The sequence below is a fragment of the Lupinus angustifolius genome, chromosome LG18 (assembly GCF_001865875.1).
Source record: "Lupinus angustifolius cultivar Tanjil chromosome LG18, LupAngTanjil_v1.0, whole genome shotgun sequence".
Classification (NCBI taxonomy): domain Eukaryota; kingdom Viridiplantae; phylum Streptophyta; class Magnoliopsida; order Fabales; family Fabaceae; genus Lupinus; species Lupinus angustifolius.
Genome location: NC_032026.1, coordinates 11,131,450 through 11,202,755, shown reverse-complemented (window position 1 = coordinate 11,202,755; position 71,306 = coordinate 11,131,450). Strand labels below are relative to the sequence as shown.

The 71,306-nt window shown below is 33.3% G+C and overlaps 7 protein-coding genes and 1 long non-coding RNA gene across 13 annotated transcripts in view; 5 read left to right on the top strand and 3 right to left on the bottom strand.

Moving 5' to 3' along the window:
* The window catches only part of LOC109333243 (protein trichome birefringence-like 12), a 12,581-nt gene extending 11,888 nt beyond the window's left edge, over positions 1-693 (top strand). For both annotated transcript variants that reach the window (XM_019568614.1, XM_019568613.1), the window contains exon 4: positions 195-693. In XM_019568614.1, coding sequence (XP_019424159.1) covers positions 195-485 — 291 coding nt within the window. In that variant the 3' untranslated portion in view covers positions 486-693. The remainder of the gene's footprint in view (positions 1-194) is intronic.
* On the top strand, positions 2,622-5,113 carry LOC109333445 (peptide methionine sulfoxide reductase B5-like). The gene is made up of 3 exons (XM_019568935.1): positions 2,622-3,013; positions 4,405-4,561; positions 4,695-5,113. Exons 1-3 carry the CDS (start codon positions 2,706-2,708, stop codon positions 4,845-4,847), a joined length of 618 nt encoding a protein of 205 aa, XP_019424480.1. The 5' UTR covers positions 2,622-2,705; the 3' UTR covers positions 4,848-5,113.
* LOC109333468 (probable sphingolipid transporter spinster homolog 2) lies at positions 13,994-23,180 on the top strand. The gene is made up of 16 exons (XM_019568961.1): positions 13,994-14,245; positions 14,614-14,745; positions 15,345-15,446; positions 16,530-16,634; positions 16,709-16,784; positions 17,573-17,647; positions 18,091-18,193; positions 18,277-18,339; positions 19,236-19,314; positions 19,668-19,765; positions 19,952-20,028; positions 20,205-20,318; positions 20,698-20,817; positions 21,582-21,710; positions 22,039-22,117; positions 22,844-23,180. Exons 1-16 carry the CDS (start codon positions 14,106-14,108, stop codon positions 22,981-22,983), a joined length of 1,632 nt encoding a protein of 543 aa, XP_019424506.1. The 5' UTR covers positions 13,994-14,105; the 3' UTR covers positions 22,984-23,180.
* On the bottom strand, positions 24,257-27,060 carry LOC109332968 (B3 domain-containing transcription factor VRN1-like). 2 transcript variants are annotated; one of them, XM_019568158.1, is made up of 6 exons: positions 26,938-27,060; positions 26,000-26,486; positions 25,771-25,898; positions 24,909-25,191; positions 24,619-24,743; positions 24,257-24,529 (listed from the first exon to the last, which is right to left on the bottom strand). In XM_019568158.1, exons 1-6 carry the CDS (start codon positions 27,022-27,024, stop codon positions 24,281-24,283), a joined length of 1,359 nt encoding a protein of 452 aa, XP_019423703.1. In that variant the 5' UTR covers positions 27,025-27,060; the 3' UTR covers positions 24,257-24,280. The 2 variants fall into 2 exon arrangements, with proteins under 2 accessions (XP_019423703.1, XP_019423704.1); XM_019568159.1 differs by lacking the exon at positions 26,938-27,060 and adding an exon at positions 26,839-26,913.
* LOC109332966 (squalene monooxygenase-like) lies at positions 34,326-38,342 on the top strand. 4 transcript variants are annotated; one of them, XM_019568155.1, is made up of 9 exons: positions 34,327-34,550; positions 34,587-34,672; positions 35,652-35,763; positions 35,935-36,109; positions 36,244-36,412; positions 36,712-36,930; positions 37,064-37,339; positions 37,611-37,889; positions 38,030-38,342. In XM_019568155.1, the coding sequence occupies exons 1-9, from the start codon at positions 34,370-34,372 to the stop codon at positions 38,132-38,134; spliced, it is 1,602 nt and encodes a 533-aa protein (XP_019423700.1). In that variant the 5' UTR covers positions 34,327-34,369; the 3' UTR covers positions 38,135-38,342. The 4 variants fall into 4 exon arrangements, with proteins under 4 accessions (XP_019423699.1, XP_019423700.1, XP_019423698.1 ...); XM_019568153.1 differs by having other exon boundaries at positions 34,327-34,672; positions 38,030-38,168; positions 38,209-38,342; XM_019568154.1 differs by having other exon boundaries at positions 34,326-34,672; positions 37,064-37,343; positions 37,615-37,889.
* Positions 38,893-45,603, bottom strand: LOC109332967 (LL-diaminopimelate aminotransferase, chloroplastic-like). The gene is made up of 11 exons (XM_019568156.1): positions 45,391-45,603; positions 45,178-45,251; positions 44,428-44,495; positions 43,528-43,644; positions 43,255-43,317; positions 42,351-42,455; positions 42,081-42,131; positions 40,860-41,180; positions 39,861-40,067; positions 39,136-39,470; positions 38,893-39,102 (listed from the first exon to the last, which is right to left on the bottom strand). Exons 1-10 carry the CDS (start codon positions 45,471-45,473, stop codon positions 39,177-39,179), a joined length of 1,383 nt encoding a protein of 460 aa, XP_019423701.1. The 5' UTR covers positions 45,474-45,603; the 3' UTR covers positions 38,893-39,102; positions 39,136-39,176.
* LOC109332160 (DUF21 domain-containing protein At2g14520-like) lies at positions 50,560-55,375 on the bottom strand. Its single transcript, XM_019567020.1, has 11 exons — positions 54,958-55,375; positions 53,791-53,867; positions 53,628-53,711; positions 53,125-53,238; positions 52,916-53,002; positions 52,513-52,652; positions 52,334-52,421; positions 51,604-51,677; positions 51,376-51,500; positions 50,994-51,259; positions 50,560-50,816 (listed from the first exon to the last, which is right to left on the bottom strand). The coding sequence occupies exons 1-11, from the start codon at positions 55,133-55,135 to the stop codon at positions 50,772-50,774; spliced, it is 1,278 nt and encodes a 425-aa protein (XP_019422565.1). The 5' UTR covers positions 55,136-55,375; the 3' UTR covers positions 50,560-50,771.
* Positions 51,622-52,323, top strand: LOC109332161. The gene is made up of 2 exons (XR_002105879.1): positions 51,622-51,716; positions 51,763-52,323. It is a non-coding gene; the product is annotated as an uncharacterized LOC109332161 (long non-coding RNA).

Sequence of the window (71,306 nt, the reverse complement as noted above, 5' to 3'; positions counted from 1 at the left end):
CTACTCACCTTTCATATTGACATGCTATTCTTGCTCCCACTATTTAAACATTTATGCTTGTATGCCATCTTTGCCCCGCTACGGAAGATTTCTGGGTCTGTCACTGATGTATTACACAATTTTCTGAGAGATTTGTTGAATTTTGCTATCTACCCTAGTGTTTTTTGTGCATTGACCGACTAATAGCTGGACAGCTTGACTTATGGTTTGAACCGAGGAGCAACGGAGTTAACAAGGAAGCTAGACAGATGAATCGCGTGATCGAAGAAGCATTACAAGGCACAGACATCCAATTGCTCGACTTAACTCGTTTAAGCGAGTTTAGAGCTGATGCTCATCCTGCAATATGGTTAGGAAAGCAGGATGCAGTGGCAATTTGGGGTCAGGATTGCATGCACTGGTGTCTACCTGGTGTTCCTGACACATGGGTTGATATTTTGTCACAACTGATCCATGATAGTTTTCATAGAACTGATGTTTTATAAAAACTGAAGGAAGCAATCAAATTATAAATCTTGAAAAATTCCACTGGAGATGTTGAGGGCATGTTGCCAAGTTCTGATGGACCAAGATATGAGAATCTTGAATTGTGCATGAAGATGTTGAAGTATCTTGGTAGCTCCCTTCTAAATACCATTTATCATTAACTTGTAAGTTCTGAAATACTCTTATTGAATTCTTTCATTCAAAGTATAGGTAATTTATTAACATTTTTCTAACCCATGCATCCATGTGTAGGATAAGTCTTACCTACAACATAAGTTGATTAGTTTTTTTTAACTTATGCACATGATAAACCTTAATAACAACATAATTTGAGTCCCTAATGATTATTTAGTTATGTACAATATTAGTTCATTTTAAATATATTTTCTATCTCAAAATATCATCATTAAGAAGCATCATAAAATTTGGCACCAAACGATCAAAATGAGGATACTCACGTGTGTATATATTGTACACAAGTGTAGATTTCTATTTTCTAATACTCTATGAATCTCATATATACCAAAAAAGGGAAATTGGAAAGTATTAATGTGGCATCCATTTTGAATATCAATGCATGCACATTATATACAGAAGAAACGTGTTTAAAATGAAGAAATATCATGGAATTCTTACTTTTGCTTTTAAGGTAAATAGAAGAATAAATATTTCCTACCATGTTACAACTTACAGAGATGATTGTTACTTGTCTAAAATGTGTCTTGCTTTTTTAAATGTGTTACCCATTTAAAAATGTGTCTTTGACCCACTAGTGGATCTAAGACCCGATGATATGGGGTGTAACGGTGTAAGTTACATTGAATGATTCAAATGTATTAGAATAGACAATGAAAGATATAGGTGCAATTTTATATGTTGAGGACCCCTGAATCCCTCATCATAGTGTGGCTCAACCATTACTTTCACCTTTTTAATGGGTTTATCACCCCTCTTAACAAATTGACTCAATCCATGTTCATTTTCCAACTAGTTGGTAGATGGTTAGTCATCCATCTAAGGGCGGAAACATGTCAAATTGTCTATCAGGGGTCTATTATCTTGCTTATAATAGGCTAGACCAGAGTAGGCTTTTTTCGTGAACAGACTAGGCTCATATTTTTTGAAAAGCCTATTTACTTTAGTAGGCCATGCTTTAGGTCATTCAAAAGGCTTATTAGCCTAACAGTCCGACCTATTTAGTTATATTATATAATATATTTATATTATACAATTTTAATATAAGTAATATTATAATATATATGTAATTTTAATATAAAAATGTATACAAAAATATAATTTAATTGTTAGGGTTAGAAAAGTCTAATTAAAAGTAGGAATATTAACATATTTAAATGTATACATGATGACATATTTCAAGATTATATAGTATAAAATACCTTTAAAGAGACTAACAGGTGAGAGCAAATTTTTAAACAGGTCAGATGTAGACTTTAGAAAAAAATTAAATAGACTAATAGGCTAAACTTAGACTTTTATATGGTATATATGTTGGGTCAGTTTAAGGCAAAATCTGAGTTGACCTGTTTCCACCTTTACATACATCATTAATGCGTGATAGAAGATTTATTACAATTTAACTTGACAGAAAATACTAAAAATGTCATAACTTATGTATTATATTAAAATTCTTTATTTATTTACACCAACTAGTGATTTTAGTCCTTCAAATATAACTCTTATGTCAAAAAAGAGGAGATGAAGTAGGAAAAACAAAACCATGAAATATTCAAATGGCCATTAATATTGGGGTTTATTTAAATTTAAATTAGTTGATTTTATAATATTTTATATTTATTAATTCATTTTCTTAAATACTACACCATCTCTTTAAAATTCTTCAAATTGTAAGGCCTATATTTTAGCTCAAATGGTATGTGGTTTATTTTGTTTATTTCTAACCAAATGTATGAAGAGAATAAAATATATGGTTATACCTGATGTGAATAAAGATGCTTATATAATTTTATTGGTAAATGTAGTATTTACAATATTGGACAAATATTATTTACATCGAGTAATGCAACAAATAAGTGAACCACTTAATAGGATAATTTTTGTACTCAAGGACAATTTCAAGCCACGATACTCTTTCAATAACTACTTTGAGTTACTAGAAGATTCATCACAATAAAGTTGAGAAGCAATGTAGGAAAACCATAGAAAGAGACAGAACCAATAGATAACAAGATCAAATTACGATGATGGGCTTCAATGTTTTGAGAACCACACCTCTTTCTCTTTGTTCCTCCAACACCAAACCCATTTTCTCAATTCCCCTTCGCCCTTCTCTCTTCAACAACCAATTTCGCATTTTCCCATCAAAACCCATTTCTTTAACTACCTTTGGTGCCTCATCCTTTCATCAACACCAAAAGCATCGTTTTTTCCGTGGTGGGGTTGTGGCCATGGCTTCATCTGCATCTGGGTCTGTTCAGAAATCTGAGGAAGAATGGCGTGCTATTCTCTCTCCTCAACAGTTTCGGATTCTGAGGCAAAAGGGCACTGAGTATGATTCTTAACTTATAAAAGTGATTCTATACAAGTGGTTTGGGATAAAGTTGATTTCTTGAAAAACCAGAAAAACTATAGCTTGTCAGAAAATCTGAATCTCAATTATTTTTTTTGCTGCTATATTATAAGAGGTGTTTTTTATTCAAAATAATGAATAATCACTTTTTTGGCTATAAAAACTCATATTATGGACTGGCCCTTACTTTCCTTGTCTTGAAATTTAGTTTTTGATTCTTTTTATCTGTAATTTTATTTCAAAAGGCTTCACATTAGTAAACTACGAGTGGCTAATTTTATTATGGGGTAATCAGGAACAGTTTTTGTGGATTCAAGGTTTTGTTTATGTGCTGTGAAAATGGAAGATAAAGAATGAGGATGTTTTTTCCATTGCACTATCTCAATGGCACGTGCACTGCAAACACAGTTTTGATGCCCAATTTTCAGTTAATTCCTTAGATTTGTGTGTGGTGCAGAGAATATGTTGTGCTGCATTTAGTAATGGAGGCGAAAAAGTTCATTTTTGTTTTCAATATAACTCTATGAACCTATGAATGAGAATTAGCTTAATAATTTGAGGGATTTTGTTTTCATCTTTCTTGAATATAATAACAGGAGGGATGATATCAAATCATGATGATGGTATGGTATTTTGAAAGTTGTTGATTTTTGCTGAATAAAGTCATTCTTCTCTTCTTCTTCTACATAGTAAAGGAAGATTTCATAGCTCAATGTCCCCGATGTATAAGATTTCATAAGTCAATGTCCCCGATGTATAAGATTTCATAAGTCAATGTCCCCAATTTATTCCCTTACTATGGATTGAAAACCATCCTAAGTATTGACATGGCCATGCTCCCGGCATGAAATTTTTTAGATTTTAAGGAACTTTGGCTCAATTGGCTAGAGGAGAAGTTCGTGAAGAAGACGGGGTTAGTTGGAGTATGACAGCTTGATTAAAGGCCACAATATAAAGTACTCATAAGTATGCTTGGTATACTGTGTGATCACAGCATATAGAGGCTGTGTATTCTCTTATATGCCTATGTAGTCCTGTAATCAACCTCATAAAGTGTTGTTGGGCAGATTTTTCCTTATCCTAACATGTCCCTTTGAATTCTGAGAAACATACGCAGAAAAACAAAGTGGTAGAAGGATGATGCATAGAGTGGCATGTCATAGTAATTTTGAATCAGTAAGAAGCTTTGTGTGATGATTCTAGAATTTCCTAATAATTAAATAGACAGCTGCATAGTTACTCTTTTGCAACTGTTAATTTTTTAGATCAACTTTGGATAAATAATCAATGATGATTTGTTATGTAATACTGTAATACTTGTGACAGGGATCTATTTTTATGTTAACAAGAAAATGTATTGGCATATCCAGGTACCCTGGAACAGGAGAATATGACAAGTTCTTTGGAGAAGGCGTATACACCTGTGCTGGTTGTGGAACTCCTCTCTACAAGTCTACAACAAAATTTCATTCTGGTTGTGGCTGGCCAGCTTTCTTTGAAGGTCTTCCCGGAGCCATAAATCGCCATGTGGGTTTACGAAATTTTACCTGTTCTTTGGGTTTACCTGTTCTTATTTTCACTGTTTTGCATATATTGAAATTTCATGAACTCTCGAGTGAATTTATACGAAGTTGTTAATAAAATTGATTTGTATCACCAGGCGGACCCTGACGGGATGAGGATCGAAATAACATGTGCTGCTTGTGGAGGACATCTAGGTCATGTATTTAAAGGTGAAGGGTTTGCAACACCCACAGATGAACGCCATTGTGTCAATAGCATTTCACTGAAATTTTCGCCAGCCGATTCGTAGTTTTTCCAATGTAATCGACTGTATATGGATATGTTACTCATTATCCGTATATTATTATGTTTTGTACTGATATTGTGATCCAGGCTCATAGACTAACAGTTAAATAATTATGTTACTCAAATGAAGACTGGTTTGTTTTTTTATTCCTTTTTATTTCCCTCCTCTATTTGTGTTGGAATCTAGTATGTTAATATGTTTGTATGACCTGAGTCTAGGTTTGGTATGAGAAAGTATTTTTTATGCAATTATTACAATGGAAATCATGTTTAAATCTGTTGTGGGGCTGGGGGGTGTAGTTATCCATTTGACCACACATTATACTATGTACATCATTTCTATGTAACTTCTACTTTAACCTGCAATGCTATTTGTTAGTAGAGTGAGGATCCACTTACTCCAAGAGTAAACTTACTCTTCATCCTAGCCATCAACGTTATGGATATCTAATGGTTTAGATCTACTCACTAATTGAAACCATTGGATTTCCTTAGAATTGATAGCTAGTATTAGAATATACTTAGTGGTTGTAATTCTGTTTTAGTTAATATTTGAGTGAGGTAAAGGTTGTGACTAGCTTCACTATGCCGAGCTGTCAAACTTTATATAAATCCTCCTTTCCCTCCTTTTGTAACTAACTAAGTTTGAATAACAAAATTAGTTTTCATCTTTTATCTTCTCTATTCTCTCTCTCTCTAAAATGGTTTTCTTATATGGTATCATGCCTTCTCCGGTTCCTGGTGCCTCTCTCTCTTCTCCTTCGTCTACACCATCTCCATCTCCATTGCAAACGGTTGCGTCACCGTTAGTTCTACCTGCTCTGACGATGAAACTTATAGAGTAGAACTTTCTCGTGTGGCGGCATTTCATGATCGCCACTCTCACTTCCAATAGAGCTACTCAGTTTGTTCTTGGAACCGCAACACTTCATCGGTTTCTCACTGATGATGATCGCCTTATCAACAAAGTGAACTCTGCTTACTTGCGTTGGGAGGAACAAGATCAAGCGACCTTTTCCTGGATGTTGAATTCACTTTCGGAAAGCTTACAACCTCGTGTTGGTGGTTGTCAACACTCATGGCAGCTTTGGGAGGAACTGCATAATTTTTTACAGTTCTCAAACGAAAGCTAGAAGTCGACAACTTCGTTCTCAGCTTCGTTCAATTACTCAAGGTTCGTTGTCTATATCTGAGTATTTTCGGAATATAAAAAATCTTGTTGATGCTCTAGTTTTCATTGGAGCTCCAATCTCCACAACTGAATACATTGATTATGTGTTGGATGGTTTGAACGAAGAATTCCAACCGATGATTACTTCAATTGAGACGCAACTTGATCTTCCAATGCTTCATTCCTTGGAATCATTTCTTCCGACTTTTGAATCGCGAATGGAGAAGAACAAGTCAAAAGTTCTTTCTGATGCTTTATCGGCAAACATTGCCGCTGCTCATTCTTCCTCCGCATCACTGTGCCCTAACTCAGGAAGATCTATTCCATCAATATCGACATTTTCTGATTTGCCTCAAATTCAGTCTCTTCGACCTGATTATGGTCTTGTTGCTTCGAATGGTGGTTATCGTGGCTATCGTGGTCGTCGTGGTGGTCGTATGCGCGGAGGAAGGGGATCTCATCGTGATTTGCCGTTGTATTGTGATTTCTGTAACCGTTTTGGTCATGACGTGGCAATGTGCTATTATGCACCCTATGGTTACAGTTCTCTAACCTACGCTCCTCGGAATGTTGGAGTTGCTCCACGTTCATCAACCTTCACACAAACTGGGCTAGGCCATCACTCATCATTTAATTTCTCCCATGGGCCTTCTCAGGCCCACTTTCCATCATACACTGATCACTTTTACTCTCCTCCTTCACATTTTCCCCCAACTGCAGCACACTATACACTTGGGCCTCACACATCTCAGTTTGGGCCAACTTCATCTCAGTCTCTTCTTGGACCGAGTTCTACACACCACATGCCATGACAATAAATGTTGAAGCTCCCAAACCTTCTACATGGTATCCAGATTCAGGAGCTACGAATCATCTCACCTCATATGCCGATCTAATTCACACTCCCACTGAATGCTTTGGTCCAAATCATATATTCATGGGTAATGGTCATGATATACCTATTTACTCCGCAAGGACTTCTCAATTTACTTCTCCTACTTCTACTCTCTCATTTTCTTTACATAATCTCTTACATTTTCCTCAAATTACGAAAAATCTTCTTAGTGTTTCGCAATTTACCAAAGATAATCACTGTTATTTTGAGTTTCATGCTGACAAGTGTTTTGTGAAATCTCAGGTTTCTAATGAGCTTCTTCTTCAAGGTTCTATAACCAAAGATGACTTGTATGCGTTTCATGATCTTGTTCCCAACTATGTCTCTCGTCCTAGTTATTCTCTTGTTTCTGGTTTAAATAAATCTATTGATATCGTGAATAGCTTTGTTGATAATTGTAATAGGGCTTCTTCTATGTTTAGGTCTTTTCATTTGTGGCATTGTAGACTTGGTCATCCTCATGAGGCCATTGTCTATAATGTCTTGAAACATTGTAATATTCCCTATTGCAATAAAAACTTCACTGATTTTTGCAATGTGTGTTGTATGGGCAAAGCTCACAAATTAAATGCTTCTTTGTCTTCCACTGTTTACAATAAACCTTTTGAACTTGTGTTTGTTGACTTATGGGGACCTGCACCTCAGTACTCATTCTGGTTTTAAGTACTACTTCACTATAGTTGATGCTCACTCTAGGGTCACTTGGATGTTTCTTTTGGTGGTGAATTTAGACCATTCACCTCCTATCTTTAGTCATTAGGCATACAACATAGATTGTCTTGCCTTCACACACACCATCAATAGGGTAATGTGGAAAGGAAACATAGGCATATACTTGAGACAAGATTAACACTCTTGTTTCATGCTAAACTTCCTATGGACTATTGGGAGTTTGCCTTTATGGTGGCCGTGTATTTGATTAATAGAAACCCTACACCCACTTTGCAACATCAATCTCCTTACCATAAATTGTTTGGCACTGTTCCTGATTACAAATTCCTTAAAATCTTTGGGTGTTCTTGTTTTCCTCTTCTTAGACCCTACAACAAACATAAACTTGAACCTAGGAGTACTGAGTGTGTTTTCTTGGGCTACTCTCCTAATCACAGGGGTCATAAATGTTTGTCCCAAGATGGTAGACTTTATATTTTAAAGGATGTTGTTTTTAATGAACATTCCTTTCCCTTTCATGGTAATTCTTTCTTTGTCCAAAATGGTCTTACTACCTTGTCTCCCTCCCTCAACTCCACTATTCATTCTCCTCCTATCTCAATTTTCTTGCCTCCTACCTCTGTTTCATCTACTGATATCCCTACAAATTCCATTCCTTTATCTACTTCAGTGTCTCCCCCTTTGTTACTTAGTCTTGTCACATCTCCTATACATGTGTCTGATTCTAGGGATACCTCTTCTTCCACTAGTTTGTTTCTTGACCACTTGCCATCTTCATCCACTCATCCTATGCAAACAAGGTCTACGTCTGGAATTTTCAAAACCATTGTTCCCAAGGTTCTCCCCACTCAATGTGAACCTGTTAGTGCCAAATCTACTCTTGCTGATCATGTTTGGAAGCAAGCTATGCAAGAAGAGTACAATGCTCTCCTTGCTTTGGGAACATGGTCTCTTGTCCCTTTACCTCATGGCAAACATGCCATTGGATGTAAATGGGTTTTTTGGATCAAAGAAAATTCTGATGGATTTATTCACAAGTATAAAGCAAGGTTAGTTGCCAAGGGCTTTCATAAAAAATTTGGCATTGACTACACTGATACTTTCTCACCTGTTGTTAAACCCATCACCATTCGTATCCTCTTGACCCTTGCTGTTACTTATCAATGGCATATTGAACAACTTGGTATCAATAATGCCTTCTTAAATGAAGTTCTCAATGAAGAGGTTTACATGCAACAACCTTCTGGTTTTCAACACAGTGACAAATCCTTAGTGTACAAACTTCACAAAGCTATTTACGGTCTCAAGCAAGCTCCAAGACAATGGTTTGTGAAGCTCAAGTCTACTCTTCTTACTCTCGGGTTTATGGTAAGCAAATGTGACAGTTCTCTCTTTATGCATACTTCAACTTCCTCTCAGCTCTTTGTTCTTGTGTATGTTGATGACATCATTGTAACCGACTCTTCTTCTTCTCAAGTTCATAAGGTCATTCAAGATCTTAACTCTTCCTTTGCTCTTAAACAACTTGGAAAACTAGACTACTTTCTTGGCATTGAGATCAAGCACCTCACTGATGGATCTCTTCTCATGTCTCAATCAAAATACATCAGAGATCTCCTTGATAGAGCTAATATGGGCACTGCTAAACATGTGACAGCCACTATGACAAGCAACTGCAGACTCACTAAAGAAGGGAATGATTTTTATGTTGATCCCACCTTTTATAGGCCTATTGTTGGTGCTCTTCTGTACGCAACAATCACTAGACCTAATACCACTTATAGTGTCAATAAAGTCTGTCAATTTCTTAGCCAACCTCTCAACTCTCATTGGGTTGTTGTGAAAAGAATCCTTAGATATCTTCAAGGCACTACCTCTTGTGGCCTTTTTCTTTAGAAGGCTGCTGTCTTTGCTTCTCTTCCTATCACAACCTTTTGTGATGCTGACTGGGCTTCTGATGTGGATGATAGGAAGTCAATTTCAGGAGTCTGCATCTATCTTGGTCCTAACCTAATTACCTAGTGGTCCAAAAAGCAGAAAACAATTTCCAGGTCAAGCACAGAGGCTGAATATAGGAGTCTAGCCTTGGCTGCTCAAGAACTGATGTGGGTTGAGTCTCTTTTACAAGAGATCAAGTTTTCATACTCAACACATACCATACTGTGTGACAATTTGAGTACCGTTTCTATGTCCCATAATCCTGTGCTTCATAGTAGAACCAAACACATTAAGCTTGATCTCTACTTTGTTCGTGATAAGATTCAAAACAAGACTTTGCTTGTTGCTCATGTGCCATCTGATCTTCAAACTGCTGATGTCCTTATCAATCATCTTTCTACCGATAAACTCACTAACTTCAGAAAGCAGCTTCAAGTTAGAGATTACTCTAGTCTAGTCACCTCTCCTATACACCCTCAAATTCAGGAAGGGTATATTAGAATATACTTAGTGGTTGTAATTCTGTTTTAGTTAATATTTGAGTGAGGTAAAGGTTGTGACTAGCATTGGCAATTAGGGCGGCCCTACCTGCCCTGCCATTGTCCATATAATGTCCATCAAAATTAGGGCGGACATGAAATATCATGCCCTGCCTGCCCTAACTTTGGGCAGAGTGGGCTTGCAGGCCGCCCTAAATTAAAAAAAAACTAAAAATAATCTAGTACATGAAACATTGTAAGATAATATATACTATTTCTTATTTTTTTTATTCCACTAGTGAAACACTGCAATATTCATGCTATCATACTTGAGATTACATGGATGCATAGTGCGACAGTATGATTCAAAACAAAACATAACACCTTGTTTTTTCATAAACTGGACATACAGTTAATTGGTAAGATATTATATTTTGCAAATATGCTACATTGTACTCGAGTGGTGAGAACGTGAATTACTTTTGCCCTACTTGACCCATCAAATTTCTTATTTTAGTATTCATTGTTGTCTGTGGGCTGCCCTGCCCGCTCGTTTGAAATGCCCATAGGCGAAAATGACATATTGGGTGGACATTTTAGGGCGGATGGACAGATTTTTCATGTCATGCCCGCTCAAAACATGTGGGTGGGCCAGGTGGACTCCATGGGCATGGCCCAAATTGCCAATGTTAGTTGTGACTAGCTTCACTATGCTGAGCTGTCAAACTTTATATAAATTCTTATTTCCCTATTTTTGTAACTAACTAAGTTTGAATAACAAAATCAGTTTTCATCTTCTATCTTCTCTCTCTAAATCGGTTTTCTTATAGCTGGGATTGAAAGTAAGTTTAAAAAACTTATTTTTGAAGTGAGTGAATCTTTCCTCTTGTTAATATTAGGTTTTGCCTAAATAGATATGTTAGACTAAATAGAATTATTTGAAAGCCTAAGCCTTTACCCTACATGATTAATTAGATATGGTAAGAAGCCTAAGCTTTGACTTTATTGAAAAAATGTCTTTAACTGTTCCAACTGTCAATTACTTTGAACAAAGTGTCTATTAGCTCATTAAGTATCACCTTGGTGCACTTGAAACAATATTACTTGTACTTGAAACAAAATTATCTACTAGTTTCATTATTTGAGCATCATATTTTTTAACATTGTATTTGATGAGTGTAAAAAAATAAAGACAATATTATCTACAGAGTTTAGTTAGAATGAGAGTAGGATCTAGCTCTATCAAAGAGTAAGATGTGTTATTGTAGTTTGAGAATAATCGTAGAACATTCAAAACTTTGTCAAATCCTGAAAGACTTATCAAATTGTATTGTTTAAGAAAAACCAAAATTACAAACCCAACTACATAATTGTAGAGCAAATCTGGTTTTGATTGTAGCTGTATATAAAATGTGATAACTTAATAACTGGGGATTATTTGCATTGATATGGTATCATATGTTTCCCTTCCAAAAACATAACATGGTTGGAAAATAGCCATATTTTTTTCTGATGTTTCTCTTTGAATGTTATTTCCTCCACGTTTCTCTATTGCATTATGGAAATATTTGGGCAAAGAAAGGGGTAGGAAGATCCTTCTACTGTTTTTCTTTGTTTATATAGTCCTTGATATTAAAAGTTAGACATCTTGGGGCAATTATTAAATTCCATTTACCTCCAAAAGTTTCCAGAGTAAAATTTCATTTGGGTTTGTTTGTAAGTTAAGTTTTGGAGAAGAATAAATGGAAATTGAATACTCCAAAACCATCTTACAAGTATATTTCATGTTTTCAAGTCTTTCTTTAATTTGTTACCATCCAAAAACCAGCATCCAAAAACTAGCTTTCAAGAAAACTTTTATATCATGCACAATTTCACCTTATAATTATTTGTGCTGCTGCTTATATAAGATTAAACTGATGTATGTACTTTGACAGTTGAAAGATTTAGCTTCTTTGAGTAGAACTCAAAAGGAAGTAAAAGTTGAAAAACAAGATCATGAACTAAATCAAGCTGTGAACTTAGATGGAAATAGTGTTTCACGTAGCAAACAAGGTACTGCAGAGTAACAGTATACATTCCCACGATAGTCCCACCTAGTAAGAGTAAATATATACAACTTTACCTTGCAAATAAGCGAAAATACTCATTGTTATTATTATTGCAAAGCTAATAATGTATGCATAGGAAACATCTCAATTCAAGGGAGCTTGTGGAACATTATAAATGAGATGCTCAATTAATTTTTGAAAACCAATAAATGTATAGTAACTTAGCATGAAGAAAATATTTTTTATTTTATTTTTGGGGGTGGCATTTAAACATTTTATGTGATGTTGTAACACATTAGATCATAGTACAAAACTTTTCAATACTCACTTTATGTAATGGTAGCCTTGAGAATTGTCTTTGGAAGTCTTCCTTCCAAGTGTAAAAAATATTAGATGTTCTCATTTTCTATGAAAAATGTTATACTATTATGTTATTATTAGCATTAAAAATTTCTCAACTAACTCTGTTCTTATTTCTTAACAAGTGGAAAAAAATAATATTAGCTGTTCTCAAATTTCTATGGAAAATGTTATACTATTATGTTATTATTAGCATTAAATTTTTCTCAACTAACTACTAAAAGTTACACGTGTATTATTTTCTATCTACATGAATTTGATGCGTCACCGAGAAAAAATTGGTATAATATAATACTGTACAAAGTCAAAGTCAAATACTATTGAACACACTTTGAACAAAAAATTCTTATATATGTTAATAATTTTGAAGTAAATCTTTTATGATTAAGAATTATTAAGGTAATTATGCTGGTATAACATTACTCATTTTTATTATTTAATTAATTAGCTATCTCCCCTTAAATTTTAGGAAGAACCCAAAATCAATGTCAAAATCTTACTACGTGTCTGAGACATATTTAAAATTTTGAGTTTACAAGTTATATTTATTTTTATTAAATTTATATAATATTTTAGTACTTTGTCTTTATTCTCTATTATAGTTATAATCATTCATCTTGAGGTATTATTATCTTATTAATTAGATGAGGATAAAGTTTAAAAAAATATATTTTGTTGATTTCTGAAAGAGAATAAGCAAAAAATTGATTTGTTAAAAATACAGCTGAAAAATATTGGAGGCAATAATGCAGTGTACTTTAGTATTTTTAATTTAAGCTTCCTACGTTGTCACCATCTCCCTCACATAAATTTCCCCTTCTTCATTAAAAAACAATGAAAGAACTAAAGTATATAAGGAAAAAAATATTAAACTAACAATATATATTTTTATATACTATCATATCACTATCTACCATTCATATTTTATTATTATTGATTCTTCAAAATAAATAATACAATTAAATAATAAATAATATAATAATTGTGTATAAATATTTATATTAATATTGCATAGACCAACAGGCTTTGGTTCAAGTGGTACATGCTTGATTCCCCTTAAGCAAGAACCCGGGTTCGAGTCTTGTGGATGGAAAAAATGTCCGTTGGGAGAGTTAGCCCCACTCGGCTCGGACAGTATTGCCTCCAGTGTGAGGATACCTGTGGGAAACCAAAAAAATATATTAATATTGCATAGATAAAATACTAAGTATATATGATTTAGTTTATAGAAAGGATATAAAATGGGATAAAACAGAGAATCGTGCTTTAATTATTTAGAAATCAACTAGTTTTTAAATTTAAATAGTAAACTTCATAGTCACGAGATTTCCGTTAAGCAGGTACAAAAACAATCTAATATCTAAATTTGGAAAACTAGCTTAAAAGATATATAGATAGAGAAAACAACATTAGAGCTAAAATAAAACAGAAAAAAAAGGAAGTGAATCGCATCAGAATCAGAAAAAAAGCATAATCCACCCTTACAGATAAGTTTTGTTGTCACGGAAAAGATTAACCTTTGAAAGAAAGCAAAGTCCACCACTCTTATAAATACACTTCATTCCTATGAAAATTATGTTACCAAAAAAGCTATTTCATATTAAAACCAAAGAGTGAGAGAGGGTTTCTGTCTTTGACATTTTGCTACCATTCTCAAACCATATAATATATTATAATATATATTATTAAAATTGAGATGGGGCAAGATGAACCTGAAACAAAGCATAAGGATTCTTCTTCTTCTTCTTCACACTCTGTTGAGGTTGAGTCTTCCGTGGTGCCAAACATGGCCAACAAAACCATGATTCCTTCAACTTCATGGTTTACACCAAAGAGGTAATTTTACTTTTTGGAAAAAAATTGTTCATGGATCTGTGATAGGAAGAAGAATGTGGGTAATTAAAGGAAATAAATATGGATTCTTTTTGAATTTTTGTGATTTGGGAAAGGAGAAGAGGAGTAATTCGGTGTCGTTTTATTTTTATTTTTTGAATTTCATGTTTATGCGTGTGGGAAATAAATTTAAGCTTTTCTGAATAATTTTAGAATTCTTGGGTTTCTTTTTATTATGTTAGTTAATGGGCTTTGGGAAATATAATGATCATTCATATTTGACCAATGTAGGTGAAGATTAGGACAAAAATTGGAAATTCAACCCTTTTGTGCATTTAAAAATTCTTAATCTTTCAAATCTTTTTTTGTAGGTTACTGGCTATGTTTTGTATTATTAGCTTGATAAACTATGTGGATCGAGGAGCAATAGCTAGCAATGGTGTTAATGGAAGTCGAGGAATTTGCACCAAAGATGGTAAATGCACACCTGGAACTGGAATACAGTAAGAATTTGGGACCTTATATGTGCATTTTGAAACTTCTCTTTAATTTTTGTGCATTTCAAAATTCTTAATCTTTTATTTATATTTTGTCTGCAATCCACCACCATATTTTGTGTGGTTCCCAAAGGAGAATAACGTCTAAGAGCATGACTAACGGCAACAAGTTTATCAAACTAATATCTTCGATTTTTACAGACGCGTTCCTCTTTCACATCGAGAATAGAGGATGTTGTCATTGTTTTAAATTGAGTTGGGTGTATCTATATCATTTATCTTCAAAATTAAAATGAAGCAATTGAAAAAGCAAAATGAAAAAGAATTGAGTTATTGGTGACGAACCTATGTTCCCTGCATTATGACTTATGGATGCCTGTCAACGCAAGCATCAACCACATAGATGTGGGATTTAATTTATACTCTACTAGATAAGTGTTTCAGTTTTCTGTATGAGCTTTTCCTTTGTTGTTTCTTGCCATGACATTTTTTTGGTTATATTCTTGCCATGATATCTACGAATGTAATATGAAGCACTAAATTTTCAGAACTTAGTAGTGGTATAATTTGACAATTTAGTTGTGTGACTGTGTCCATTAATGTAGGGGGGATTTTAAATTAAGCAATTTTGAGGATGGAGTTCTATCATCTGCTTTTATGGTTGGACTTCTTGTGGCTTCTCCAATATTCGCATTTCTAGCGAAGAGGTAAAGATTGTTTTCAAATAGTTCTAACATATGCCTGCTATATATGATACTGTAAATAAGTGAGATACATTGTTTCATGACTAGGTCTTAATGTTCATTATAGAAGATAGATTTTAATCTTGGTGGTAGGTACTGGACATTTGAAACTTTAAAATCATTATTTGAAATGTTAAGTTCTCCATCAAAACTGATAAATGAACTCATAGACACCCACATAAGATATAACTGTCCCCGGTGATTGTGAGATTTTACTACTTTCTTTTGTGTAAGTACGCTGGGATGCCAAGGGGTACAATATCCCACTAGATGCAGCAAAGTGGGGGTGGGACACACATGCAACCCCTGTTTGCATTGATGTATGTGGAGGCCCTTTTAAAGTGCATCATCTACTAGCGACATCAAATTTATTTAAGTTTAGTTCCCTCCCTGCCATCCAGCTTTGTGCTCATTCTGCTTCAGACTTAGTTATCCTGGCAGTCTCTGGTTTTTAACTTCTCCATTTGATTACAGAGTTGTCGTCATTAAAATATTTAACGCGGATTATATGGCATGCCGCATTATTGTTTTAGCATGAAATCGTCTGATGTATTTTATGTAGTGTTCTTGTACTTATGTTGAACATGGTGCTTTCAACTTTATTTCGCTTAAAACCTAATTAGTGCTTCAGAAAATATTGTGACAGAATGAACCTTCTGAAACCTAAACAAGCTTTTAACCTTACTATATCGACACACAAATTTCCTTCTTGATTTACTAGAAAAGCAATAGCGTCATTAATAAGTGTATTAAGAGTAGTTGAAGAAATCATATTGGGATGGATCCATATTTTAAACCGGAGTCCGTGTGTCTAAAATGTTTTGAATCAGCGGAAGCTAAATCGCAATCATAAAAGTTGGTTATCAATTCTATTGTCATTCTCCCCGTTAAAATGAAGTCCCTGTGCATGTTAAACTCAGTAATTCAATAACCAAGAGTTTTCTGCCCTTTTCTATCATGCACACACACATACCATTTAAGTGACTTATAATTGCTATCATTAACTTAGGTAAACTTTAATCCTGAGAAACTTCTTATATTTTGCAGTGTAAATCCATTTAGACTTATTGGAGTTGGATTGTCAGTTTGGACTCTTGCAACCTTAGGTTGTGGTTTTTCCTTCAATTTCTGGTCAATTGCAGTCTGTCGTATGTAAGTATCTTTGTCAATAATTTTTCACATTCTATGATTATTGTTTTTCCTTATGCTTTTCCTGTTCTCTATAGGCTTGTTGGTGTTGGTGAGGCTTCATTTATAAGTCTAGCGGCACCTTTCATTGATGACAGTGCCCCGGATGCTCAGGTTTGTTTCTTTGTTTGGAATCATCTCATGCCTTCAAGCTTGGAAGAGTGTCTATTGTCTGTTATATGCTCATATCTAGCCGTCATGTTTTTTAGTTAGTGAGCTGTGAAGCAATTGTTTTTTGGGATTATGGGTCAGTTGAAATTCCTTCTACAAGTATGATGTGATTATATGTTATCTTCAGAGGGTCTTATGCACTTTCTAAATGGTGATTATATATTGATGAATATTTGTTATAGTTCATAAGTTGTCGTTGGTTTTGTTGATTGTCCTTTTGGGGCAAAACCATCATCATCTAAAAAAGTGCAGCCCGATGCATAAGGCTCGCACTTAGTGAGATCTAGGAAGGATAGATCTATGTAACCTTAGTCTTGCCAACAGAGAGTGTTTGTTTCCAGGATTGGAACCTATTATTTTTCAGGTCATAAGGCAAGCAACCTTACAGTTGCGTTGAGACTCACCCAAAGAAAAAGTTTGTGGTGAGATTCAAGAACCTAAGTTTGAGCGCACCTGTATATTAATCAAACTTACTCAACAGTTTTGATAATACTTATTGCTATTAAGCATGAATATGTAATATCAGATCTAATCTGTATGGCCACTTGATCAATGAGAGTTGAGATAAGTTTGCTTCATCTCAACACCTCACATGGTTTATGGATACCATGTTGTAAAATTGAACGAATTTTCTTTACCCTTCTTGGTAGTTAAATGTTAGGTCATTATAATTGCTGTCTATTTTCCTTTTTAACGGAGACATTTTCTTATACTGTGTATATATGCTTCAGAAAACGGCGTGGCTTGCTATATTTTACATGTGTATACCAGCAGGATATGCTATTGGCTACATTTATGGTGGTTTGGTAAGTTTTCATTTGGTTTGAATACTACTGTTAAATAATAGTATTAACACATGCAATGCAGATGTGGAGAAAGATATGTATATTATTTGAATATAGAACGAAAGCATAAGTTTTCCTTCAAAATTTTAGAAACCAGATGAAAAGTAAAATTGGTCTAAGATAAGAATTTTTTTTAAAATGGGAGTTCCTTAAAAGTTGAAAGTAGGTGTAAGTAATGGTTGTGATTAATTGAGAATGACAATTTTCTCCTCCCTTTCAATTAAAATAGAAACAAAAATTGTTATTGTAAGTAAAAGAAAGCCCGGATGAAATAACTGGGAAACTTCCTTTCTATTATAGTATCGACACTTACTCATATAATCATCAAGTGTGTGTTGTTTCTTTCTTTTTTCTTGTTTTCTAAATTGCCCTCTCTGATTTTCTCCTTCCTGTGTTTATGAAAGCTTGGGATTCATCTTAGTTGGCGTTGGGCATTCTGGGTGGAGGCCATATTGATGTTTCCATTCGCTATTTTGGGATTTGTTATGAAGCCTTTGCAATTGAAAGGTGCAAATTTGTCTTGCATTCATTTTTTGTGATTCCCTAACATTGTTTTCCATCTCCGAAGTCTAAACTACTTATGGATCCAGGTTTTGTTCCTGCTGATCCAAAAACGGTGCTGGCACCTGAGACAGTCACATCAGGAGCTCAAGGTACAATTATTTTTTAGAGTTGCTTTAGCCAAATAAATTTAGTGAGGATTTAAGGGTGGTTGTTGGATAAGAGAAAGTAGTAATGATACTTTTACATCCTAGAGTCGTCAAGTATGGCAACTAATTTTGACAAGTTAGTTCTCTCTATATAGCACTTTCCTATGTTTTATAGGCATAATAATAATGCATCATCTAAACTTAGGACTTTCTTATGATTAAGAACAATTTGTTGTACCCATTCCTGACAAGTACTTTGTATATTATCTGCAATTGCATAGACGCAATTCTATTAAATAAATCTAGTTACTTACTATTTTAGCCAAAAAATCCTTACTAGCTCATCTCTTGAGGGATGTGCTTGTCTTATTCTGGCATTGCTCCTTAGAGCCTGGTTTTGCCCTGGATTTCTTCTCTTGCATTGCGCTGTAATGTTTTTTTAGGAATATTCGTATTCTTTCTTTTCTATATCATTCTATTGTATTGTAATCCTCCTTCGTTTTGAAAAGAAGAGATCTATTTATCTCCCATGAAACTTTGGTTGTTGAGCATACTCTCAGATTAATGTTCTGTCAACAAGTACTTTTACTCCTCACTTTCTTTTTCAGCCTTTTCCCATTTATTTGAAGCCAGTGAAGGGAGATGAGCTTCATAAAGCAATGAATTTTACTATTCAAACTTAAAATTATCCATTTTGAAGTGCTAATTGTAACATTTCCCCTTTCAAGGTTTTGTGGAAAGTAATATAACTTCTTCTCTGGGATAAGTAGAGCTAATACTCAATTCTGATCTAATGTTTTTCAGTTAACTGAGAATTTTAGGATTTTCTGTTGTTAGTTTGCACCAGATTCACAATATCTCTTTATTGGGCCTAACAAATTCACTTATTTTATGGGAAGATGCAGAGGCTTCAAATGGAAAAGATGAATCATTGTCCTCGAAGGCAGAGAAAGATGAAGGCTCACATGAAACTTCCAAGTGAGAATTGTACACCTGTCCTTGATATTTTAATGGTTTATTTATTTTAGCATTTCGAGGCATTTGTTACTTTGTATCTTTTGGCCTTAAGGAATAAGGATAGAACTGTCTCATTCAGCCGAGGATATTTTTCCCACCATCCCCTGTCTGACATGCCTGACATCCACTGCATATTGAATGTTTGGGAAAGATTATTTCCTTATTTCTGGATCTGGGAAATAATTGCTTATATTTCAAAAGGTCTATTATAAAGCTTTTGATTAGAAGTTGTTTTAAGCAAAAAAATAAGCTAATTCAAGACTTAGTGGCTGATGTATATAAATTTTCTTATGTTGATTCTTGTCTTATGTTAGGCCAAAATCTGCAATCAAAATATTAAATCCGTTCTTAATGTTTTTGAAAGATATGAAAGAACTTTTGCTTGATAAGGTTTTTGTCGTCAACGTTCTAGGTACTTCCTCCTCCTACTAATGTACTATATCCATATGCTACTTCCTTTAAATTTACTATGTATTGTTAAATTCATGTCAGAAACTTACTTCCAAATGAACATATGTTAATATCCTCTATCTGTAATTTTGACAATTATATTGTTCTACTATGCGTCTTCATATAATTCTGTTATGCTTATTTACAGGTTACATAGCATACAATTTTGTCATAGGTTCTTACTCATATTGGGGGCCCAAAGCTGGTTATAGTATATATCATATGGTGAGACTTTGTTTCATCTAATAACCACGTATATATGCATATGATTTTAATAATATGGTTGTTCCTTCTTTCTGTTATGTCTTTATGCTTGTAAAGATTGAGATATAACAGAAATTCCCTGTAATTTAAGATAACTTACAAGTAAGACAAATACTAAGGACCGTTTACTTTGGCAGAAAAGTGCAGATATGATGTTCGGAGGAATTACAATTGTATGTGGAATAGTGGGCACATTGGCAGGAGGCTTTATTCTCGATTACATGAATAACACACTAACAAATGCATTTAAGGTTGGTATTTGAATTCAGAGAGGAGAATCTAGCATTTGTTCATACTTGTTTATGCATTGCCGATGCAACTCTTATTATTACTATTGTTATTTTTCTTCTTTAAAATATCTGGTGTGCAAATTGAAGATTAATATAATTAGATAACTGCCCTTGCACTTATAAACTGCTCATTCTGCTGTTGACCTCAGCAACAACATCTGCCTGAATATTCCATAACATAAACTGCAACAATGATTTCTTTGAAGTTGTAAGGGCTGATTAGTTAAACTCGTTAACCATACTCGCTGGCTAATTTTGTGATCTCTAGTTCTCTACATAAATGTCACCCTTCAATCAACATACCATTGCTTTGTTCTAAACACTTTGAATTCTTTTGCAGCTTCTCTCGCTTTCGACCTTGATTGGTGGAGCATTTTGTTTTGGTGCCTTCTGTTTCAGAAACCAATATGGCTTCCTAGCTCTTTTTGCTATTGGTGAACTACTTGTTTTTGCTACTCAGGTACTTGTCTTCTCTACTAGAGGAAGTTTTCTTCATGTTTGCTTGTAATGTTATAGCTCACCAAACTATCTACATGCTTGTCATCTATTAATCTTGTAATAATTTAGATACTCTGAGTATTCCTCTGTTAGCATAATCATCTTGAACTATGTCTTGATGAATTATTATATTTCAATGTTCTTCTATGAAATCACACGGAAATTATACTTAAACTTACTCTTCTAAAGCTTAATGATTGTACGATCACTTTTGAGTATAATGTATTTTTAGGATTATTAAAATTGGAAGAATGAGTTTTCTGTTTAGGAATGTTTAGCTAAAGTAATTTTATAAGAGTTCTGTAGCTACTGTTAGGTAATTTTACTTGATTGTGAAATCAGAAACTTGTGAAATATGTCTGAGAATAAACTTTTGGAACTTAAAAAATCAGATTTTTTAGACCTGGTCAGAACTTAGAAATCACTTTTTTTATCAATATTTGATAGAAATGATGATCACTGAGGAAATGAGTGAGTGGGAAGAAAGAGAATTGGAAAACAATGGTGTCTTAAACTTAATCTGACATCTGAAACTAATTTCAACGGTTTTATACAGTGGTCTAGAACTGTCTAGAGCATGTAGAAGCTAAGCCAAGAAGCTACTAACAGAATATAACAGAAAGTACTAACAAAACTATATCTGCTGCAAACTAACTGTACACATAAGCAACCCGGTATCATGACATACTCTTAACATATATTTACTATCTTATGATTTTCTTTTAGGGTCCTGTGAATTATGTATGTCTCCACTGTGTCAAACCAAGTTTGAGGCCCCTATCTATGGCTATATCTACTGTTGCTATTCATATCTTTGGAGATGTACCTTCGTCGCCACTTGTTGGACTTCTTCAGGTTAGCTTTTTATGGTTCTATTTGTTAACTAAAAATCTTGCAGTGATTTAGTTATCTTTTTAGCAACTTACAAGCAGCAATTCTAAAAAGCACTTTTATGTCTATCACTAAACTTCACACTGGGGCAACATAAGTGGAAATAGTTACTTTCCCACAAAATCATAGCAAGATTTGGGCTCCACAAGTTCAAGAAAGAAATTAACAACTAAGTTGACACTTTTTAAGCATAATTGTCTAGAACTTTAAATGTCCATCACTTACAAAAAAATGTATATAATGTTATATGGTACATTCTGATGGTCATTCTATGCATATATTGGTAATGCAGGATCATATTCACAACTGGAGAACCACTGCATTGATTTTAACAAGTATATTTTTTCCAGCAGCTGGTTTATGGTTTATAGGTACTTCATTATCACAACTTGTTGATTTTCTTTTTAGTACAATGATAATGGCAATGAGTATAAAATCTACTACCTCTTTCCAAACTTCCAAACCCCGAAACACTAGTCCGGTCCTAGTGACTTAAGCTTTGTTTGGGAAAACTTGTTGATAAGTTAGCTTAAAGATTATAAGTTGATCGGAAGCTTATAAGGTAGATGAAAGCTTATAAGTTAGAAGCTGGAAATTGATAAGCTAACTCAATGAATGAAACTGTTTGGCCAGATAAGATGATAAGCTAAATGATAGATGTAAATGACATGAATTTCTATTCTGTAAGTTATAAGCTACCTCAATTAGCTTATCAATTATGAGCTTATAAACTCGAAGTTTATTGGAGTCAACCCTTTTACCGAACGCCAATACATAGCTTATTTTTATTAAATAAATTAGTTGATTAATTTTATTAAACATACTATTAACTTGCTATTGATTTTCTATAAAGAATTCACATTTACTACTTCCCTTGGCTAATAAAGAGACGCATTGCTAGACATTAATAACAAGAACTATTAACAACTTTTTTAATAATAAGAACAAGACTTATCATTGTACTATGATGGATGTGTTTGGGCATATCAAAAATAGGTTAGGTATTTATATTTATATGGTCATAATCAACTGAAAAAATGTTTAATATGTTGAAAAAATTTACTTGCCTTGTCTCATTATATTTTATATTATGGCAGGAATATTTTTGAATAGTGTAGATAGATTTAATGAAGATAGTGAGCATGAAGTATCAACTGTGGAAAGGACAAGCACTCTGCCATTGCTTGAAAAGCAAAGTGGAGAGAAGCTAGCACCTCCTAAAACCCAAGAATGTTGATTTTCTTTCATCTTTTGATGTTCTTCCAACACATTTGGCTTCTTACAATGATGACCATTATAGTGTAGATAGCAATTTTTTACTGAATAAGTTAAGATAACTTTTGGTGTAAGTATCCTTTTGCTTTTGCTTAACGGAAATTAATTGCCAAGAAGAATATTTGTGGGCAGCATGAACATTGTTTACCACTAATCTAGACTTTAAAATCCTTGATATGTTGTATTTAATATATGATTTTTAATAGAAACAAAATAAAAGACTATTTAATAGTTAATTTTGTAGTGAAAGTGTAAAACTGTTGAAATACATATTTGAGTTTAAAAACAGAAATTCTGTTTGATTAAAGCATCTTAAATTAAGCTAGAGAATATTTTTATCTAGAATTGGCATTTGTAAAGTAAGAGTTACACAACTATAAAGGTAAAAGTTAATCAATATTCTAAGGAAATTTATATATTAAATAATTACGTACAAAAAAATAATATTAAATCATTGCATTCATTATAATCAAAAGTAACTATTTTTTTTGAATTAATGGTCTTAACTACATTTTTTTAAACACTAAATTGTATCGCAAACTTCATAGGAGACTATCTTATCTCATCATTTTCATGTATTAACGTAGGATTCAACCCTAATATGTTTATCATTGCATTCCCAAATCATTCTCCTAATTCATCCTTCTAAAGTTTGTGATTCACCTATTAATGGTCTTAACTACATTTTTTATCATTGCATTCCCAAAACATTCTCCTAATTCATTAATTACTAAGGAAAATTTTGAATACTTCTTTATATCATCAAATACAATGATATAATTTAGTACTAAAATATAATATTAAGAAATAATATATTCACTATTAATCATCTTTATATATTATAATTGTGGTTTGAGGTGTAAATTTTATTTCATGATTCTTCAATGCACTGATCAGTAAAACCCTTTAGTATTAAAATAATTTTTAACAGAGTATGGTACGAATATATAACAAATCTACTTACAATTATTAAGAGTGCCCAGTAAATAAAAAAAATTATATAAATAATTTATATTTCAGTCATTAAATAATGAATAAATAGGGTTATTCTTTCTGAATACATACTGTCATGAAAAAAACAACTTCTCTGACCCATTATAAAACATAAATAACTTGGATTTTTTGGAAACAAATTAATTTAAATAATCTATTTGAAAGAGATAGAGAAAAAACTTAAGGGTAAACTTAAAAAACTTAGAGCCTTAGAGAATTCATAACAAAGAACACAAGGAAAGAGTATATAAAAAGAAACTCAGAATTTAGTGGGTGTATTTCATAATTGAAACATTGAGCTCAAAATTCTCCTCATCTATAATCTCAAATAGACAAGAATCACCCACATTCAAGTTGCATTCCTTAGTAAAATCACGCCAACCATCAGTGAATCTAGCATAGGTTCTAGTTTGATAATATTGCACTTTTACATCCCATGTTCTCTTCCCAACTCTTAACTTTGCTTTTTTTCCACCAAGTGTAACGTAATTCCTCATGAAGCTCATTGGTATTGACTGCACATAACATAAACTTAATTATTGCATATGCATGCATGACTTTACAGAAAAGATGTACGCACGAACAATGTTTCAATTGATCATACCGTAAGATATGAACTGTCCTTGATGTGGATGGTGAAGTGATTAATGGATGACACTCTGATGTTAGCTTTGGGAGCTTCAGGGTCTTTAAGGCATGAAGAAGGCCTATTAGAAAACCCTTTTTGCTCTGAAATATTGAATAAATTGGGAGATGAATAGTGAGAAAAGTCACCCCATAATGTCCTCAAGTGACTACTGATGTGAAAATGATAAGATAATCATTTTTTTCTGTTCTTATAAAGAAATGTATTGATATTTGGAATTAAATATTAAGTGTAGACATATAGATTACCTGTAAAGTGGAGAAGGCTAGTGTCATCTTCAAAAGGAAAAATAACAACTTGGAATGAAACTTTCTTACACTTGTTTAGCACAAAGACACAAACATCACCTATTTTCAAATTATTGTCCTCCACAAAGTTAATCCAACCACCAACAAATGCTGAAAGTCTATTGCGGGAATAGTGCTTTATCATGACATCCCAAGTTCTGCCCTTACCATCCTTCATCAAAGAAAGGGTAGCTTCTCCTTCCTTCTTGTGCAGATTTGTTCTAGCAAAATCTTTTGGTATGACCTGTTTCATAATAGTTCCCCATGAAAAAATATTCTGTTTTCATAAAGAACTTGGGACAAAAATAAGAAACTGTTTAAGTATTTAAAGATTCAAGTGGAAGCAATTTGTATGTGTATATATATAGAACATTTGAGTGAGAATGCTTATTATATTGAGGACTGAGAATAATAAATCTTGGCTATTTGAATTCATTTAACAGAGAAGAGTCAAGATTGATTAAAAGATAAATTGGTGAATCTTGATTATACACATATATATATATATATATATAAAAGATTCATTATTATCATTTAAACATAGATCGGTTGTCTTAAATCATGTCTCATAAGTTGTCTCGCACCAATGAAAACATGTCAATTAAAAATTTTAAACATTCATTATTTAGTGTTGTTTTTGTTCCATTTTTATCGGTGTGCAACAGCATATGAGACAAGATTTGGGATATCAAATTTTTGTTAGTTATCATTTATCACAATAGTGCATTGTTGTCACTAGTAATATATACATACATCAATCTCAACAGTCAAGAATGTCAGAATGAATAAACAATAAATATCATCAAACACAATATTTTATTACCAAGAGATCTCTTTGGAAGCAAGTTTTCTGCAGTGTACATGTGAACCAATGATTCTCAGAGTAGAAATTCTGATTCACTTTCTTGTGGAAAGCATTGATTCTCTCATAAAGATCTCTGCTACTTCCCCCTACAAATTTATATCCGTAACCAAATAAGCATAAGATAACTATATATACTTCAACAATTAATCAAGTTAAAAAGAAGAAGAAATTGAGAGTAGAAATTCACCATTGTTCTTAGCATTACTAAGACCTGCATTATGGGATTTCCACTTCTGAAGCCTAGTTTCAGCATGGCTGGAGTAGTATTCATGTTCTTCTTTTGGATTGGTTTTCAGTTTTTTAGGAGCTTGAGAACATGGTTTTGGAGATTTGTGCCTTTTACAGTTAATTATATCAAAATCATCAACAATTTTCAAGGAGTAATCACTGCCATTGCTAACCTCTTCATTTTCTGGTAAGGGGTACTTTATTTCTAATGCACTTTTTCCAAATATGATAACATAAAATCGAGATTTTCCTTCATATCGAAACACCAGAAACTGTGACACTTCCAATGACAAGTATTGTGCAAATTCTTTCCAACCATTGGAAAACCAAACATCACCATCTTTTTTAATCCAATAAACTCTCCTTTCAGTGCCATTTGGAAGCCTTAGAAAAACTGGATTTGTTATTTCTTGCCAGCATCTCTTCACAAAACCCTTTGGCACCCTCTGTCACAAACTTCTTTTCAATTAGCATTCAACATTAACAACATAAACACAACAACAAAGTTTTAAATTGTGATCCGAAACCTTAATAGTGACCTCAAAAATGCGGTTTTAGAAATCTCTACAATTTCATCAGCCACATTTTTCCACAATTGTCAATAACTACGATAAACGATAATTTTAAAAACATACAAAAATAGTAATAACACTACTTTCTCCTTAATAATATATACAAATCAAATATAGACAAAAAAATTGCAATACATGATTAATATATCTACTATTGATATTTCAGTAATAATCAAACGTGTGACTAAAATAGTTAAGAACTAGATTTATGTAAAAACCTAATAACCTGAAACATTCCCATATTACTATACTCCTACACGTTATACACAAAAAATCGACCCACCCTGCATATTGAGAGAGAGAGAGAGAGGAAAAAAATGTATACCAGATCTCCATCTCGAATGTTGCTTTCAAGAATAACCTTGAAAAAGTGCAAGTTATGGCACTGTTGATCACGTGCTTGAGAAGACATAACTATAGGATTAAGTTAAGTTCATATAAGGACGCTATGCTAATTTTTTTTGTTACTACAAAAAGGTATTATTTTATCTAAGGAACTAATTGCTTTCGGATTTCGAATAGAACCCTTCACCGAGGTGTAAAATAAGAGTTGATTTGTATGCAAAACTAATGACAATCCTTGTTAATAAACCCTAACTCAGTAGCAACTAGCAACTGTGGATAATGATGAAATATTTTGGTTTAACTATTAGGATTCCTTAATTAGTGCAGATGAAATTTGTACATGTAATATGTATGAATGAATTGGGTCTAGTAGTGGAGACTCGTGAGGATTGCGACATGAGAAATCAAATTTTAATGGATGCTATTTTAATTTATTTTTTAATAAAAAGTTAAACTAAATATAAAAAAATCATTCTCATATTACAAGCACTGGACTCTTCATGTAATATGGATGATGGGAATATTATGTTGGGCTGGGTTAGGTTTCGCTTTTTTTGGAATTTTGTTAGGCTTGGCAATAATTATAAGTTGCTCTCAGTTGAAACTTGAAAGGTTGTTTGAAGATCTATTTTAAAAATATCGTTTTTTTTTTGTAATTTTAATTGGCAAAGTTATCATAGTATAAAAATACATGATTGTAAATTATGTAAGTAATGTAAATATATAAATATTTAATGAGCCTTTTTAATTTTGCTCCTGAACATATATATGATTAAAACCAACTAGATGTTGATTTAGTGATACAAGATTCTACTAGATCCACAGAATAACCAAAAAAGTTAAATGTTCAAATTTTTGGAATGATATTTGTTGGAAAAAGCAACCATGCACTCAAAAGAGATTAATTTTTTACCATAATGTGATAAAATATATTTGGTAGTATAAAAAAATATATATTCATTTCGAACCATTAAAGTTTTATGAATGAAATCATAGGATTTTTAAAGGCAGATTTACATAATTATATATATAACAAGGTATTTATGTCAATTTAAATATATTATGTATACATGAATATTTTCTTTCTTCTCACTTTTTTCTATTTTCAATAATATCAAATAATAAAAATATCATCTCATTTTTCTTCCACTTTTTTCCTTCAATTTTTTTCTTTTCATTTTCTTTCTTCTCACTTTTGTTCATTAAAAAAATGAAATTTTCATCTTAATTTTAGTAATGGACTCAAATCTAGTACACTGATCATCATTGGTCATGCAATAGTTAATATTAATGTATTATCCTCGTCAGAAATTGTTATCATTTGGTGGTAAATACCAAGGGCTTACTAGTAATGTTGTCGGCAATGGATTCTGTTATCGATAGTATTCCTTCTTGGGAATAAGGGTCGTGCTTGGAAATGATGGTGGTGTTATTAAAGACATTTCCTCTTATTTATTATACCCCTGTTTCACAAGAATTATACCTCTTATTTATAAGTATTCATATTAAAAATCAAAGAAAAAAATAATTGTTTATTGAGTAAATTATAAATTAGACAAATCATTCCTCACTTTTCTATACTTACACAAACTTCCCCTATTTTTAAACTTTCATTATATTGACCACCATGCATAAGAAATAAGTGTAATCTATTAAACAAAAAATGTGATAAATGCAATTAAGTTAAAAAAACATGATATATTGTGGAGACACGCCCAAATAATATATGACTCAAATCACTCTTATAATATAGTTTAACGAACCAAAAATAATAAAGATATATTGATTTGTATATTATTTAGACTTGTCTACACAATATATATGTTTTGTTTAACTTAATTGCATTTATTACATTTTTTGTTTAATAGATTACACTTATTTCTTATGCAGGGTGGTCAATGTAATGAAAGTTTAAAAATATGGGAGGTTTGTGTAGGTGTAAAAAAGTGAGGGATGATTTGTGTAATTTCACTAAAACTCAGATGGTGTCAGTGTAATTTACTTTTATTTATTTCATTCAATCAAATGAATTGAATAGAAAAATTGTAATAAAGCTTTAAATAGTAGAAAGAAAAACTAACTAACATAAAACTAAAATTGATTAAATAATAAGTTTAATTTTCAGCTTAAATTTAACTGATTTGAGTTATGAACCAAATTTATTAAAGTAAGTAACTGAGTCAGATATTTAACTAATACTGTATCAAACTTATTTGAGTTTATTCCTAATCATTATTACATGTGACAATTAGGATTATTAAAGTGTTCCATAAATAATATGATTTTCAGCAAACTTGTTAAGACAGGAAAAAAATTCATCTGGCACAAACCGTCAAGCCAATGGTTTCTGCACGTGTCATGTAGTTCTGACGATTGAATGCAAATGCCAAGAAAATCAACAGCGCAGCTCAGCGGCATTCAAGCTCACGGTTTCACGAGGTTTGCATATCCGACTAAAAAATATATGTATCGATATAGAAAATGTTATAATATAAATATATTAATTATATAGAAGTTTTTACATTAACGATATGAGAAGATCCACTTAAATTTACTTCACATCTAGATCATTAATATTAAAAAAATTCAATAATTTGAATTAGTAAATAAATTTAAATCATTAGATTTTTCTAAAATTGATAACTAAAATATAGAGTAAGTCTTTTAAACTTACTTTTGGAGTAAGTAGATCTCATCTCTTAATAATATAAGGGTATTACATAATGTTTATTTTATTCCCCTTCATAAATATATTATGGAGAATATATTAGTCTAAAACTTGAGCTTATATGCATTTGGAGGAGGGTGACAATACTGATTCTGTTACGTCTATCTTTGTATTGCCAAAATATGGGTTGGCTCGACCCTTATTATTAAAATGGTTCAACATGTCAGTCCAGCCCATATTTGACAAGACTGACAATCTGACCCGTTTTTTTTTTTGCCAAAACACATCTTTATAATAAACTCAATCACAATTTTAAAAATTAATAATCATCATGTATCATAAATATCATTTAAAACGAAAAATCACAAATCAAAGTCTACTATATCACAATAACATATTGTCTTAGTTTAAAACTTGTAAGTTATGAACAACAAGTCAATATAGTCTTAAATGTTTAAACTCCTAATTCATAATAAAACTTATAACTCCTAAGTTTTAAACATTAGATGTTTTATTGATGGAAGATGCCTCCACTTTTCTACTACTAACATCATCAAATAAAAACCTAAAACATGTTCATGATCTCATTTTTTAATGTTAGTCCATTGGGCCAGCCCAACCCTTTATGGCCCGTTTAAAAAACGGGTTTCTAAACCAGGTTGAATATGAATTTTTGGGTTAAAATCCTTAATCCCACTTGCTGAAAATGCAAATCCAAACAGATTGGTTCGTCGAGATAAACCCATATTGTCATCCCTAATCTAGACTATGAATTTTAAATAAAACTTTAATTAGGAATTTTAAATAAAACTTTAATTGGACTCATTTGTTTTAATATTTCTACTTAAATATTCTTACGTATTTACTCTGAATAATTAGCATGATCATTCATGATAAAAGTTACAAATGACCCTAATCAAATTTTTATTATTTTTTATGCATTAATAATTTAAAATTAAATAAGTTTATTCAAACTCAACCATACAAAAATATGATTTATAATTTAATATCATTGATGTTGTATCATGTAATAGTTTTCTATTGATACAAACTTTTTTGAAGATTGAAACTTGACACCACTGAAGGGTGACGAGTAAAAGAGAAAAAACAACAATTTTTAACGTGTGTCACATTTTATCACAATTAAAAAATTAAATTTAGAAATTATTATATTTATATGCATCATTAAGTATAAATAGAATATTTATTAGCCCACTATTGATGGACGGGTTTAAATTTTGTATAATGTTTTCATTAGTTATTAAAATTTAGATTTGAAGTGACAAATCAATTTAAATATTGATTATCTTACAACTTTGTTTATTCACATGTCACATGGACAATTCACTTTTGCATCATTTTGAAATGATAAATATTGAGAACTTGTAGAGCAATTTAGCTTTTTTAATTTAAGATAAAATATTAAAAAATCCAGGGTAAGACAATATTTCTAATTTTAGGTAAATTATTGAACAAAACATGTCGTGTGGGAAAGTTATTTAGCAATCTTGATACAAACTTATCCTCCTATATCAATCTTTTCATTTTTTGATACTATCAATGATATTTCTTCATATTTTTTGGGTGAGTAACTGATTACTTTCAAGATTTAAGACAACTATACTTAACAAATGTTACTCACAAAAATCGAAACATTAATTTTACTCTGAGGATCTATTAGTCTTGCTCCATTTGACCACCATCTTGTTCGCAAGTGTTATCATTTATAATAGTAATAATAATAATTAAATATTGATTGTGATTTGTGAATGAGGATAATAAGTTAGTGTAAGTTTTTTTAATGGATAACTATGCAGCTTAAAATAGATTAGTTTGTTAATGGATAGGTACAAAGAAAAGGGTAGGCAATAGTTTCCATTTCCCATGGTTTTAAGGCCCTTTGGTTTTGCACTCCTCAAGAGAAACTGGTAAAGGAACGCCCACAGAAGTGTTTGAGGCTACATATCTCTCTCCCTAGTCCCTATATATGGAAATTAACACATTCTTGAATGTTGAATCTTCCCTATACTGCTTGAAACTTTGGTCTTGTCAATGGCACCAACAGCAGCAATGCTCATGCTTTCTCACAATAGCAAAACACATAACCCATCAGTGATTATGCAACCTTCATCACCATCTGCAACACCTTATTTTGGGTTGAAAAGCCCAGTACTTAAAATGGTTGCCAAATTCAATCCCATCTCCAAAGAAGGTTTAGACAACAATCAGATTCAGACATGTTGTGTGGTTGATCATTCTGCCATAGAGAAGAAGAGGTTTGAGGATGTCCTTCAACTTTGCAGCTGCTAAGGTTGTTGATCCAAGATTTTTTTTTCAATAAACTAGTCCTGCTTTTGCTTTTCCTCCTCTCTCTTGAACTTGTTGTAACCATGTTGTGCATAAGGTCTTATTGCAATGTAACACAATTTAGCTTTAAACCATAGGTTCAAAGTTGGTTTTTTTGTTGTTCTTTTTAAACAACCATAGTTTATGTTATTATTTAACTGCATCAGTTTGGTGTAATAAAAAAGTTATGTTTATATTAATTACAGAAACCATCAGGATTTTAGTATATGATTCACTAAAATAAATAAATAAAGAATGGAAAAATAATATGTAGAATACATAAGAAAGATGGAGTTATTGAAGCTTGACCAAATCAGCATTGATGTCAAAGAAATATAACACGATTGGTAAACAGAAATACTCTGTATTTGCAAACACATATATAGAACTGTATAGAATATTAGAATGGAAGCAATAGTATTTGCAGTTGCCACACCAGAATTGTTGCTAAATTGTTATTATATTAGGCACCTTTTAACAGTGTAATTTATGTTTAAATACCTTGAAGAATTAATGAATGAAACAAGCATGAAGTTATCTAGTCTCTCCCTCTCTTTTCTCTTCTAGGAGGTGCTCAGGCCTCGAACCAGAGTTTTTTCCAATGCTCATTGGTCTCAATCCTATTCATCAAATATAAGTTTGCAACAGAATCAGACAAAATGAGACCATGATCATAATATATCAATCAATGATGAATCTTTAATGATGCAAAAACTTTTAGATACTTATCCTACGTCAGGACTGAATTCTTTCTAATAAAGGAATTTATTTCTAGTTGTTCAGAATAATCAGGAGATTCTCTAGAAGAAATACCGAGTTCTACTTCTAGTGGTAACATGCGTACCGAGTTCCACTTCTAGCGGTAACATGCTATGGGGGTAGTCCCACTTGTAGGGTTAAGTCAATATATTCGAAGAAGAAATATTGAAATCTCATTTATCTTATAATTATTATACCAGACACTATATTAGAGACATGCCTAATTTTTATCATTCTCCTTACTAATTTAATCTATGGAGATTTTTTGGCCAAGTTCAAGAATGTAGCTTAGACATGGTAATAGCACAGATAAAATGTTGCAAAACTATGTTGAGCTAGCATGCTGTGCCAATTGTGGTTGCACCTGAAATGTGTAGGGCCAACTCAGCCAAGAAATCCTGCTGAAACAATAGCAAGGGACAGTTTGAAATATGCTTTGCTACAGAGAGAGTGAGAAGCATTTGTATAAGGTCTATTGATAATGGATGTAAACAATATTAAACAAGTGAAATGTTGGACGATAATGAATTTTTTTGGGTACAATGAAGCTCAACACTACATACCTATGTGGTTCCAATGCTGCAATTTTAATTGTATGAAAGATAACGTATGAAATACAGTTCCTATCTAATGCTTATTGCATGATTGCATTACTCAAAATGCCATTACACCTGTTGATACTATACATATGCTGGTTACCTTCACCATTGATGGCCTTTGAAGTTTCTATTCTTTTATCATTACATTTGGATGTGGCATTATATGCTTTCAACATCTGGCCTTCATGTGTCAGTTCCAGATTAGTTTGAAAATAACAATTGCTCCTTCTAATAAACTTCTCTTTTTTTATGTAAAAAACCATTGACAACTTCTTACCCTATATATAATATTTTCCACTTACATTCATGGAATGGGGATCACCTGTCCCAAAATCAGTGTATCCCCATGTCCCAAGTCAATAGGGTTTTCCAAGTAATGCATATATATTACTTTAAGTTTTTAAAATTCTATTTTTTAATGAAGTCTCAATTTTTATTGGATCGGGACAGGAAATGGAAGAGGAGTGGGGACAGGTGATATGTGTCCTACACTCATGTAGCTCAATAACAGCCTATGTATATGGCAACTCGTTCAACACGAGATGATATTTAAAAATACAAATAATATTCAAACATAAGAATTAATTGGAAATATCGGTGTTTTAAATTGTAGTTGTGGTCACGATTGCGATAATAACTGCGGTTATTGCGATTACGGTTGTTGCGATGTGGATAGTTGTTGTTGCAGTGTGAATTATTTTATGATTAAAAACAATTTTTGAATTCGATGCGGCCTGATGCGTTTATGCACTGCAGTCCGATGAACCACATTATTGTAATTTGGAATCACACTGCAATTATAATATGATGTAGTTGTGACAGTTACAACAACCATAATATTGTGGCCACATCGGACTATTCTGGGTGCAGTGGGAAAAATTATCCCGCTTAGAGAATGATATTCTTATGTCATTTTTATGTATTTATTGTATAATTTTATAAAAAAATATTAATTGCATATTTACTGATTAGAAGATCTTTGCTTTAATTATAGTTATTCCTAAGAACAAAGCCGACTTATAGAAGAAACCTGAACACAAATGTTTTTCTCATTATTCTATCCATTCATGTTTTGCAAATCCAGTTTCACCAATCTATTGGACATGGATTATCACTATATTCTTGGAGGGGTTCTAGTTTCAAGTTTAACTGTTGTGTATTTTATGTACAATTTTGCAAAAAAGAAGGGTGCAAGTTCAAGATCAATGCATGTGTTAGAAAGCAATGAGTTTGCAAAGACATCAGAAAATGTAACATGCAATGAAGAGATTGAAGGAAGCACAGATATCATCATTGTAGGTGCTGGGGTTGCTGGTGCAGCCCTTGCTTACACACTAGGAAAGGTAGAACAAGGCTTTTCTTTCCTGCATATTATGAATTTATGTTTCTCATCTCTGTGATAGTTTCTCTTGAGTTATAATCTAGAAGGAAAAATAGGGTTTTACTTAATTGATGTGTTCATGTGAGGCTCTCACTTAATGAGGTATGCGGGAGCACATCTTTTGTGCCATAATTTGTCCTACTCCACATGTCATTAGATGTGATTGGTAAAAAAAATACTTGATAATTAAACTTTTAACGTAAATACATTCTTTTTTCAACAAATCATAGCTGATGACACATGGAGTAACACAAATTGTGAGACAACAGTTGTGCTCCCCAATAGAGGGAGGATAAATAATGCAGTCTTACCCTGCAAATGAAGAGGTTGTTTTCAAGATTTGAATTCGTGACCTCATAGTCACTGAGCAACAATCTTGTCGTTGTGCTAAGCTCACCCTCTTTGATGCGGCTCCAGAGAAAAAAGTAGTAGTAGATAAGGTTGTCAGTAGTTCATGTTTGATTGCAGGGGATGCTTCAAGAGGTAGATTGGTAGAAAGAAAACGGTTGTAAATTTTTATGATAGTGCAGTTTTAATAAAATTAAGTAGGTAGAGTATAGAAATTTAGAAGGCATAGTAATACTTACAGGGTTATAGAAGAATCATTGTACAAATAGAAACTTCGCATCTTATTTTTCTTTCATTGTTTGCATTAATCTGACAAAGCAAGCATTACAATCTATGAAAAGTCTAATATTTCTTCCTTTCCATGATAAGTTCTTAGAACCCTTGGACTGGACCAGGGTCATCAAAAAGTAGTTATGTATTTTTTGAGATTAACTACATTCTGCAATGACAAAGCCTGAGATGACTTGAAAATTAAGCTGTATTGCTTGAAAAGGTGATTTTTTAGAACCCTTTTAATTTTTGGCATGAACAAGCATTTGTTTGTTTTGAGAATGATGAGTGATCTTGCTTTGTGATTCTAAATCTAATTGCAGGATGGAAGGAGGGTGCATGTCTTTGAAAGGGACTTGAGTGAACCTGATAGGATTGTAGGTGAATATCTACAGCCTGGTGGTTATCTGAAGTTGTTTGATTTAGGTCTTGAGGGTAAGCAAGAAACCTTTTTAAAATATGAGAAAACTCAATTAACCGGTGTAAGATTAACTGATTATGTGACAACTGAAGTAATTAATCTTAGCTATTAGCTACGATGAACTATTCTGACTCCGGTGGTCAAATTCATCGATCTTTATACATGGATGTTTTGAATTATTGCAGATTGTGTGAGTGAAATTGATGCTCAAGAAGTTTTTGGTTATGCTCTTTCTAAGGATGGAAAAGATACCAAGCTACCTTATCCCTTGGAAAAGTTTAGCTCTGATGTTTCTGGTAGAGGCTTTCACAATGGCCGTTTCATACAAAGAATGAGAGAAAAGGCTGCATCTCTTCAAAAGTAAAGAATTTCACCAGCTTTTCATTTTGATTAGAAGTTGTCTCTTTACAATGAAGTTCAACATTCGCATTTAAGTTGCATTGAATCCTTTGTTTACATCCTCTTAATCATAGTCTCATTCCAATTTTATGCAGTGTAAAATTAGAACACGGAACTGTCACATCTCTACTTAAAGAAAATGGAACCATCAAAGGGGTGAACTACAAAACCAAGAGTGGCCAAGAGTTCACAGCAAAGGCTCCACTCACTATAGTATGTGATGGTTGTTTTTCCAACTTGAGGCGTTCTCTTTGCAACCCTAAGGTAAGGATGGCATGTTTCTTTTCAGATATATGAGAATGGTTTGATCATAGCTACTAGGTTTGTACATTAAACTAGCCTACAACACACGTACCAAATTTATATTTTCGAACATTTAAAGAAAGTTTTGTAAAAATAATGTAAAATTGACGAACCACATACTCATGCCACATTCCTAATAACAATGATTTTGACATTATTAAGCATTTCTCTTATTCTTTTTCCTCAACGCATGTAAGTGGAAGTAACTGTTTCAATTTATAGATTAGTTGTTGCTTAAACTGATGTCATTATTTACGCAGGTTGAAGTACCCTCTCATTTTGTTGGTCTGGTCCTGGAGAATTGTAATCTTCCATATGCAAACTTTGGACAGCTTATCGTCGGTGATCCTTCGCCCATTGTGTTTTATCCCATTAGCAGCACTGAGATTCGGTGTTTGGTAGATGTGCCTGGCCAAAAATTACCTTCCCTTGGCAATGGTGAAATGGCCCAGTATTTGAAAACTCTGGTAGCTCCCCAGGTACCAATATCTTTACCTTTCAAGCCTTGATTTCATAATGAAACATTTTTACATATTCAAGCTAGATACTCAACATCCCTTGATTAATTTGCTTCATATTTGTTCAGCTAATTGAGGAATGTGTATGTTTCAGGTTCCACCAGAGCTGTATAATTCTTTTAATGCAGCAGTTGATAAGGGAAACATCAGAACCATGCCAAATAGAAGCATGCCTGCCTCACCTTATCCCACACCTGGTGCCCTTCTGATGGGAGACGCCTTCAATATGTGCCACCCTTTAACAGGAGGAGGAATGACCGTGGTTTTGTCTGACATTGTTGTGCTAAGGGATCTACTTAAACCTGTGCATGATTTGCATGATTCTTCTGCTCTTTGCAAATACCTTGAATCATTCTACACCCTGCGCAAGGCAAGTAATAAATCGGATTTTGAGCCTACACTTAATAGCTTAAGCTTTTACAATGAGGATTACCTTGATATTATGCCTATTTATATTTTCCTATTGAATACCCTTTAGGACAAAGTTTAGGTGTTGTTGTATAAGGGTTTGTGATGCTATTTTCCAATAAAAATATGATGTGTAAAAACTCAAATGAAATCAATGTTACACATGCTGTACTTTCTTTTTTATGTTTTATCAGTAACCAAGTGCCAAGTGCAATGCCTGATTCTATCTGCAGCCAGTGGCATCTACAATAAATACATTATCTGATGCCTTGTACAAGGTGTTTTGTGCATCCCCTGACCCAGCTAGGAAGGAAATGCGCCAGGCATGTTTCGATTATTTGAGCCTAGGAGGTGTTTTCTCAGATGGACCAACAGCTCTACTCTCTGGTCTAAATCCTAGTCCACTGATCTTGGTTCTCCATTTCTTCGCGATGGCTGTTTATGGCGTCGGCCGCCTGTTTATACCATTTTCTTCTCCAAAGAAAATGTGGATAGGAGTTAGAATGATTTCAGTGAGTATTTTTTTATTTTCCCTTAAACATTTGTTGTGACAATTGCAGCATAAGGTTCCCACATAAAGTACTAGTAGTTATTAGTCAATAGTGCAACATGTTTTATGAGCTGAATCAATTTTGTTTCCATGATATTCCAGAGTGCATCAGGTATCATTTTCCCCATTATCAAGGCTGAAGGAGTGAGACAAATGTTATTTCCAGCAACTGTGCCAGCATATTACAGAACACCTCCTGTCTATTAGCTTTATTGAACACACATGAATGAAATTCATGGAATATAAATGAAACAGTTCTCAGATACTTTGTACCTGGAAGTTGTAACAGCCCACTATTGTCAAAAAGAATAAGAGAGGGGACTACATTGCATAATTAGGAAAAAACAATTTTGCTCACCTACTACCTATATTATACTACAAAGTTTTAAGAAATGTTTATGAATTTGATGCAGAAGTTGCCCAAAACCAATGTTCAATGCATTAGAAGGAAAAAAATGTTATGCTTTGTCTTCAAGCTTTTTGGCTGCTAGTATGGTATTGTTGTAATCATATAATGAAACTTGAGTTATTTAGTACAGAAGCTAATAAAAAAATGTAATCTAGTGCAGAAAGATTTTGTCATGGTAGTGTGACAATTCAAGCAATCATAATGGGCAGAAAATTGAAAATAGTAACGTCAGATTGTAACTACTCAATTTAGAAAACAATTAGACTCTTGTTACATTGGCAATGCTTCTAACTTAAAGCCGTGGTGGCAAAATATATGGAACAACAAACTTTTGGAAAACCATAAATGGAAAGACTCAAGAATTTTGAGCTACAGAAAATTGCCTCAAAACACATGTAAAACTAAATTCATTTGTCCAACATCAACAATTAGTTTGTTTTTTTTAAACAATTTAGTTGACTAACTTATAAGCTTTTTCATTGGAAAAAAACTTGCTTCTTGTTCTTGAGGTTCCAAACTGAAATAAAGTTGTTTCATTTGGCTAAAATGTCTTTGGTTAATATGAAGACCATATAGCATAAGCAATAATGAAACAAGCCTCCAACAAATTCATCTTCCTGAGTTGAATTGCTGGGTTTTATCATTTTCCATAGAAAAAACATTATCTTAAGTGAAGATGTGCTGTTGCAGGCTCCAATTGCACAATGCAAAGGCAAATAGAAGCACATAATATAAGTTCTCAATTAAAAGTGACTGTCTTTACATCCTTATAATCTAAAGTCCAAGGAAGATCAATAAAATTATTTGAAAAGACAAAACCCTGAGACCAAAGAGATATTCTCACTTGTATAGCTGCTTGAATCTTCTGCAGGCCTCCAAGACATTTTCCCTGTGACCAAAGGCACTAACCCTGACAAAACCTTCACCACCAGGTCCGAAACCACTACCGGGAGTTATGACCACATGAGTCTTCTCAAGAATCTCACTGAATACATCCCATGAGCTTCGACCCGGGAAATAGACCCACACGTATGGTGCATTTTCCCCTCCATAGACTTTGAAACCAAGTGACTCAAATGTTTCCACTATTATGTCAGTATTTTCCTTGTAGAATCCAATAACATCTCGCATAGCCTGCATTCAAATTCAGAAAGTTTATTATATACCATGAATAGACTTGTTCTTGCTTTAAATGATTAAAGAAAACCACCTCAGAGCCTACAAATTCCCCACCTTATTACTAAAGGCTGGGAGTAGAGGATGGTGTAATACAAGAATGCATGTACGTTTAATGATACCAAAATAATATAAACATCAAAACGATGTTGTCCATAGATCAAATTTTTTTGTGGATTGGATTTCACTTGACTGTCTATGGCTCCATGGTGTGTGTCATATATTGTGTTGGTGGACCTTTTCCTTGGGAGTGGGGGTAGGAGAGGGAAGGGTTACAGGGATCTTTCTTGAAAAAGTTTGGACTACTTTCTCTTTCAGAAACTTGAGTAATAAAACAATATAACTGACCTTAAGACCTTCTGGCGAAAGGCAAGCCAGACCACCGGCCTGGGAAATATTCGAGGCGCCATTGAAGCAAGTAGACACAATACGGTTGAAGTCTTTGGCAACAGGAAATCCATCAGAAAACAGCAACTGCTTTGGAACCACAGTCCAACCCAATCGAACTCCAGTGAAGCCAGCATACTTGCTAAATGACGCAGTCTCGAGGGCAACCTGCAATAGGCCGTAAGCAGTCATGCACATTGATATGCAACAGAAACCCATGGTATTCAATGAGCATCAAAATCATTTTCCTAACTGTATTACAATATTTGGGCCAATTTTTACAAAATACTTCAACAATGAACCCCTTGTTAGGATTTCTGCATGATTTCATCATCCCATTCTATTACAAAAAATATACAAATAGTGGAGTAATGGAGATTAATCATAAATAAAAGTACAAACCACTGACACTAAGCAAATACACATTTACTATTAACAAAATGTTCAGTGGCTGGAAAATAGCACCATAAAAAATAATATGAAAAAACAAGTCATTCTAAACTAGTTCTATAACAAAGGAGGAAGCCTATATACTAGAAGTAAAAAACAGTTTGCCATGACAATATTGGATGGAAATGAACAATCAAATATTACCTGATCTACCATAGTGCAAGTGAAAAGATTCATTGGCTAGATCAAAAGCTAAAATAACTCATGCCATGCAAGTAGGAAGAAACTTTCAGTTAAGTGAACAACTATTGCGAACCAAATCCATAAGTCCTTGACTTGTTGCAAAATAATCGAACACCAAAATGACATTCACACAATAAGCTAATTTTAAATTCTAGCACTAGCCAAATGCACTCAAGTAGTTTCAAAACAAGAAATCAGACAAGAATTCACCATATGCATCCTATCATCAAGTTAAAGTATATTTATAAATGCTAAGACTCACAGGTGTGGTAAAGCGTGAATATAACAAACAGATTTTAAACATCAAGCCATAAATTAAAGACTGACCTCTTTGGCTCCGGGAATTTCGAAGATGGAGCGCGGATTGTCACCAGAAATGTACATTGCATATGCTGAATCATAGACAATTATAGACCCATTGTCCTTGGCAAACTGAACCAGTTGGGTCAGTTGATCCCTCGTTGCAGCAGCACCAGTAGGATTGTTTGGTGAACAGAAAAAAATTATATCTGGTCGAGAAATAGAAGACAAATCAGGGAAGAAACCATTTTCAGGTTTACACCTCATGTACTCGATGTTTGCAAACTTCTCAACATCCTTTTGATAGAAGCCAGTCTGGCCCATAATCACACTTGAGTCTACATAGGCCTGCATATAAATAAATAAAAGTAACATTACTTACAGAGAACAACTATGGGAGTCAAAAAGGCCAGTAACTTGAGCGGTGGTGCTTCCCATATCGCAACTTTCTTTATATTATTTAATTTATATATTGAATTCATTTTCAAATGAATATATACTCATGCATAATTACAAATAGTAACATGTGAATGCCCACAAAAAACAGTCATCCAATAATGTTTGAACACATTTTTGTATACTAACAAATGACCCCATTGAAGAAAACATGAATTCACTCCACCTTTGTTTGTTGGAAGTTGCAGATATGGAGTGACAATCAAATATTCCACCAGAACAAAGTTAGACGCAAGCCAAAAACATTCTTGTGTATGTTAAAGAACACTATTTTTCAACTCTTTCTTAGATATCAAACATACAACGACATCCACATCCAGTATATCAAGATGGATATTCATTTCATATATGTAATATTTTCTGCAATTGTGTTAAAAACCTTCACCAATCGAAGTTGAAACATTAAATGAAGTTCTCTGTGTGTTTATATATTTAATATAGCGCTTTTTTCAAGTAATGAGCACTCCTATATATTCATGGGTCTTTGCTAGTCTAATGAGATTCCCGGATCGAGTTCTTACTCAAATACTGAAAAAAACATCTCTTGAAAGATTAGAATGAAAAACATTCTTTCAAGCCCTTTAGTTTTATATAAACAAAATATAGAAACTGATTGATCATACTACTCTAAGACAAACAGAATTCAATCAGTGAGCATATCACGCAGTAAATCAACAAGATAAAATAATTGAAACAGAACCAAAGTCACATTTTTGCAATATTGAATCACAAACGAACGCTTAAGCAACTGATGAGAAGCTTGTATTAAACAACAGTGTAGATATGAATTACCGGATATGATGGGTCTTGCACAGCCATTTTTACATTTGATCCAAAGACAATCTGCCACAAATTGAAAATTGAAGAAATGAAAAGTTAAATTAAGGAGAGACATTAGACTGAAGAAAATCTCCAGTTAACATGCAACCCCCACCTGTACCCCACAAAGCAGAATAATCAAAATTCAATAACAGTAAGTGGCTCAGGCACCAGGCATAGAGCATAACATTCAGAAGTGGAGATATAAGTTGGGCTTAATATATTAAAATAAATAAAAATTACCTGAAGGCGAGATATATCGCATTTTGCTCCATCTGATACAAATATATCATCATCGTCTATGCCAAGATCCTTGTAAAATGTTGAAGCAATTGCGCTTCTTAAAGGCTGCATAGATTAGAGATGTTTCTCAATCTTCAAGTATCATAAACTTCATGAAAAGAAAACAACCAAGAAAAATTAAAGTTTGACATATACTTAGGGTAACTATATATTTCAACGGTCAGACCCTTTGCATCTTTATCTACCAGAGTAATCACAACTATAACATCAACATCCATGGCAGAGAATGTACTTTGGTACCTCTCATTAGTCTTACAAAGACAATGTTCTCTGGTTATCTCAAAGCTTTTGAAGATAATATTTAAATTAAAAACATAATATATAAAGAAAACTACATGCATTGATAATTTCATCTTTCTCTGGATCAGAACTTAGGTTGCACACAGAAGCTGAGTTGGGCACTTAGAAATTTTGCCTAACCAATTTATTGCAAGTGAGAATTCACCTTTCAGTAAAGTTTTAGGAAAGAAAAGGTGTGTTGTGTGCAAAAGACAATTGTGTGTAGTAGTGGAGGCAGCTAAAAGGGGAAATATCAAATTTTATTCCTTGAAATGTTTCAAGGATCAAGAAAGAACAGGTAACCACATGCTCTCAATTTAAAAATAAAACCTCTTATTTTTAACTTTGCATCATGATTAATTATTTTACAGTTGATGACATGCCAGACAGTAATGTTGTGCAGGAAAAAATAGAGGTGCATCTACTAACTATCAGCTTGGAGAGAAAACTTTATAACTGGGCTTGTGTTTTATATTTGATGGAGAGCGACAGATTATTAAAGGATACAAGAATGAAAATTAGAAAATCAGGCAAAACCCGTTAAAGATGTCAATGTGGCACATACCTTTTCACCTTGCTCAGCTCCATAACCACTGTATCCTTCCAAGGTTGACAGTGCATACGATCTCTGATTAAGGGGAACAACAATTTCAAATGCTCAGTAAAAAACAGGTGTGGCGCTACTATTATTTAATTGAAATGACAAACTATAGTTATAATTAACACCTTTTTAATAATAAAAATACCTACAAAATATATATTTATGTCAATAGAAGTTAAACTTAAACAGATGGAACTATAAACAATGACCGAAATATACTGATGACAAAAGTTCTACCTTTGCCATTGCAGAAGTTATGACTTCAGGAATGGGTTCTGTAGTATCACCAATACCAAGGCTTATTATTTTTGCATCAGGAAACTTCAGCAAGTGTGCATTCTTCCTTCTAGCGATCTATTTTTTGTAATAAAAATGCAGAATAAGAAGGATCAGTAAAAATAAAGGAAGCTGCATCATGTAAAGAAACAACTTAAAAAAAGGTTGGAGGGTGCGAGAGAGAGACAACACACACTCATGACATTGTGTGTATAAACTAAACAGAAGAGTGAATAAATAAAATGCCACATATTTCCCCAAATATCTCCTCCTTTATCTTTCTTGGGGTAGATAAGATACCCAGATTTGATAGCAAAATACTTTGTTACAACATCTCATCTCTTTCTTGGATGCTTTGAAAACAATAAACCGGACTATTTTCATTTAATAATCATATGGTTAGTTGTTGACCAAAGGCATCTTTCGTGAAGTAGAAAAACATGACTGTCTTATAGTCAAGATTAAAAGAGAATATTGATCACTAAAAAATGAATAGGTTAAAAAAGTTCAAAAGTTTATCTTAATTTACTTAATAAATTATTCTTTCACCCCCAAAAAATGCACAATAATTCATCTTGAATTATGAGTATGAGGCACACACTTAATACAATAAAACCCCATTTACTTCAACATATGAATGGATAGCCGAGACATGTACACAAAAACATAAAGACATTGATGTAAAAGAGTCTTCTCTAACATAGAATTCCATTGGAACAAAACATGTTTAGTGAAAGTAAACAATAATAATAAAAGAAATGCCATGTAAACTGATTAACTATGCACTGCAGTGATCATAAGACAAATAAAAGAGAGGCTGTTTTATTAGTAGTTATACGAAGAAAATGCAGCATTAAATACCTCTGGAAAGAGATAGCCAGCTTGGAGTTTAGAAATATTTTCATTGCGAGATACCTTTGTCTTGTGAGCTTCAAAAAGAAACGGCAAAATGTTATCATATTTGACAAAACGGAGCAAGTTGCATGCTCTTTTTCAAGACTATACCACCACAGCTATTATTCTAACATCCATTCCACTAGATTCCATAAGTTTAGAACATGTCAGCCTATTCTCAAGAGGCGTCAATTAAATACTTAAGTCATGTATTTTTGCAGCTTAGGTTAAAAATGTACATTCAATATCAATTGTCAATCTCTCTGGTATGGCTAAATTTCACAATATAAGTTAAAAAAGCATTCAAAACGGATCCTTTAACAGAGAAACACACAGATTAGCACTCTAAGGCATTAATAGGTTGATACACATACCAACTATGGTGTTTGTTTAAGCTTTTTTCTCCTAAAAAAAGTCATTTCAATTAAAATGATTACACTTACATGTTTGATTGGTTATTCTTTGACTAAAAATGAGAAGCCACCAAAAGCGCTTTTATGAAAAACTATACTTTCTAGCTTATATATAAAAAACTCAATCTCCATTAAAAAAGAATTTACTAAAAATACTTTTGTTATAATTATAGTGAAACATGTAAAAGCTATACCATAAAAGAGTAACTTCTTAGAGTAAATTCAAAACATTTTCTCTAATCTAATAAAACCGAGAGGCCCTAAAAGAAGAATCACAATTATAAAGAAGAAGTTTAAAAGGTACCAGTCTCAGCTTCTTGAGGTACCGCAACACATTTGCAAATTCCAACGCTTTTCACAGGCAATGAAACATGGCTCCTACAACACCACCCAAAAGAGGGTTTTTAAAAAATCAAAACTTGAAAGGGTAAGCAAAAGAAATACGTAATTTTGAATCAAGAGCAATCATGGGTAGGATCCCAATTTTGTAGCAGAGAAGAGAATTGAAATGAAGTACCTAGAATTGAAGGTAGAAGGAGCAAAGAAAGCAGAGGATGAGGAAGAGATTGAAATGGCAGTGAGGTTTTGGGTGACAGACATTTTATGAGATCAAGGGGTGAAGAGAGAGTAGAAATTGGAGAGTGAATATGCGTTATGCGGCTTTTGGCAAAGTAGTATTTGTATGAGTGATGCTAAACCTTTTTATATAGTGTTCTAGTTTTGTGGTGCGAAGGAAAGAAAAGACAAACAACAACAACCACACGTGTTTTTTTGTTTTGTTGAGTTTTTATGTCAACAACCACCCACTCTGATATATTGGAATCTTTCCTCTAATAAGTTTGGTTTGGAGGAGTGGGGTGACTATCATACCTTGAGTTACGTTCAAATTACATAAATTATTCCTCACTTTTTTATATCTATATAATTCTTAATTTTTATATTTTTATTATACTAACCACCTATGTATGAGAAATAATATAATTTTTTAAATAAAAAATGTGATAAATGTAATTAAGTTAAACAAAACATGATATATTATGGAGAAAAGTCCAAATAATATACAAATCAATGTATCTTTATTATTTTTGGTTACAAAATGCATCAACAATTCTAAAGATATATTGTTTAAATCGGTCTTATATTATATCGTAACGAACCAAAAATAATAAAGAAGTATCAACTCATATATTATTTGGACTTGTCTCTACAATATATCATATTTTATTTAATAATTGTGTTTATCACATTTTTTATTTAAAAAAATTACACTTAATTTTCATGCAAGGGGTAGTTAGTGTAATGAATGTATAAAAATTAGGGAGTTTGTGTAGGTGTAGAAAAGTGAAGGATTGTTTGTGTAATTTCACTAAAACTCATGAGTGTCAGTCTAATTTACTTGTTTTAATTAAGAGTATAATATGCGTAAAAATTTATATATAATCAGTATATTATTTATTATTTATCTATGGAGTATAATATTGATGTACTGGCAGTGTAAAGAATTATACACTATCAGTGCATCATGAAGGATAGATAATACAATGACAATGTAAAAAAAATTTATCAGTGTATACATCTTTTTCTCTTATTTATATTACTTTTTTGAACCGTTAATGATAATTAAAAATGAATGATAGATGATGCAATAATAGTGTAAAAATCTTCTACACTTATTAGTGTATATACTTTTTTTCTTTAATTAAATCACTAGTTTGAAGGAAAAAATATTGGATTAAAATTTCTCCTATCTTATTTTTATGTTGCCCAAGAAGTGAGAGGTTATAGAAATGAGAAAATATTTAAAAGGAAATTATTTTAAAAATTAATGATTTGCTTAAGATTATCATTGATGTCCTTTAAAGTAAATACATATTATATTGCTTCAAGTGAAAAAAACATATATCATTTAAGCATGATATCTCATATTTGATCAATAAGTTTATGTATGAGTGAAAATATATTAATGAGGAGAGCTATTATACGTCATGAAATAATCATTTATGTTCTCTTTGGTTGAGGGAAGAAAATAGAATGGGAGAAGATAAGATGAAAGAGTAAGAGAATACATAAAGTGATGAGAAAGAGAGTAGATTTTGATAGTTGTTTGGTATAAGAGAAAGAGAAGAGAAAGAAAAGTGATATTTGTTGTATAGATTATATTATCCTTGCCATATTAACTTTAACACTAAATTATAATTTAAAAATAATTTTATTGCTAAAATTAATAAATACACATTTTTAAAATTATTTTGAAATTTAATGAAAACAATAGCTACACATTAAATACTAATTTTTTAGAAACATATGCAAAATTAAGGGTGTGTTTGGTTTCAAGAAATGTTGTGTTTCTATTTCTTATTTTTTTAAAACAGTTTTCATTTCTTCAAAACATGTTTGTTATTATCATTTTTAAAATCATTCATTGTAAACTTCATAAACTAGGACACTTGCCATTATAACTAGTTCAAATCTAAATTTTAATAACTAAACACCAATGATTTCGTCGAATGTCTCCATATCTGACATTTGTATTTTTTTTCAACAGATTTTATGCCAATAATATATTAATCGCTTTTAATAGTTGGACTTGGCCATTAGCTACCACAAAGACATGTAGAAGGTCATAATGAGCATCATGTAGTTGCAAGTGCTCTTCAACAAAAATTAAAAGCTAAAGTAAATTAGTAATATGCAAATGCTATATTATTTAATTAAGGTTGCACTAAATTCAAGAGACGTTAATTTTTATACAAAAAACATATATTATCATACTCATCGTCAACCTATTTCAACAATATCATAAGAGAGGCGGAAAAAATTATTATATTGAGAGATAAATAAATAATTCTAGTATGAAGATTTATAGTGGTATAGAAATACTTATTGATTGATTTTAGTGTTTTATTGATAAGCAAGAGAGTAACATCATTTGATGTTTAAGATTTTGTACATACTTTAAGAAATTATTAAATGAAATAAAAATCCGATACAATTTGACTAAAATAATCATATTTAATGCACTTTGAAAATGTATTAAAAAATGAAGAAAAATATAATGAAAAAAGAAGTAATATATAAGGGTATAATATGAAAGTAAAATATAAATGTGTATTGAGTTCTTAAAACATAAAAAAAATTGGAATAATATGAAAAAGTTAAAACATCAAAAGATATAGAACAAATGAAGTAAAAAATCTTAAAAAAATTCAATGAAATGTCATTGCTTCATTCTTGAAAATGACATTTTTTTCATTTTCAAAATTTCAGGAAATGAATGTCATATTTTCTAAAATATGAAATGAAAACAACAAGACAAACATGTTTTTACACTCATTTTCTGATTTGATTAAAAATGAAAACAGAAAATGGCCAAAGCAAACACACTATAAGTGTTTTTTCATTTTTATGTGTTATTATAATTTTTTAAAAATGAGGATAAAATTATCATTTACTAGATTCAAACTTGCCCTTCTCATTTTCTCTCTTAATGTGAGGAGAAGAAAATTATGGTGGGACCCACCATAATTTCCTCACTCTCTTCCCTTCTCTTGTACTCAAAATTAGTGAGAAAATACTCTCAAAGAAAATACATTCATTTATAAAGGAAAATACTCTCAAGGGAAATACATCCTTTTGGGCATTTAATATGTTGACTTTGGGTTATATGAAAGGTACCAAATCTCATTAAGGACATATATATGGCTAATTGGCCATGTCTTATCGTTTGATGTCTCTGCTTGTATATAATCTTTCTATTTTCAAATTATCATTTAATATATATATATATTGACTTGACTCTCATAAAAGAGAAAAATATGTATATGCTGATAGTTATAAAAGTTTTATATATTATCAGTCTATCATTTATCATTAATTTTCAATCACTATTAATTCTTCGGATAAAATAATGCAAATTAATATTGAATAATATATTGTCTATATAAATTTTTACACTAACATTGCCTCTAAGTTACCCTCTTTCCTAAAACTTGCTTAATTTCATTATTGAAGATGATAGTAGCTGGTTGGGGTCATGCTTTGCCATTTGATTTAACCCCAAACTCCCTCTTTGTCCTGTTCTTCTTCTGCTTGTGAATGGAAGGTACTAACGGCCCCATGTTAAAAAGAGTAATGTAACCAACTCTACATACTTCATAGAGCTGATACAAAGGAGTGACTCTTGATTGAAATAGTTTATAAGAAGTAAAGATTCATGGGTCTAATGCACTAATGCCTTTTGGTTTAAGACGTGGTGTCTTATTTGTGACTCTTCACTCTTTTCATACCCATGTAACAATGGAATTCCTCGGTGGTTGGAGGCTCCCCGGTAGCAGTCTGGTCCAATAAGTGGTATCAGAGCTGATGGTTCGGCTGAGACATGGTAGACTTAAGGGGAGCGGACCGAAAAGTATGTGATACTCACACTTGAGGGGGAGATTGTTGGGTTTATTCAAGTGTGAAGTCTCATATTGAATATACAAGGAAGAGCGAAAGACTTTATAAGTATGAAATACCCATGAAATTAATGCCTTAAAGGTTTTGGTTTCAAACGTGGTGTCTCACTTGCGACTCTTCACATACTATGTAACAATGAAATTAACAGTTGCCAATCCATTTTATTGTGGTCTTTAGTGTTGCTAATTTTTCCCTCTAGAAAGAGAATGTGTCTCTCAGTTTAAAGTCTTCCAAGTAGTTTGGCACTAAAAAAAGGTGTGGATTGTAAATGGGCTTCAATGTTATTTTTGGTGGGTCATCCACCCAAGTGCCACCAATTAAACTTACACATGTGATAAAAATCAAAAGTTTTGAACAATTAAAAACTGACCCGGTTAGAAAAAGACAAGAACTATATATTGAACTCTTAGAGATGAAAGACTTAGTTAAATTTAAATTTTAATATGTTCCAATCCATCATTTGCCTGCAAAGATAACAATAACACTAGTAATGTCTAAAAAAAAAAGAGAACATTAATAACGAAGAGCATTAATGAAATGGAAAGGAATCCATCTCAATCTCCACTTAAGTCACCATTCCCCCTCATGGATTAGGTGAAGATGCTGAAATTGAATACAATACCTCTTCTTTTTTTATAAGGAAAAATTATATTAATAAGAGTATAAGCGGTGTCCACCCAATACAAAAAGAATATAAAATATTGAACTTCCAAAACATAATTGTTATATTATATTTCATTTCATTCCTTCAGGTACTTTAGACCAATACCAATCACTAGGAGTTATTATTTCAAACCGGATATGTCATGTTAACCTTTTCCAAGCTTAGACTAATAACATTAACATAAAATGTTTTTTTGTTATAAATATTACATATGATCATATCATAATTTTTTTAACTTTAAAACAAAATTATAAGACACATATTTCTAATAGTATGTGATCATTTTTTCAATGAAATATCAATATGGTATAGTATGTGATTATGACTAATAGGAATCTTTCCCTCTATAGGTACACATCATTCTTTGTAAACACATTTTACCAATCCAAATAAATATTTTTAATTGTAGACAAATTTTGGGACTCATTCATGTATGGTTCCAAGTTACATAGACACGGTAATTTTTACCTTGTAACCTTAACCCATAGTAGAGGTTCCAAATCATGCTTCATAGTCATTGATATCATGGAATAGGTGTATCATGCACTTAAACAAAACCATAGAATTACACCACATGTAATCCATACAAGTAGTTATTAAGTGATATTATCTTTTGAAATCCATTAATGTGCATTTCATAAACAAATATTAACTAATTTCTCATCCCTACATTTCATAAAAGATAATGGCTTTGCAAGTTCCAATCACATATCAGTCCCTGCTCAAAATCTCTCCTATAAGTATGTCAATAAAGCCTCTGCTTAATGGAAAGGTCACTGTCATGAGTCTTCAAAATGATAATCTGTCTCATCAAAGATTTCCTCCTATACAGAAAAACTTATGTCAGTAAAATTTTATATAAGTTTTTAATAATGTTTTACATTTGAATTTTCAAGTTCCTCAAGGGGAAAAATGCTAATTTGTTTTTTGAAAATAGTGAACCAAGAGGAGTTAAAGGTTGTTTTCTATAAAATTTCATGAGTAAATGAGACCACATGTACCTGTAAAAGCTCTTCAATGACATCTTCCATAGTAATTAATCCAACAGCTTCTTCTTCTTCAGGGAGGTTTGGAAGCGGATTGCCGTCTATCTCCAAAATATCCGAGTACATATTTTCCGACCATCTTTTGCTCCGAGAACCACCCTTAAATGACTTGTTTGTATTTGGAAAGTTTTTCCACCTTTGGATCGGCAATTTGGGTTTCATAACTTTCTCTTGGTGAGGCTTTTCACCATCAATATCCACCTTCACATCTCTCACTGACTCTATTTCAGAATCACAAGACATAAGGAGCATTTATTATGAAGGAGATTTCAGTTTCTAAGAGAATCTAATAGAAATTTATGCAAGAGAAGAAAAAAGTTAATTGTTTATTGCATACCATCGGCATTATTTTGAGAAGATTGCTGCTTTGTCTTCTCACTCCGGCGTACAACAACAGCCATGTGGCTATGGCCCTTCTGGAACTCATTCAAAATGTCATAAAGTGCTATACTTTCTGGAACCCTGTCAATATGTATAGTTTTTAAACATGAATTTATGGTGATACAAGCACAAATGGAACCAATGCGCCTTCCCCGACAAAACCTACAAAACATGTCCTAGATACCTTGGAATCCTGCGTATAGTTACACTCTTCACTGGTGTTTCGTCTTCTGGATGAATTGTTAATAAATTCTTTACCTAGAATTAAGCAGCATGTATTCAGAAAATCATGGTAATGTACATGATACAATAACAAGAGTGAGAAGACATAAGATATATAGAGCGAGCAAGCATTGGAAAAATATGTACATCAAAATTAACCAGCTACAAACATTATGGCTAATAATTGACCACTTAATTACATTACAAAGTAATGTTATAAATATCATAGGACCTTTTTATGGGTGCTATTATGATAATGAATGACATAAATATCATACGACCTTAGGACTACAATTTTGAAGCAATTAATTAAGTGTCGAGCTTGTTTCTCAGTTAAGTTTAATCTTAGAAACATATTTTCTTGTTCATCTCTAGTTCTCTATGGAAAGCTGAAATACCCAAGCAGAACATAATTTTTTGGAAACTTTTTCCAGTACTGGCCAAAAACCTAGGGAAAACATACTAATTGAATTAAGACATTCATTGTCAAATGTCACTGTTCAAAGTAGCAAATTAGCTTACAAATCATGTTCTAGTGTCTTCTGCACTCAGTACCTCGAACCTGTACTTTGGTTATCAAAATCTTGGTATCTCAACGCACTTGAGATGAAACTGTATGTTGTTTCTATGGAAGCTTTTCATTTAATTAAAAATGAATGCTCAATGTTAAAGATATCAAGGACACACTTTACCAGCACGAGTCCGATAATGTTTGTAGGCTGCTCATAATAGACTGGGATTCTGCTATGTCCATTCTCCAATATTTCAGTCATCAGTTCCCTGTTAAGCAATAGTCGGTTATTTTAATGACTAAAATTTGTATAAAACACAAAAATTAGCTCTAATTAATAAAATTTATAGAGCACCTTACCTATCAAGCTTTGAGTTAATATCAACGGAAAACGTTTCAGATATAGGAGTCATGACATCACTGGCTGTCTTTGCACTAAGCTCAAGTGCCCCAGCAATGATCGTTGTTTCGTCATGTGTCAGTTCCCCGCCTTTTCCAGCCTAGTACAATCAATCACAAATAACAACAACAAATACATCGAAGCATGAATATACAAGCAAAGGGTTCCAAATAAACAGATGTGAAGTAGATAAGATAGCACAAGTGACAAATCAGAAGAATTACATTGAAAAGAAAAAAGGCAGCGAAGTAAAGCATACTGATGAGATGACAAAATGAGCACATAATACAGGCTTTAAAAACATTATAAAATATAGAAGGCTGCTTTTTTCAATAAGAAACATCATAGTGCTCTGATACAGACCTCATTGCCATGGAAATTCACAAGTGTTTTTAACTCGGCTCTGCGGAAAAGAGCTTCTTGGCGATGGCCCAGAAAATAGTCCAACAGCTGGAAAACCACATAAAAGCACAACAAGCCAAGAAGGAAATGAAAATCCGGACAAAACGAATTAAATTTGCCCCATGCTTACAAAAAAAGGTATCGATAAAGTTCTGTTCAACATATGTTACCTTGCTAATTGGGAAAGCAATGGGAGAACATATCCATACAAGTACGCGGACAAAGGGAGCCACAGTTGCACCAATTGCTAAACCATACCGAGTACAAACTGATTGGGGTATAATCTTCACAGAAGTAAACATAAGTCAGAGCACTTTTATATGCCATGCTAAGTAATAGAATGCTAATATATTCCTAATAAATATTGGACAAAGACTTGCAGCAATCCAACAAGTCAAGACCAATACTCAGAACTCAGAAGGACTATATTAATTTTAAAGGTATTTTTCAAAAAACAATATTGGAGACAAACACTGGAAACATATTTACAATCTTTAACTACTTATCATGATCGAAATTAGTTACTTGTGAATAACGGATTTCTAACTTCCCTTATCACATTGTGTCAAAAGGAACATACTACGCTTGAAGAACAAGGTGGAGGATGAGAAATGCCTATAATCTTTGATATGCAAGTGTATTCTTAAAACGTGTAAGGACATAATTTTCAAACCTCGCCAAACAGAAGAATTAATGTCACCGAAATCAAGATAGCACCCCATGCAGTAATAAGACTGTCAAGAAAAATAGGAAGCGCCTGAAAAAAGGAACAGCCATTTTAGATATCAAATCCATGTAACATATATACAGGCATCAGCAAACGATTCCAACTGTACCTCCATGGCTGCAGCATTGCAAATTAGCAGGGTGCAAAGCAACAAGTGTTGATTTTTGACAACAGGCAATATTTTCTCTGTAACGACAAAAACCAAAGTTTGAAGAAGTAGAGTCGTAGAGAATCAATTATTGCATAGTTTCCAAACCAAAACAAATAATTAATCGCGTCCTTAATATTCAGCTAGAGTACTTAGAGGCTGACCGGAACTAGAGCAGAGGAAGCTTAACAGTTGAAGGTTTTATCAACCTAATCAGCACAGTGTACCTTTTATTATTCAAAAGTTCCCCCTAGGCCAATTTTCCTTCAGTCTCCAATACATCCACAATGTATTTTAGAAGAAATTCATGAATAAAATCACCAACTGCACTAAATCTTTTTCCTTTGCAATTTATTATTTGCTCAAATTGTATTAGGAATGTGACAAAACAAACCATTCTATAGAGCTACGAGTACAACCCATGAACCATTACACATACTTGTATAATTGGTCATTGCAAGAGCTTATTGAGAGCTCATTTGGGCCAATAAGAACAAGTTCTGAAAATAAACTATAACCATCTATATGCTTCACAAGTCATTTCGATAAATTTACCAGAGAAGCTTATATAACCTTATTGAAATGTGCCCCTTATTAGCTTATTCCAAAATAGCTTATCAAATAAGTACTTAATTAAACTGTTTACCCAAACACAGCCAAAAAAAATATATTACCCTTTCCAGTATTATCACTGCTATATTTTTTTGCAGCTTTTGTTGTTACTAGAACTATGCGCAATGGTTCAGCAACCACCCTAATTAATTGTTTGGTAATCAATGGGATCAAGGATATTTCAAGTTGCAGCCCAAAATAAGAGTTTTTAGTGTAAAATTCCGGAAAAATAATAACTTTTTATGATTAATGAGCAAAACATAACTGTGAAGTTAAGGTAAGAAGTTAAATAAAATAAGACCTTAAAATAGTTGAGATTCTGTAAGAGTTAATTAGTTAACCTAAGAGTTTAATTGATTAATTAAATTTTACAGAATCTCAATTATTCTAACGCAAGAGAAAAATATGCACCAACAGACAGAGTTTTTTGCGGTATCTGTATAATACATTATTCATTTTCAATTATGATTAACTCTTAAATAAAAGTAATACAAACGAATGATGAATGCGTATTACCGGCGTGCTTACGATCCTGAGGAGAACCAGACTTAGCGAGAACTTCAAGATCAACTAGACTCATAGACATAAGCCCCAAAGTGAGACCCGACATCATACCAGCGAACAAAACCAGTAGCACTATTATTGCGATGTTTACAAAGAACTGTGTTTGACAGCACGTATACTCCACCGACATTCTTATCACTATCTTTTCTTTAACTGTGTTGGTTCACTTTATAAAATATAATAGTCAAATCATGCATGCATAACTACCATAGATCCAGCACCTTCATTCTTAAAGAAGTAGTAGCAGAAGAAGAAGCATATTGGGAAGGGAATCAGAAGAGTAAGAAATTGAATAGAATTGAATATATAAGATAAGAATAAAAGTTGGAGATTTGTTGTTGGATTTATCCAGTTTTGTTTTTCCTATTACATTGGTGGTGTGTTTGAGAAGCGGCAATTGCCCGGAGGGAGTGAATACACGCTACTCTTTGATTCCGGATTATACGTGACATCAAATATCCAAAAATATGTGTTACTGATTTTTGTATTATTAAAACTGAAGCACTCCCACACTTTAGTTTGTGTCATTCCATGTAACATAAGTTTTGATTAGTTAGTTAGAAAAATATGTAACAATTAAATTTTAACTTAAATATATTCTTTCTGACCAATCATATGTCCATGTTACATTGAGTGACACAAACCGTGGAAGACATATGTTTATCCAATTAAAACATAAAATCTGTCTTTATGAATTATGAATTATGAAGCTATTTACACCAGTATGCCCATAGTTAAAAACATACTTTAGGACTATTAAAAATTTATTTATTAAAAACTACTTACCCACGTATATAATAGAGAAATCAAGATTATAGATTTAAATTTGTTTGATTTAATTTTGAAAAAAAAAGTGATTTAGCAATTTTTATGTATCTAAATTAAGAGAATGATACAACAACATTTCTCAACTTGAAGATATAGATTTATTAATTACTCCTTTAACCATTTTAAGTGAATGACATAGCGATACTCATGTATGTGTAACAACCGAGCTTAAAGATATGTTCTTCCATTGTGTTTATTGTTTTTGATTAACTCACATATGCATGATAGCTTGTGTGTCTTGAGAGTGGCTTAGTCTTTAAGGTTTTCAATAGTTATAATTTTGAGCATTTTAGTGCTTGGTAAACCTTGTTTTTGTAATCTGTTTTTGTATATTGGATTAGTCTCTTGGTGTCTTACCACCATAGAGATAGATTGATTCTTCACCAAGACTAGGAGGTCTTGAATTGAGAACGAGAATCTTGGCTGGGGCTGGTTCGTGAGAAAGGTTTTCTCAGGCGATAGAGAGAGTCAATCCAAGGATTAGAGGTTCTAGGAATTCAAGAAAAAAGCATCTTAAGTCTTGTAAATTGAATTGGTGTATGTGATTAAACTTGTATTCAATATAGGAAGAAGAAAATCTCCCAAGATCAGAAGGGGAGGCTTGGATGTAGTATGCAGTGGACCGTAAACGAACTAGGATAAAAATCTATCTGTGCAAGTTGTTCTCTCTTAATCTCCTTTATAATTCTTACCGTTTTAATGCGAGTTTGAAGCTGATATTTTTCATGCTTATACCTTGCTATATACTTGTTAATATTGTATATAGATATATGTTGTATCTCTGCTTATCTGTTGATAAATAACTATGCAACTTGCTGCTCTGATCATTCTGCTTCTATTGTGTGTTAATCTATTAGGCCCACTAATTAATCGATTAACTGTGGTGTTTCCATAACTGGGTTTTGGTGCAAGAAGCGGTGATTGATAACCGCTACACCTATTCAACCCCCCTTCTAGGTGTGTCTAGGCCACTGATAACTATCAAGTGGTATCATAGCTAGTACGACGTGCTAGCTCAACCATATTCGCGTGATTCTAAGGGAATTAAAATGGGTTCCACAACCCCTTTGGTGGTGATGGCGCATCCATTAACCGCCCTCCTGTATTCAGTGGCGAGGGGTACGCTTACTAGAAAGTCTGAATGAAGATTTTTGTTGAGGCCATTGATTCAGATATTTGGGAATCTGTGACCAGTGGACCATTCGTCCCACTTCACTTAGTGGACGACGAACCGAAAGAAAAGCCTAAAAGCTTATAGACCGATGAGGAGCGCAAGAAGGTTTAGTATAACCTTCGCACCAAAAATTTAATTACCTCGATCCTATCATATGACGAATTCTTTCGGGTATCTCAGTGTCAAAATGTCTAGGAAATGTGGGACACTTTACAAGTGACTCACGAGGGCACTAGCGAGGTCAAGCGCGCTAGGCTGAATGCGCTGACACATGAATACGAATTATTTCGTTTGTTACCAAGTGAGTCAATTAGCGATATGCAAAAGCGAATCACTCATATTATTAATCATCTTATTGCTCTAGATAAAAATTTTACCAGAGGAGAATTCACTAATAAATTTTTACGCTATCTTGACAGGAGATGACAACCTAAAGTGACGGCTATCATGGAGTCCAATGATCTAGATTCCATGCCTTTAGCAATGCTGTTTGGAAAGCTTCAAGAGCATGAGATGGAGCTTGGACGTCTGACCATGCATGAAGAGTCTGACTGTAAAAAGAAAGAAATATCTCTTAAAGCTACAACATCACAACCCACTGAAGAGATAGACAATGACGACTTTGACAATGATGAAGAAACGCTAAACCTTCTCGTTTGAAAGTTTGGGAAATTTTTAAAGAAGAAATGAGGTTTCAAGCGATTTCAAAAGAAAGAGGCGCAATAATCAACAATGAAAGGCAATAATAAAGAGCGCTTCACTTGCCATAAATGTGGTAAGTCGGGTCACATGAAATTCCAGTGTCCCACTTACTTGAAGAAAGTTGATTCAGAAAAGAGCACTCCCCGAGAATTCAAATCGAAGAAAGCTTACATTGTTTGGGATGTGCCGGAGGAATAAATGACATCAAACACCTCAGATGAAGAGGAGACTGCCAAGATGTGCCTAATGACCATAACAGATGACGCTTGCGGATCAGGTAGTACAAAGGATACTACTAATGAGGTATGTTCTGACACATCATCCTCTTCTGATGACTCTTTTCCATATGATGTTTTATATGATGCTTATGTCGAGATGCATGAAGAACTAAAGAAATTAGCAAAAATAGTACCGATAGAAAAAGGGTAGTTTTTCTAAATGATCAGAAAATAATACAACTACAAAAAGAATTAGATGAGCTGAAATTGGAAAATGAAACGTTAGATCTAATTTTTTCTTGTAATTCATACGACAGCTCTAACAATAAATTATGTCAAACAACTATCTGTGAGTCTTGCGAGGACTTGAAAAATGAGAATTTTAAACTAAATGAAAAACTCGCAAAACTTACAAATAGTCAACACCAATTAGATACCTTGCTAAGTAAAACGAGAAATGTTGGTGACCACCTTGGATTAGGGTATGTTCCCCCATCCCATAGAAATAGACCATATAGGAAACCTGTAACTCGTGCTAATAAAAAGTCTAATAATAAAAATAGAGTTCCTACATGTTTCTTGTTAGATATTTATGTAACGACAAGTGTACCGTATCGTGCAAGTAATAAAATCCGGTAAAGTACCAGGATATCGTCCTCAGGGAGCAGAGTTAATTTATACTAATTCCTACAAGAATCAATTGAGCGACTATATACAAGTTTTGATTGGTAAATTTGTATTGGTTTTTAGAACTAATAACTTGAGTAAACAATTTTAGGTAATAAAACAAAACGGTTGGGATCGAAACTCATCATTCTTTCCCTTTATACATCCTTGGATTCAATTCTCAATAAGTTGTGAAGTTACTGAATTCGCTGCACATTTTTTTATAAATCAATTACATCAGTCCCCTGATTGTAACATTCTTAGATAATCACTCAACTTCCAATTCCTCAGATAATTGAGTGATTAACTCGCATTAAACTCAAATGTAAAAGCAATTCCTAAACCATTGTCCATCCCTAGATCAATCATGTAGAAAGAAAGAAAATTCAGATTCAGTATCAAGTTTAACTTCCCAATTAAACTTGATCCTTTAATCATGAAGTTTGTAGCTAATTGAAATCATGCAATAAATATGGAACAAACTTTCCAGAATCAAATAACAATAATATAGAATTGAATCCAGGAGTACAAAAGTTAAGAAGATTACATTTCGATTCCCAACTACGAAGAACTAGCCACTCATCCTCGCTATTACAACACTTAAATCATGAACTAATACAAAAGAAAATATGTAATAGAATCGTTTCCACGATTTCTATCCTCTCTTCCCTTCTCTTTCGTCCAGATTTTTTTCTCCAAAATGAGTCAGCCCCCTTGGTAACTTCTGAAACTGCCCATGTACTGCCAACTTCCCTAGTCTCGCCCAAGCGAGAAAGTCTCGCTTAGGCGAAGGAATAAGGGATTTCCAGGCGTGAGCACCTTGCTTGGGCGAGGTGTCCCTCGCTTGAGCAAGCATCCATCGCCCGGGTAACGACCCAACAGAATCACCAATGATGCGTCGCCCAGTCCCTCGCTTGGGGAAGGGTATTAGATATTTTTGAGCATTTTTCTCCCATTTGTTGCTTGAGCGACCATGTCCTCGCTTGAGCGAGGTTTGGAGTGTTTACAACTTCACTCTTCTCCTTTTTCTCCTTTGTTTTCTTCATTTATCAACCTAAAACAACAAAAACCCATGAGTTCTAATGATTAGCAAGATTAACTAGGTTAGTAGGAATAATACACAGTTATGACATAAAAGCATACTTAGTGCCCCAAATTTCCTATACATTTCATTGTAATTGGGCACTTAACATTTCTATTATGGCATGCATGGCCACACCTCTTACTCCTGTTACATAAGGAAATATGGGATACCCAGTTGTGTTTACGCTTGGGTGAAAAAGGGAGATAACTCCCTGGTTACTAACAGAAAAGGACCCAGTATAATTTGGGTACCTGAAACTAGCAGGTGATCTATTTTGTAGGTATGTCTATGAACACATGGGCAACATTGGTATCTTGACAGCGGGTGTTCGAGACATATGACAAGAGACAAGTCAAAATTCCTAGACTTGTCATTGAAAGAAAAAGGTTTCGTCACATATGGAGATAACAACAAAGGAAGAATCCTAGGCACCGGAAAAATTGGTAACTCAACCCATGCTATAATCGAGAACATTCAATAAATAGAAGGTTTGGAACATAATCTATTGAGCATTAGCCAACTATGCGACAAAGGTAATCGTGTGTCATTTGATTCTGATTGTTGTATAATCTGTGATGTTTTATCTAATAATATAAAGTTTGTCGGTTATCGTGTTAATAACATTTATATGGTTGATCTGGAGGATGTCACTTGCTTATTTTCAAAAAAATTTATTTCAAAAGAAGATGACATCTGGCTTTGTCATAGACGAGTCGCTCACATTCATGTGAAGCATCTAGAAAAATTATCTAAAAATGATTTGGTTATCAGTATACCAAAACTCGATTTTAAAACTCAGGATTCTTGTGACATGTGTCAAAAATGTAAACAAGTAAAGAATTCTTTTAATAAAAAGAATGCGATATCCACTACTAGACCTTTGGAGCTTCTCCATATGGACTTGTTTGGACCGTCACAAATCATGAGTTTTGGTAGAAGTTTTTACGCTTTGCTAATTATTGATGATTTTTCTAGATTCACATGGACCTTGTTTTTGGCATCTAAGAGCGATGCATATAAATCTTTTAAAAGTCTAGCCAAACAAATTCAAAATCAGTCTAACCTTAAAATTGTTTGCATACGATTCGACCATGGTGGAGAATTTGAAAATCATAAATTTAATAAGTTTTGTAATAAGCATGGCATCATGCATTAGTTCTCAGCTCCCGTACTCCTCAACAAAATGGAGTTGTTGAGAGGAAAAATAGAGTTCTAGAGGAACTCGCTAGGACCATGCTAAATGAGAGCAATGTTCCCAAATAGTTTTGGGCTGATGCAGTACATACAGCTTGTTATGTAATGAATCGAATACTACTTAGACCAATTTTTTTGAAAACACCTTATGAGATTTTTAAAGGTCGATAATCGAATATTGCTCATCTTCATGCATTCGAGTGCAAATGTTTTATTTTAAACAATGGAAAAAGATCTTTAAGAAAATTTGACTCGAAAGCTAATGAAGGCATATTCTTAGGGTATTCATAGCATAGTAAGACTTTTCGTGTGTTTAATAAATATACCATGCAAGTAGAAGAATCTATTCATGTTCATTTTGACGAATCTTCTCCAAAAGAGAAGAGAAAGGTCTTTTCTGATGACATTTCAGGTGCACTAGAATAAGCTTATTCAAAGGACATGAACCAAATCCAACAAGAAGATGCTGAGCAAACAATAAAAGATGAACATCAGGATATGCCTATCGCGTGGAAAACCAAAAAGGATCATCCACTAGACAAGGTGTTAGGTGACATATCTACAGGGGTGGTAACACATAGTTCTTTACGTAATTTCTGTAATTTTGTTGCATTTGTGTCTCAAATAGAGCCAAAGACCATCGATGAAGCCATCGAGGATGTACACTGGGGTATAGCTATGCAAGAAGAGCTAAACCAGTTTGAGAATAATAATGTATGGGACTTGGTCCCTAAACCAAAAGAATATCCCGTGATTGGCACCAGATGGGTCTTTCTTAACAAGCTAGATGAATCTGGATTGATCATTAGAAATAAGGCTCGCTTAGTGGCCAAAGGCTACAACCAGGAGGAGGGCATCGATTATGATGAGACCTACGCTCTTGTAGCCAGACTTGAGGCCATTAGGATGCTCTTGTCCTTCACATCTATCATGAACTTCAAGCTCTTCCAAATGGATGTCAAGAGCGCATTTTTAAATGGCTATATTCAAGAGGAGGTGTACGTAGACCAACCACCAGGGTTTGAAAACTTCAAATACCCGAACCATGTATATAAACTCAAGAAGGCCCTTTATGGCCTGAAACAGACTCCTAGAGCCTGGTACGATAGATTGAGTTTGATCCTATTAGAAAAAGGGTTCGAAAGAGGTTTGGTCGACACCACTCTCTTTATCCGTAGATTAGATAATCATGTTTTACTTGTTCAAATATATGTTTATGATATTATCTTCGGATCTACTAATGACATCCTTTGTAAGGAATTTTCTGAGTTGATGTAGGGCGAGTTCGAGATTTCGATGATGGGTGAGCTGACTTTCTTCCTTGGGCTTCAAATTAAACAAATGGAAAGTGGCATCTTCATTCATCAATCAAAATACTACAAAGACTACTAACGAAATTCGATATGGAGCAATGTAAAGATGCATCTACACCTATGACGTCTGCATGTTATCCTGATAAAGACGAAAAGGAAAACGCTATTAAGGTAACCAAATATTGTGCGATTATCGGCTCATTATTGTATTTGACTGCAAGCCGCCCCAATATTATGTTTAGCGTTTGTATGTGTGCTAGATTTCAAGCTTTTCCAAAAGAATCACATTATATTGTTGTTAAACGTATCATGAGATATTTAAAAGAAACAATAAATATGGGATTATGGTATCCTAGGGATGCCTCTTTATCCTTGGTAGGCTACTCTGATTCTGACTTCGCTGGGTGTAAGTTGGATCGAAAGAGCACTAGTGGGACTTGTCATCTCTTAGGCAGTTCCTTAGTGGCATGGCATAGCAAAAAGCAAGCGTGTGTTGCTTTGTCCACCGCAGAAGTAGAATACATGGTCGCTGGCGTGTGTTTCGCTCAAATCCTTTGGATGAAGCAACAACTTAAGGACTTTGGGCTTAAATTAGAAAAGATCCCCATTAAGTGTGATAATACGAGTGTCATCAACCTTTCCAAGAATCCCATTTTGTATTCAAGAACCAAGCATATTGAAATAAGGCATCATTTTTTGTGTGATCATGTTCAAAAAGGTGATTGTGTGCTAGAATTTGTAGAAACATCTAAGCAATTAGCGGATATTTTCACCAAGCCCCTCTCACGAGATACTTTCTACGTTCTTCGAAGAGAACTAGGAATACTTGATGAAAAATATCTTGATTGAACTTATGTTATTGCCTTGAATGCTTATTTGCCTTGTAAGCTTCAAAATGAAAACATGTTGAATGCTAGCTATTCCTTGTATGATCCATGATTCTGTAAATAAGCTCTATGTATATATGTGACTGCTAAAAAATTATTTTTTAAAAGTTTGAAATCCTTGCATGCCTTTAAAACATCCAAAACGCTGTATTTGATGCATTTAATTGATTAAGTCCCTATGTTAATCGATTACCTGGGTGAAATTTTTTAAAACCTGTTATTTTTAACTCAGGTTAATCGATTAAGACAAACATTTAATCGATTAATGACACCAATATAACAGAAACAAAAGTGTTTCTGGACAATTTTTAAAACCTCCATCATCCCCTTTTCTCTTAAACCTCAGAGGAACAAGTTCAACATCTTCACTAAACTCTAACCTAGCCTAAAACGAATACTCCTACCCCATTTCCACTCCATAAACTTTCTTCTCCATATCTAATTTCCAAGAAATCCGGTTTCCCCCAAATTCTAAACCCTAAGTTAGGTTTTCCTTGAATCCCTCCATTAAACCTTCAACTCAGTTCGGTTTTCAGCTAAAATGGAGAGAGGACCGTGGGGACTCGTATTACTCGTTGATTCTGCAAGAAACCCGGTTGCTTAAATTTCAGGGAAGGAAACCCACATATATAAGGTTTGCGAATCTGACTTGGTTAGCGGAACAGAACTTTGATTTTCCGCATGGTTTACAAGCACAAAGAGTTGTCCCCTTCTTGGAATTGAAAGGTAATATCTACCATGCTCTAGTTAGGGAATATTATGTGAATTTTAGATATAAGGATGGAAAGTATTGGTCGATGATTGCTGGAAAATTATTTGAGCTAAATGAGGTTATATTCATGAACGTGAGTGGTTTATCGTGTAATGGTCCTATCTTAGGAGATTGTGGTTGGGCAAACAACAACACTTTTGATGTTGCTGAAATGTATAAGTCATGTTTGAGGAGACCTCAGTTGTATGTTCAGGGTGAATTAACAAAAGCTGGGTTGTTGTCCATAGAGAATAGGCTCCTACATTATTTGATTGCCTATATTCTGATTCAGAGGAACACAAATCATGCACAACCTCCCTTGAATGATTTGAGGTTCATGTTAGCTATAAAGGAGAATATAATGATCAACTGGCCTAAAGAGATTCTGAAGGTCATGTACAGTGTCTCCACTTCACAATCAATGTTGCTTCCCTATAGTATCTTCATTTCGTGCGTTATTGACTATTTGCATATTTATGTTTCTGATACTATAGTTATGGAATGTTATGATAAGGATCATTTGATTGGTGAGAGTCTGATTCATAAGATGAACATATATAAGTATGACAACACATGACAATATCAGGAGGACTTTAACACTGTGAACCTTGACCCCTCTGGTGAGGATGATCAAGATGATACTCAAGAGCCATATGCTACTACTCAGGGGGACTCTTCTGGACATGTATCACAAGAACCAGTTTTTGGACAAGCTTACCTGGATTCTATGGAACAACGTCTCAACAACAGGATGAATCTTCACTTTCAGTCTCTAAATGACTCATACCATACGGATCTGGAGAATTTTGAGGAGCGTTAGAATGCTTACATTGATAACCATTATCAATCCTTGAGGAACTTCGTTCAGAATTCTACTAATTCACAAAACAGGAGGTTGTATGCAGAGTTCAACAAGTTGAGTACCCTCATCAAGGGTGGTGGCAGGTCGATCATTCCTAATAACGAAAACCCTCCATATCATCCCTAATTATGAGGCCTTAGACCTTTAGGTTTATCCTTCCTAGTTTATGGACTTTGTTGTTTCTTGTTTCCATCTTGAGAACTTATCTTTTATTTCATGCTTTTGTATTTCTGGATTGTAATAATTCTTATCTTCTACCGATTTGCACTTTACTACTTTGCAATTGATACAATGCTTTAATGATTTCAAATTGTCTTTCTCATGTTTAAATGGTAATTATGTCGCAAATAGTATACATTTATGTTTAATGGATCTTGATCATGTTTGGTGTATGTATCCATATTGAGTGATTAAGCATGCTACTTACTGCTCAATTATATCACTGCTTAATCATTCCATGCTTACATTGAATTAACGTAGCCTTTCATACCATTAAATTAAATTTTTGTTGTTTGCTGTCCATTTAATTGATTAAGCTCTATTGTTAATCGATTAAATGATGTATAAATGTGCATTTGTTCAAGTTTCTTACAGCTGGTTGATTGATTAATCGCCCAAAATTAATTGATAAATTACAGTCTGTCATAACTCTAATAACTCTTCTGACTTTTGACTAGAATTATTTACTTGTATCCTTTTCATAATGTCAAAAGGGGGAGAAAGGTTGCTTGTTGTGTTTAATATATTTGCAGGTTGTATAATAGCTTTCGTAATATCATTGCTCGCCTAAGGAGGAGCAAAGGCGCTTCAACTTTGAATAACAACCATTATGCAAATGTACAACATCGTCAAGCTAATTCATCAAATGTAACATACTATTTTGATGTGGTATTTGTCATCATCAAAAAGTGGGAGATTGAAAGTGCAAAGTGTCAAGGATTGCACTAACAATGCTTTGCCTATGTTTTGATGAAGACAAGGTTTTAAAGCTTGAAGATGGCTCAACAATCAACATGCCTAGAACTCATTTGGTCATATCTAGACTAGGTTATATCAATAGAGTCATATTTCTAAGTAGTTTGGGATGTGTGCCTTAGTAAGTGAATATATGTAAGGTAAACCTAGATGCAAGTCGCACAAGACATTATAATTGTCATATCATATTCATGAAACATATCATCTAGTTAATTGTATGTTCATGCATTAATCTTACATGTTATATGTGCATATTAGGCATAATATAATTGCTAAAATATGTATAGGAGTTCAGCATAACATATGAGTAGTTTGCCTTTTGAATCACATGTTTTAATATGATGGTTAATCGATTAACGTGGTGACTTAATCGATTAATTCAACTATTTTTCTGTTATATCTGTTTTTATGTTACAACTGCTTTCTATTTAATCATTTTATATTGGTTAATCGATTAACGTGGTAACTTAATCGATTAACATGTATGTTTTATGTAATAACTGTTTTCTGTTTGTCGCGCCCCGATTTTCGGTGGCACAACCTTATTAGAGCCGCCACTACATTTTATGATTAAAAATGTAGAAAAATCTTTAAAGCCCAATCACATTGAGCTTTTGGATTTTTGATATCCAGGTTCGGGAGTCAATTACGAATTGGGGAAGGTATTAGCACCCCATTCGCCCGTAATAAAACGATACCCTAACTAATTGCATGAATTAAATACCCTTAATTTATTAAAATTAAATTACTTAAAACAAAAATTTAATTTTTTTATTTTTGTGTCTGACAAGAGTTGATCTTGCTCCTACGTATCCCTCGGTGCAAAAGAGAAATCAAGACTACTTAGTTCTAGTTTTGAAAATGTTTGCATTGATTCGTTTGATTTGATTAAAATTTTATAAATTACTTAAATTGATCGAAGGAGAATTAATATACGAAGAATCAACATAGGTCACTTACTCTCTTCCCGCTTCGATAAATAACAGAGGTAGTACTAATGACCGCAACCGCTTCATGGTTCGAACGGAAAGAGAGATACAACACGAGTCATAACCTCGCTATCGAATCTCTTAAAAAAAATCAGATCTTTATTGCCAATTATTTTATTAAGTTAAGATAAGAAAATATATATTAAACTACCAAATTCATCTATCACCGATTATATCTCAGTAATGGTGGTAATCGTTTTATTTCCAAAATCAGTAGTCACAATCATCAATTGTTCTTTTCTTATTGTATTATTTATTTTAAAATAAATCCTACATTAACATATAACGAACCTATTAATTATGTGTTGATACATAAAAAATAAAACATGTTGCAGCATGCACAAATGCCACAAAGAGTCATTTTTATTGTTGTATCTTTACTTTAACATTTACCTATTTTTATTAATCCAATTAGACATGACCTTATGGCCTCTTATTAATATAAATCCTTACCCTCGAAATGTGTTGTTGTTAACATGACTTTGGGTTTGTTGTTGGAAACAGAAAATGACCGTGGGATTTATATAACTTTCTTATTAGAGTTGTAACTTTCAAAATGTGCAAACCCAACCTTGCACTTCTGCATAAAGACCAATATAAGAATTGAAAAACTATATTCACATAGTTTACAAGACCAAAGGTTGGGGTCATTGGCTGATTTTTTAGCGTGTCCTTTATGTAGACTATACATCTCTATTTATAGTATTTAAATTAGCACATGTGTTAATATGGAGAAGATTTTCAATTAATTGATTAGAGAGATTCAAGGAAAAAAGGGAATCATATTTGATTTCACAATTAAAAACTTGATTATGGAATATAATTTGAAATTCAAATTTTAAAAATAATCATTAATTAAAATTTGAATTTACATTATTTTCTTATTTGGGGCATCTTAAAAATGTCATTTTTTATTAGAAAATACCTAAACAATTTTCTTAAAATGTCAAAAATTATTGTAACCTACATGGGTGTAGAATAATAATTTTTGACTCTAAAATAGTTAAAAAGTGGCTTAAAAAAAATCTTGATTTGTGGTCAACCACCAAAATAACTCTATAAAACATTGTTTTATTTTTGTAGAGTCATAAAAAATATTTTCTTCTTATTTTATCATATAAACGAAAATTAATGGTATCTATCATATGAAATTTTCAGAATTGATTCTAGCTAATAAGTGACCATTAAGTCACTTAAAAAACTTTTTTTCAATTTTTCCTTAAATAAAAACGAAAATATATTGAATATAGGTCATTATGTAGTCATTGATCATCCATTATTTAGCTCTCTCAACCTTCTCCATTTATTTTGTTTTGAAAACAAACTTAGGGAGAGGATTGGAATGAAACAATCTCATTAAATGATAATGAATTCATTTAAACCTTTTGAAAATTCAAGTTCAAATATATTGGGTCATTAAGCCTCATAAACATAAAAAAAACATTTTATTTGTTATAATTTTTGAAAAGGTATTTTGGCCCGGACAAAATTGGGTGTTCACAGCTGCCCCTCTTTACTTGTTGCTTATTGGATAGCACACAAACTGAGGTTTGAGTGGGGTCCTGATAAGTAATTAGTAAAGAAATGAACGCTAATTTTGTTAAGGTACAAAAGACTTTTTGTTGGAACGATAGAGAGCAAGGCCTTACCAAGAACGTAGGTTGGTGTACTACCGAAACTTGGAAATTAATTTACAACAGTCATGAGTTCTGGAATGATTGACTTCGAGGTTGCCAAACATGGGGTCCTCAAGAGTACAATTTGAGATCGTCAAGCACGGGCCCCTCAAATTTTAAAAATGCTAAGCACGGAGCTTGGAAAGATTGACTTCGAGGTCGTCAAGCACGGGGTCCTCGAAAGTACAATTTGAGGTCGTCAAGCACGGGGTCCTCAAATTTTAAAATGCCATGCACAGAGCTTGGAAAGATTGACTTCGAGGTCGTCAAGCACGGGGTCCTCGAATGTACAATTTGAGGTCGTCAAGCACGGGGCCCTCAAATTTTAAAATGCCATGCACGGAGCTTGGAAAGATTGACTTCGAGGTCGTCAAGCACGAGGTCCTCAAATGTACAATTTGAGGTTGTCAAGCACGGGGCCCTCAAATTTTTAAAAGGTCAGGCGCGGAGCCTGAAAATATTGTCTTCGAGGTCGTCAAGCACGGGGTCCTCGAAGGCACGAATTTGAGGTCGTCAAGCATGGGGTCCTCGATGGTACGAATTTGAGGTCGTCAAGCACGGGGTCCTCGAAGGCACGAATTTGAGGTCGTCAAGCACGGGGCCCTCAAATTTTAAAAGGTCAGGCGCAGAGCCTGAAAATATTGGCTTCGAGGTCGTCAAGCACGGGATCCTCGAAGGCACGAATTTGAGGTTGCCAAGCACGGGGCCCTCAAATTTTAAAAGGTCAGGCGCATAGCCTGATAATATTGGCTTCGAGGTCATCAAGCACGGGATCCTCGAAGGCACGAATTTGAGGTCGTCAAGCACGGGGCCCTCATATTTTAAAAGGTCAGGCGCAGAGCCCGAAAATATTGGCTTCGAGGTCGTCAAGCACGGGATCCTCGAAGGCACGAATTTGAGGTCGTCAAGCACGGGGCCCTCATATTTTAAAAGGTCAGGCGCAGAGCCCGAAAATATTGGCTTCGAGGTCGTCAAGCACGGGATCCTCGAAGGCACGAATTTGAGGTCGTCAAGCACGGGGCCCTCAAATTTTTAAAAGGTCAGGCGCGGAGCCTGAAAATATTGGCTTCGATGTCGTCAAGCACGGGATCCTCGAAGGCACAATTTGAAATGGTTCAAATGAATAATATAATGGTATGATTGTTTGGGATTTGTATGCATGAAGTTCGTGTTGATGTTTGTATTGTAATGATTAATGTGAATATGCATTATTGCTTGATGCTATTATGAGAGTATTTGATTTATGTCATGTATGATATGAGTATTATGTGTTTTGTTTGAATGTTATGTAATGATGAGTGTAAGACACATGCACTAATGTTCTAATGTACCACTCATGATTTATTTTTGGGATGAAACTCATCAACTTCTATAGACTTGACTGAAGCGACCTTTGGTACCATCACTTTTCACCCATCAAAATTTGCCCAAGTGTAGTTGAAGATGCATTTCTCTTAAGGTGGTCCAAAAATTACCATAGTATAATCTTGAGGATAGTAACTAAACTCAGTCATACTGCCCCAGTGTAGGTTGGCTAAGGAATTCTTTCCAAAGCGTTGATATTTTTGTAACAATAAAAACTGCTCACGTATGCCTATTTTGACATATTGTCTTCATTCAGGTGGTTATAGTTTATAAGCTGCCACAATTTGGATGATTGATGATGTGTAGTAGTAAGACTTCACCTTAAGGGTGTTCATTTAATTTTCCCTAATTTTTTCCCAAAATACCTGATGTAGGTATCTGTCGGGAATTCCATATTTTTGCAATGATACTAAATCGCCTTTTCAGGTTTTCGACTTAGTATCGCTCTCCTTTTCTTAGGTTGCCCTTGCGGATTTTCAACCTAGCACTCTATTTGTTTTTTTTAACACCCTTATGTAAAATTGTCTCAGCTTTGGGCTTCATGAAACTTTTCGATTCGAGGAAACTGGGACCTACCCAAACATTGCCCAAGTGTGAGATACTGAAGGTTATCCTTCTACTCCAATTGTCCTTCAAGACTTTAATTTGAGAGGTCTTCCACGAGAATCATCCCAAAAACTGCCCCAGTTTGAGTGACTATTCCTCATCTGATTTAGTGTTCTTTATTTCACGCACAACTCTTTAAAAAGAAATACTAAAAACAATGATCATGCAAACTTGGTAAGTGTTTGGGCTACAAGTGGTGATGAGAGAGTTGAATATGAAAATTAATTTGTATTTGATATTTAAATATTGATGTGGTGATCATGATGGCGATCTTCAAGAGAGAATATATTTCATGCATTAACTGAGATATTTTTATCAAAGGTTAAGTTTAGCGGAGTCAGCGTTTCTTTGCCATGGTGTGAATCCTAGGCAAATCGACCCTCAACAAGGTCCTTTTTTTGAGCTTGTATCGTGGCTAGGCTAAGGATTTTCAAGAAAATGATATAAGGCTCAAATATGTGTTTCCCATACCCATTTCTCATTTCTTCGATCTCCTTTGTCCTATTTTTCAATAGTTTTCTAACATGACATTCCAATACTATGATTTTTGGATTTTTGTAATGTAATAGGTCAATATTGTAACCTTACCCGGTAGGATGTGAATAGTTCTTTTGGCGGTATTTAATAGTGCATTTCGTTTGCCCTAACTTTTGCCTGAGACATTGAGGATTCTCAGCGAGCTTTTATTTTTCTGTAATTCATTTTGCACTTTGACCGACAAACAATTTTGTTTTCCTTGACTTTTACTTTTTTTCCTCTCATAAGAGTTTATTTATTTCCTAATAATTGAATGTCAAGGAAAACTTATGAAAAACTACCCTCCCCGTGGTATTTTTTTGCCTAAGGACCCACACCACATTGGTATTACATTTGCATTATCCTCCATATGATTTTTTTTAAAATATTATATTTCATGTTAATGCATGAATTTATGTTGTTTGAGTTTATTGTGTTATGTGTTTTTTTGAATAAATATAGTCAGTGGGATTAATATTGTTGGTAGGGTGAGGT

Bases quoted from the DNA above. Each gene is read 5' to 3' on its own strand.
- LOC109333445 (XM_019568935.1), top strand. From the start codon at position 2,706: ATGATGGGCTTCAATGTTTTGAGAACCACACCTCTTTCTCTTTGTTCC. The intron at 3,014-4,404 runs GTATGATTCTTA...TGGCATATCCAG, and splicing joins CTGAGGCAAAAGGGCACTGA to GTACCCTGGAACAGGAGAAT. The intron at 4,562-4,694 runs GTGGGTTTACGA...TTGTATCACCAG, and splicing joins CCGGAGCCATAAATCGCCAT to GCGGACCCTGACGGGATGAG.
- LOC109333468 (XM_019568961.1), top strand. From the start codon at position 14,106: ATGGGGCAAGATGAACCTGAAACAAAGCATAAGGATTCTTCTTCTTCT. The intron at 21,711-22,038 runs GTTAGCTTTTTA...TTGGTAATGCAG, and splicing joins CACTTGTTGGACTTCTTCAG to GATCATATTCACAACTGGAG. The intron at 22,118-22,843 runs GTACTTCATTAT...ATATTATGGCAG, and splicing joins AGCTGGTTTATGGTTTATAG to GAATATTTTTGAATAGTGTA.
- LOC109332968 (XM_019568158.1), bottom strand. From the start codon at position 27,024: ATGTCTTCTCAAGCACGTGATCAACAGTGCCATAACTTGCACTTTTTC. The intron at 24,744-24,908 runs GTAATCTATATG...TCAATATTTCAG, and splicing joins TAGCCTTCTCCACTTTACAG to AGCAAAAAGGGTTTTCTAAT. The intron at 24,530-24,618 runs GTATGATCAATT...TGTTATGTGCAG, and splicing joins AGGACAGTTCATATCTTACG to TCAATACCAATGAGCTTCAT.
- LOC109332966 (XM_019568154.1), top strand. From the start codon at position 34,370: ATGTTTTTCTCATTATTCTATCCATTCATGTTTTGCAAATCCAGTTTC. The intron at 34,673-35,651 runs GTAGAACAAGGC...ATCTAATTGCAG, and splicing joins TTGCTTACACACTAGGAAAG to GATGGAAGGAGGGTGCATGT. The intron at 36,110-36,243 runs GTAAAGAATTTC...AATTTTATGCAG, and splicing joins AAGGCTGCATCTCTTCAAAA to TGTAAAATTAGAACACGGAA.
- LOC109332967 (XM_019568156.1), bottom strand. From the start codon at position 45,473: ATGTCTGTCACCCAAAACCTCACTGCCATTTCAATCTCTTCCTCATCC. The intron at 45,252-45,390 runs GTACTTCATTTC...GTGGTGTTGTAG, and splicing joins CCTTCTACCTTCAATTCTAG to GAGCCATGTTTCATTGCCTG. The intron at 42,456-43,254 runs GTATGTGCCACA...TAATCTATGCAG, and splicing joins GAGCTGAGCAAGGTGAAAAG to CCTTTAAGAAGCGCAATTGC.
- LOC109332160 (XM_019567020.1), bottom strand. From the start codon at position 55,135: ATGTCGGTGGAGTATACGTGCTGTCAAACACAGTTCTTTGTAAACATC. The intron at 52,653-52,915 runs GTCTGTATCAGA...TGATTGTACTAG, and splicing joins TGAATTTCCATGGCAATGAG to GCTGGAAAAGGCGGGGAACT. The intron at 51,260-51,375 runs GTATGCAATAAA...ATTCTGAAATAG, and splicing joins TTCTCAAAATAATGCCGATG to AGTCAGTGAGAGATGTGAAG.